The sequence below is a fragment of the Mixophyes fleayi genome, chromosome 5 (genome assembly GCF_038048845.1).
Source record: "Mixophyes fleayi isolate aMixFle1 chromosome 5, aMixFle1.hap1, whole genome shotgun sequence".
Taxonomy (NCBI): Eukaryota; Metazoa; Chordata; class Amphibia; order Anura; family Limnodynastidae; genus Mixophyes; species Mixophyes fleayi.
In genome coordinates, this window is record NC_134406.1 from 56,351,807 (window position 1) to 56,423,895 (window position 72,089).

A 72,089-nucleotide genomic window follows, 5' to 3' on the forward strand; every position below is an offset into this window, starting at 1 on the left:
TTCCTCAGCTTAAGGAGCTCACCAGGCCATCTACTGACCCAACACCAACGTTTGGAGGACTGCAGAAATCTGACTTTGGTTCTTCCAGTAAGTTTTCACAGCTATCGTACATTGTGTACAAAACACTTTCTTCTTCAATTAAAAAAACTGGTTTCTGCTCTTTAAAGAGGTGTTAATCTTCCAAACAGCATGTTTGGATTCATTACTGTAGAGAAATAATATCTGTAGCTAGAGCTGTAACTACACATTTTAGTTTCCTGGATGAGAGAGAACACTGGCGCCCCCAGATCTTTGTCAGTGACAGTAAATCCCGTCTTGAAGTGGTTTGGTGCCGGAGAAGGGGCCAACCTTTTTTGGGCGCATACTAAGTGCTATGCTGCCCATCAACCACCTCCCTCCCCAGATCATGTCCATTTTCTTGTGACTTTTTATTGATCTCTCTGCCAGGCTGACCCCTTTGAGTCCCTGCTGCTGCAAAGTGCATTAAGCTCCATTTCTGCTTGCCCGGATTGTGGATTGTTGGAGCTCTGTTTTGGAAAGGGATAGGTACTATTCAAATCCTGGAAAGCCGAGCAATGAGTGAATGCTCTAGTCCTCCCTCCCCCAACCTGCCTGAAATTAAATCAATAGCACCCAAGTTTAATAATTAGGCCTCCTTCCCCCAACCAGCCTGACAGTAAATGAAGTGTTTATGTTTAATTAATAGGCCTCCTTTCCCTCCTTCAGCCCCAAAATGAAATAAATAGCGTTCCAATTTAATAAACAGATCTATTCACAATCGAACGACATCCACGACATTAAAATAATAGCATTCCCATTTAATAAATATCCATATTCCCCCAAACAGCCCCAATATCACAGCATCAGATTTCTCCTGATGAGCCCTAACCTTTAATAGGCCCCACAGTGCAATATTAGCCCCTACCCCAACAATATATTAATAGAACCCACATAACATGTAAAAAAAAAAAAAAAAAAGTCCTTCCCTCACCAGCTCATTTTAGTTTCTGTCGTGGGACAGGAGGAGAGAAGGAAGGAGATAAACTGAGCTCTGATCCTCAGCACATACAATAATGTCCTGGGAGAGGGACTAGCCACCAGAAGCACAGCGATGGCTGTAGGGATGGGGGAGACAAATATTATATACACAGGTGGCTGCCAGACGCTGACCCCTATATTTAGGCGCCCTGAGGCACTCGGATAATGTAAGTGACTTGAGTGTCTCAGAGCTACACTGACTGTCATAGTCAGTACTTACTGCGGCTGAGTCACTCCTCACTCACATCTGAGCCAGCGTCCCCACCCCCCAGAGTTTGTGCCCTAGCTATGGCCCTATCTGTAAATATATTTAGTAAAGGACATAGGTGGTAACTGATTCAGGGAATTTATCAGACTGTCATTTTTGGTGTTGGGAGGAGTTTTTAGCACAAGTTATGTAGGACATTGTTTTTGTATTTCTGTAACTTGCAAAACCTTCTGTTTGGAGCTAAAAAAAAAAATATATTTTACACGTTTTTGTTTTTTTAAACTAATTAAAATGCACCAATGTTTTATTGTATAGTGTAAAATATAGAATTTGTTTATTTCTAATAGTAATAACTCTTCTTTTCCTGCAGACTTTCCTACCAACAGTGCAGTACCGTCAGCTGCAGCCTTCAGCTTCAAACCAGACTCCGTGAACACTGCACCAAATGCAGAGACCAGCTCTAGTGTTCCCAGTGCCGCAGCATTCGGTACTAAGCCCACGTTGGACTTTGACAATATAATGACACCAGCTTCATTTTCTTTTGCAAAAACGTCATCTTCAGGTGTTGGGACATCAGCTTTCTCAGGGTTTGGTGCAACACCTACTGCTCAAAGGATGGGAGCATCTTCTAGTTCACCTCCTGGTTTTGAGGGACTGTCAGTGTCTCTGCCGAAGACCTCATGCAATTCGTATGCAAGAAATTTACACTGGGAATGATTCCTTTGCTGCCTCATCTGCAGATCTTTTAATTGATTAATTACCAATTTTACTTAAACCTCCAATCAAAATAAATGTTACATTTTTACTCAACAGTTGTAATACAGTGTGTAAATTGAACCTTTATCATGCAATGTAGGTGCAGTTTCAAACTTGAACACGAAGTTGAGAGAGAAGCTCCCAAAACAGTTTTACACGTAGATAAATTATATAACCTATAAAGTTTTGCACCAGGAGGTTTTGGGCGTATCTTATAATTTTGGCAATATTTTGCCTATTTTTAGATATTCTGCTTTTATATTGGATGTACTGAAGTTTGTGGGTCTCTAAATAAGAATATTGTAAATAATAGTTTCAAGAGTTTGACTAATTAAGTTCTTTTTATTTCCTTGTAGTGAGAGTATCTCTGTTCTAGTTGTCAGTAAAAAAAAATCAGTAGATAAACTTGCAGCTAAATAGCCGGTATGTCCATAATATCAGGTACATAATTTGGGGATTTTTAGTGACTGGGAAAAAGGACTTGTATTTCCACCAATGAAATCCCTACACTGTAATTCTCTCCTTTCTGGGACGGGTCTGGATAGATCTCAGTAGTCGTCTAAAAAGCTGGATGTTGTGTTAGCCGGTGTCAGGCAATGGAGGGGGTGATCATTGGAATGAAAGAACTTATCAGGAGCTGGAATATGAATGAAGGTGAAGGAGTGTGAAGGCTTTCTGTGTGATAAAGTATTACGCAGGGTAAAGAGCACAGAAGTAGTTGCCCATAGCTCATACAAACAATACACTATTACTGTTGTGCACTATAGACACTTCACTAGATGTCCTATAAGAGTGATACAGCAGTTTCGAAAGCGATATATATATATAATGCATCTTATCTAACTTCTTCTGGATTCAGTCATATGATGAATTGGCTGCTCTTCCTGTCATGTGGTTTTTTTACTGTTATTTAGTTATCGGTAATTCCATACAACAGGCCTAATTTTCTTGTGGTAAGACTTATACTATGTCTGGGGTATATTTCAACTGAAGGATTCCAGATTATTGTCATTGACATGAATATTTTTATATTACTCTAGTTCTGCAAAATATAAGGCTTTTGTTGCTCTACTGGCACTCCCACCCACACCCAAGATGTTTAGATGGATGTGGCAAGGAACATCTTCAGTTCTTTATTTTCTGGGTTTTCTTCTGTCATCTGAATTTATGCAACACTAAGGGGGGAATTGAATTACCGGTGATGTGGTAATTACAGTAGGGAATCTCCGCTCATTTTTCCTCACACCTCTATGGGGAGACACATTGCGCTGAATTAAATCTACCCCTAAGGCTTATTTGCAAAAGCACAGTGCAAATGCTACTTTGTGATGACACACGCCTACTTTGATGCAAATGTAAATGTGGCAGTGTATGTGGAAGGTGCAAAGGTTTCACTGTCTGATGGGAGATTTGGTGGGTCCACGGCGTTCTTTGTACAGTGTAAGATAAGTGCTGGAGAAGATTGACAAGATGAGGTGTTCCCAGCTCTGCAGAAGGGAGCACGGCCTGCACAAGGTCTTTATTATTCCAACACCTTTGTGATGGCAGAGATTGGGTATACTTTTAATGGAGCCCATTTTGCCCCCTTCTAGTTGCACTTTTGTGGGGAAGAGAATTTCCATGCGAACTACGACAAATATAATAAAAACATTTTAAACACAAGTGACACATGTAATAAAGAGTCCTCATGTCCCTTCAGCAATGGACCTGGCTGTTTAGTAGCCAAATATTCACTTTTTGTGCTTTTAAGATTCCGATTATGTGTACTGTGTATGCATGTGTCCATATCCTCGTGTAACTCCATACAAAGTGCACAGTGACTTGCAGCATATATGACACATATCGAGAGCAACAGTTTAGATTCCCAGAGATTAACAGATAGTATAATAACTCACCAAAGGGAGATAATATAATCACATGATGCGATTCCTCTCTTCTTGTGGGTCCCAAGACTGCAAAATGAGTGCTGAACATTGAAAGTATTCAGTACCAGTACAGGTGTATGTAAGTGTCCTATAACACTTAATGCTAGTCACAAAATTGCTTCACAAACACAGAACATAATTTAATTTCTTTTAAGATATGTACAAGTTGGCATCTTCCTTTGCATAGTGCAATGATGGAAGACCTATGTATTGTGGAATTCTTATGTTTTCTTAAATGTGACTAGGGCCAGATTAAGGCAATGGAGGCCCCCGAGCTAAGGGTACTGTGAGGCCCCCGATATATATACACCACTTACCTGGTCCTCTTCTCTTGCTGCAGGCAGGCGGCAGGCTCCTCTTCTTGTATTGCTGTCTGTGCGGGCATGGTGGGCAACGTGCTGCTTAGTGAGGAAATCTCGCGTGACTATCAGTCATAGTTTCACAAGACCTTTTCTCTAGCAGGGCAATGTGCACCGCGGCCGCACTGACAGCAGAGCAGCTACCAGCATCAGATTTGCTGTTAGCTGCGCCTGCCTAGAATGAATGGGAGGCTGCCCCCGACCCAATCGCCGGCAGTAATACATAAAAATATTTCTTAGAGCCCCCAGCTGTCCGAGGCCTCTTGGTTATAGCCCACAAAGACCGTTAGGTTAATCCGGCTCTGAATGTATCATGCGGTTTCTAAGTTTCCCTCTTGTACCACACTGAACCATGTGCAGAATATATCTGGTGACAGCCACACTGTGTGGTTTCAGCTGGCTCTAAGCACAAGCAAAGGCGGAAACTGTATATAAAGTGCGAAATCACAATGGTAACGTGTCTAATTAGCTGCATCTTCACATTTCCTATCTAAGAAACAATTTCTGTATAAACACATTGGTCTAAACTTTTTTTTTATGTATATTTACTTTCCAGAATCCAGTTATCCCTCGTGTATCCCAAAGGTGTGTACAGCACTTTTATCACGGAGGCTGAAAACATTGAAGTAAATAGAGTTGGAGAGTGAAACGTTTAATGAAACATAACTAAGGAATCTGTACACAAGGCTCATAACCTTTATTAGTTTAATTTTTTTTACATTGCGAGATCCCTGCATGGATGAGGCCTCATATGCACTGACACTTTATTGGTGTTTTGAACATTTAATAAAAAATACATGTCAGGGAACAGTATGCATGTCATATGCATCTTAAACAAAAACCTAGTTGGTGTAAGCTCTAAGCATAAAGTGATGCACAATTAATGCATTAATAAATGCAGTGTGAAAATGTAAATGACCAAAGAGGATACATAATGCCTAGTATGGCACAAGGTATAGTAAAAATAAGTTATAGATCATGTGTGTTATGGTGACAATGGATCTACTGACTGTGACATAAAAGCTTCATATATTACCAGCAGCAATGTTTTGTGATCTGGACAGCAGTAGAAGTGGATAAACGATCAGGGCAGCTCTGTGCAATGTTAGATAAAATGCTGCCATACGGGAAAAGCAAGAAAGTGAATTCCAGAAAACCCCTAAATAAATACAAACAGAATCCAATATCCCCAAGGCGCAAGAGACACAATAATGCAAATTATAGTTATGGATGCAAATGGTATTTATAGGTTGATAAAAATAGTAATATGAATATTCTCTATAATAAAATCATCAACATCAAAATAACATACATACATTCAAAAGGTGATCACCCTATATGGTTAATCCTGGCCAAAAGCAAAGTTCATATGAAGCGAGAAATGGTCCTTACCAATAGGACAATGGTTCAGTAATATATTAAAATGTGCACCAATGGTATGTCTACGGAATTCAAAAGACAAATGCCACCACAAACTTCCATTAGAATAGTCAAAGGAACTTTCAATATGAGTCACTGAACCCATTATATAGAAAACAGCTCCAACTCCCGTTTCCCGATCCCCGCTGTGGGAAAGTGTAGCCTTCGGAGAAAAACCATTTCTTCCAGTTATGGTCCTTTAGTTACCTCCCCATAATCCGGGTGGTAAATTAAATCCTAGGTTCAATACTAAGAAAGTTAGACTCTGTGTACAGCCTGAGCTTGCACATACGCAGTTACAAGTTCGGCTTCAGATGGCTTCTAGCTTTCACTTACTTTCACTGCATGCAGTTACACGTGCGATCTGTAGAGTGTTCCAAATAGATGATGTAATCACCTCTGGTGCCACAGTAGATGTAAGTCAATAGGTAGTGGTAAATGTAAGTATAAATACCAACGCGTTTCCCCCAATAATGCTGGGGCCTGTTCAGGGAAAGAATATAGTGCAATGAGGAAAGCAGTAATTCTCTCAGCAGTAGTAATAGCACCTAGTAAAATACGGTGGTAGTGCACTGGAGACATGAGGAAAGCCAGGTTCTAATTAATCAAATGTCAATGGTTAATTAGAATTTAGCCATGCCATGCCATTTCTAGTGCTTAAACCACCCCTCAGTGAATGGAGCACATACTGAGGAAAGAAAATGAGTCTAATAACTATGCGCACATACCTGAGATCCCACTTAACGAGACTTTCATGCACCCCAGATACTCTTCTTAGGAGATGTAATTTTTGTGGGTACAGGCCTAGTAATGAGATACATAATAGTGATGAGGATGACACCAGCAGCACTATCTAGCCACCTATGACTGGCTGTAATGTTACAGCTATATTATGTCATTTTCCAGCTGTGTATTCAGGTTTCTTTGTTATTTCCATTTGGACTACTGCAGGAAAGGAGAATTCCATTGGATTTATAAATCGGTAAGCGATGGATGTGAGTGTATTTGTATTTCATTACATTACATTACAACATTGTCAAGACACTATTCCCTCTGGTGTATGACACTTCATTACGTTATATTGCATACAAATAGGGTAATGCAACTATTGCATTTAAAGATAACACTGTCAAGCCACATTTCTATGCTATCATTAGGCATAAGAACACATGTGTATGTCTGATGTAGAACTATAACTGTGTTTTGAATTGGACGCATATAAGATACGTGTGACCCAAAATACACACGCACGTCCACAATTTTAGTGATAGCATTTTTATGCGTACTTTAAGGGCACAAAACGCGTCAATTCTATCTTTGTGTACTGCAGAGGACCTGAGAATATACATGTATCTGTAATTGTCTATAGGTGCACAATATTCTCATATATGGCAGACAATCCAAAAATTTATTTATATCTAAAACTTAATATCACACATAGGATCACTATGGGTAGAGGTGAAAGGTCACCTAACAGTTTTAAAGTCTTACACTGATTCTCTCCGAAAGGCTGATAGACAATTCACATAAACACTTATTACCTAACCAGCTTATATTTTCTGTATCAAAATTGTGGGAAAAAGTTTTCTGTAAGCTTTAAAAACAATGCTGAAAACACCAAGCTATAACTGATTACAATATGTACTATCCTATCCATATGTCACATGTTTTATTTAATCCTTTAGATACACTTATGTCTAATTGTAACTACTATAATATTACCCTTGTTCTATAATGCAATAATGTCCCCTCTTCTGCTCTCATAAATGAAACATACAACACATCTCATTGATATATAAATCATATTCTTAAAAAAGAATCCCTATATACTGGAGGTCTCTTTAATCCAGGGATTGCCGATCTCTGTGATTAAAAAGGAGCTAAATTCCAATCTAAATATACATTATGTTAATAGTCCTAATTATCTTGAGTCACTTACCTTTTACCAAGTGTTAGTGCTGGTCTGTTGTAGAAAATGTTCTTATGTTTAGTAATGTTTCCCCACCCCTAGGGGTAAATGTATCAAGCTGAGAGTTTTCCAGCGGGTTTGAAAAGTGGAGATGTTGCCTATAGCAACCAATCAGATTCTAGCTATCATTTTGTAGAATGTACTAAATAAATGACAGCTAGAATTTGATTGGTTTTTCAAACCCGCCGGAAAACTCTCAGCTTGATACATTTACCCCCTAATGTGATTTGACCTCAGTTTTGGTCTTCAAATAGCCCAAGAGGTCATGTTTCGGGAATTTCTTTAATCATGCACATGTGAATTCATTGATTTGGTAATTATCCCATCTACAGTTGTGGCCAAAATGTTGGCACCCTTGTAGTTTTTTCCTAATAATGCACCATTTCTTTAAACAAATTGTTGACATTAAAAAATATTCAGGTATCCACATATGTATTGTTTTAGGTTTGCAGTATAATAGCACAAAAAGCAAAATAAAAATATTAAGTCTTAGATTATTCCACACTGAAATCCTTAATCACCAAACAGATTCAAGACCATCAGACACAAGGTAAGACAGTTTCAACTCGCATCAACAATCGCTAGCTCAATGAAAGGGAGTTATATGGAGGTCATGGAGGACCCCACTGCTGAGAAAGAGACATAAGAATACCAAAAGGGAATTTGCCAAATCACACCTAAACAAACCAAATTCATTCTGGGAGAATGTCCTGTGGACAGATGACGCCAAATTAGAGTTTTTTGGGTGAAGTACATCATTCTTTTGTTTACAGAAAGCAAAATGATGCATTCACATTCCCTACAAGCAAACATGGAGGAGGTTCAGTGATGTTTTGGGGTTGCTGAACTGCCAGAGGCCTGGGTGCCATCAATGTGGCATAATGAAATCTGGAAATTACCAGCTAATGTTGGAGCTCGATATAGATCCCAGGGCCGTCTTACCCATTGGGCACAATGGGCAGGTGCCCGGGGGCCCTGCAGCCCAGGGGGGCCCGTCGGAGGAAGGTATTTTCTTCAGGTTTTTTTTTTTCCTTCCTCCGACGGGCCCCCCTGGGCTGCAGGGCCCATATATATAATCATTTTTAAATTTTGTTGTATATATAGGGGCCCTGCTGTGCCCGGGGGCCCAAGAGGTTCTTAAGAGGGCCCTGATAGATCCAGGATATTGACCTCAAGCACACTTCAAAATGCACCCATGAATGGCTCAATACAAGATGTTGGACTGTTCTGAAGTGGTCAGTAATGAGTCCAGATCTACATCTCATAGAACACCTGTGAAACGATCTGAAAACAGCATTTGGGAGAATACACCCTTCAAAACTGGGATAACTGGAGCATTCTGCACAAGAAGTGTGGACCAAACTGCCAGTAGAGAGGCGCAGAAAGCTCATCCATGGCTATAGAAAACTGTTGATTGCAGCTATTTTGACCTAAGGCTGTGCTGCCAAAATATTATATCTAGGGTGTCAATAATTGTGTCATTGCCATCTCTTTTCATGTTGTGTTTTAAAAGGATGTTACAGTATTAAATTCAAAATAAAAACAAAAGTTCTGGAATAATAACAGAAAGAATTGTGGAGACCAAATAGTTTTTTTTTTAGTTTCAACATGTGTTTTAGAGGAAATTGTGATTTATTTGAAAAAAGTGCAAGTGTGCAAACAATTTTCAGCTAATGCATTAGCTACGGCTGCCTAAGATGCTGCTCCCGTCTTGGTTGAAAGAGCCTTAACCATTGAGGGTTCTGATACTGCTCTCTGCTGATAAGTCTTCTTTTTACATGATGGAATCCATTAAGTGATTAATCTTTTAGATGCTGAATATTCCAAATGTGAGTCCTTAAATGTGACGAACAATTGGTCTGACTTCCTCAGAGTGTCTGTGTTTATGTAGGTTTGTTAACTCCTCTAATTAATAATTAATGGCCTGAAGATTGAGCAGGAGGAGACACAGGCCAGCAGATTGTTTTAAGGGGTCTAATCTGTATTCCAGAGATAACAAACTCATCTAATTAGTAGTTAATGGCATTGATATTGAGCAGGAGAAGATGTGAACCAGGGGATTGCTTGAATCTACAGTCATGGCCAAAAGTTTTGAGAATGACACAAGTATTGGTTTTCACAGAGTTTGCTGCTTCAGTATTTTTAGACCTTTTTATCAGATGTTGCTATGGTATACTGAAGGAAAATTACAAGCATTTCATAAGTATCAAAGGCTTTCATTGACAATTACATTAAGTTTATGCAAAGAGTCAATATTTGCAGTGTTGACCCTTCTTTTTGAAGACCTCTGCAATTTGCCCTGACATGCTGTCAATGACTTCTGGGCCACATACTGACCGATGGCCGCCAATTCTTGCCTAATCAATGAGGATGTTTTAATACCCTTATTTATTCATGGCTGTGTTCTTAGGCAAAATTGTGAGTGAGCCCACTCCCTTGGCTGAGAAGCAACCCCACACATGAATGGTCGCAGGATGCTTTACTGTTAGCATAACACAAGACTAATGGTAGCGCTCACCTTTCCTTCTCCGTACAAGCGTTTTTCCAGATGCCCCAAACAATCTGAAAGGGGATTCATCAGAGAAAATTACTTTACCCCAGTTCTCAGCAGTCCAATCCCTGTACCTTTTGCAGAATATCAGTCTGTCCCTGATGTTTTTCTTGGAGAGAAGTGGCTTATTTGCTGGCCCTCTTGACACAAGGCCATACTCCAAAAGTGTTCACCTCACTGTGCATGGAAATGCACTCACACCTGCCTGCTGCCATTCCTGAGCAAGCTCTGCACTGGTGGTGGCCCGATCACGCAACCTATGTTAACAAGTGAATCACTGACCTGATGACAGCTCGTCCTTTTGTGGCAGGGCTGAAATGCAGTGGAAATGTTGTTTTAGGGATAAAGTTCATTGTCATGGCAAAGTGGGACTTTGAAATTAATTGTAATTCATCTGATCAGTCTTCATGACATCCTGGAGTATATGCAATTTGCCATCATAAAAACTGAGGCAGCAGACTTTTCGAAAAATAATATTTGTGTCATTCTCAAAACTTTTGGCCATGACTATAGCTGCAAAAAAAACTTCCATTACCCCTTCAAACAATCCCCTGGTCCATATTTTCTCCTGTTCCCCCTCCCCCCCATCGTTATCGAGGAGGAAATTGACGAGGAGGGTGTTGCTGGTGTGGATACAACGGCACCAAGGGATTTAGGTGTCCCTGGACTGCTGATGGTCCTAGCCACAGTTCCTGAACTAAACACAGATTTATGAAGGTTCTTCAGGTGACGTATAAGGGAGGATGTCCCTAGGTGGCCAAGATCCTTACCCCTGCTTATTGCAGCTTTACATAAGGTACATATGGCAATACATTTGTTGTCCGGATTGGGATAGAAATAATTCCAGACCGAAGAGGTGGATTTATTGGTCTTTTGGCCAGGCATGACGATGGGCTTTTTCATCCCATGGACAACAACTGTTTCCCCCCCCCTGGTGCCTCAATTAAGAAAACCACATCAGCATCCTCCTCCTCAGTGCCAGCTACATCAATATCCTCCTCCTGGTGTACAACATTGACACCTTCATTATCCAAATCTGTAACTGCACTGTGGGTGATCCTTCCAGCATATGTAGAGGGCGTGCTGCAAATGGTGGAAGAAGCCACCTCTTCCCATACAGTGATGGGGAGGTCAGGCTTCGCAACCACCAACACCCTTGGACTCGCCTTGGGGATTTGTGATACCATGTCTTTAGAAGGCAGAGTTGTTTGCTGTGTTGTTGATGACAGCTTAACTCTCTTAAATTTTCTAGGGGGGGGGGAGGAGGAAGGCGTAGATCTTTGGGTAAAGCTGAACCACTAGTCATGAACACAGGCCAGGGCCTAAGCCGTTCCTTGCCACTCCGTGTCGGAAATGGCATATTGGCAAGTTTACGTTTCTCCTCAGATGATTTTAATTTTCTTTATTTGCTAATTTTAGTGAACTTTGGGTTTATGGATTTTACATGCCCTCTACTATGACATTGGGCATCGGCCTTGGCAGACGACTTTGATGGCATTTCATCGTCTATGTCATGACTAGTGGCAGCAGCTTCAGCATTAGGAGGAAGTGGTTCTTGATCTTTCCCTACTTTATCCTCCAAATTTTTGTACTCCATTATATGCAGCACAAGAGAGCGTATCCCTAAACCACACACACCCGGCAAAGGCTTTAAAAATTATATGCGGCACAGGACAGTACCACTGGACTGGAGTAAGATAGCAGTACCAATGGACTTATACTGCAGGATCAGTGAACTTTGTTATATAGCAGTACCACTGGACTTATACTGCAGGATCAGTGAACTTTGTTATATAGCAGTACCAATGGACTTATACTGCAGGATCAGTGAACTTTGTTATATAGCAGTACCACTGGACTTATACTGCAGGATCAGTGAACTTTGTTATATAGCAGTACCAATGGACTTATACTGCAGGATCAGTGAACTTTGTTATATAGCAGTACCAATGGACTTATACTGCAGGATCAGTGAACTTTGTTATATAGCAGTACCACTGGACTTATACTGCAGGATCAGTGAACTTTGTTATATAGCAGTACCAATGGACTTATACTGCAGGATCAGTGAACTTTGTTATATAGCAGTACCACTGGACTTATACTGCAGGATCAATGAACTTTGTTATATAGCAGTACCAATGGACTTATACTGCAGGATCAGTGAACTTTGTTATATAGCAGTACCAATGGACTTATACTGCAGGATCAGTGAACTTTGTTATATAGCAGTACCAATGGACTTATACTGCAGGATCAGTGAACTTTGTTATATAGCAGTACCAATGGACTTATACTGCAGGGTCAGTAAACTTTGTTATATAGCAGTACCACTGGACTGGACACAGGACAGCACCACTGGAATTATGGCAGCACCACCACTGGACTGAGCAGGACAGAGCACAGGACAGCACCACTGGACTGAGCAGGACAGAGCACAGGACGACACCACCACTGGACTGAGCAGGACAGAGTACAGGACAGCACCACTGGACTGAGCAGGACAGAGCACAGGACTGAGCAGGACAGAGAGAGGAGGTGTTTTGTTTTAGCTCTGACTTCCAGAAGCCTGCAGGGTAAAGTTCTGTGCCTAGCACAGCCTTGATGGAGGATCCTGGGGGGGGAGTGGAGGAGAGCCCCCAGGCTTCTGGGCCTATGGAGTTATGTATGGAGAATAATACTACCAGCCGGCCTGATATCAACCGGGCCACGGATCTGGTCCCTCCAACTGAAGGGGTTTCCCCGGGATCTGTGGATGTGTTTTCCCTAAGCATGATGGAGGAGATGGACGTACACCCAGGGCCTAGTGAACTTACCAGGCCTAAGCTATCCCGTATGAAGTCTAATACGGGGGGGCAGGAGGTGGAGATGTGTACCCTGACTCCAGTGAGGCAACTGGGGCCCGGGGTGAAACTGTCAGCGGGGTTGAACATGCAGCCGTGTGTGGACCTGGAAACCCTGCAGCCTGTGCTGATACAACAGGCTAGGGGAGGATCCTCCCGTACGGGACCCAGGATGGGGTCTGGAGGGGCCCGGGAGATCCAGGCATCTGACTCTGTGATGCAACAGGAGTCGGGATCGGGTGAGGTGGAGGACGGGCCTAATATGGCGGTGGATCCGGCAACAGTGTGTCTGCCCGATTCGGAGGACAGTGAGCCAGATGAGATGGAGATTGGTGCTCAGATCAAGACACTGGAACTGGAAATCAGCGGTCTTGACAGACTTATCACTAAAAAGAGAAAGAAAAGGAATCGCGCTTTTAGCCGCGACAGAGCGATGTACTCGACGGAGATTGAAGAGCTAGCCGAAACCCTGAAAGAAAAGGAAGAATTGCTGGTTAAATTAAAAGTGATTAAACAGGCAACGCTCCTAGAAGACTCAGCGCCGCTGCCTCCAAAAATGGCGGCCGGGTCGCAGGAGGTAACCGAAGATGGCGGTCTCTACAGCGAGATCCGTGTGTTGGAGGGTGAGCAAAGGTCGGTGAAGGGCCAGGTAGGAACCGAAGGTGTCCCCGGTGGGTGTACAGTGCGGGCTTCTGTAGGGGGGACCGTATTGTATTCCCAGCAGCCCGCGGCTTTTCTGGAAGATACCGGAAGTGACAAATCGGCCCAGAGACCGGTAAGCTCCATGATCCCTTCGGACTCAAAGAATGTTAAGATTAATGTAATAAAAGCAATACCTAGCGGTAATGTGGCAGCAGCTGAGGCGGGGTCTGATCCAGGGAGTACCAGGGTGGTAGCCTGTGACACAGCAGCTGTGCTGTCCTCCGTGGCGCAGTCTCGCTGTCGGCCTGACCCAGCGATCCCGATCAGTACATCCGTTGCTGACAATGCTAATGCTACTGATAATGCTAATATTATTGATTGTGCTAATGTAGCTGATAATGCTAATATTACTGACAATGCTAATGTCACTGGTAATGCTTGCGTTACTGATAATGCTAATATTATTGACAATGCTGGTGTAGTTATCAATGTTACTGACAATGCTAAAATTGCTGATAATGCTAATGTCGCAGATAATGTTGATGTTACTGATAATGCTAACGTAGCTATTAATGTTACTGACAATGCTAATATTGCTGATAATGCTAATGTCGCAGATAATGTTAATGTTACCGATAATGCTAATGCTACTGATACGGTTGGAGTAGTTAAAAATGCTGTCTCGGTGTGTACAGATAAGAGGGTGGTTGCGATTGAGCATAAAGAGCGGGGGGGTAATTTGAGGAGTGAACTCAGCCCGACTCAGGCCAAAATCATTGATACTACATATGGTCCCTTATGCATAACAGACAGAGCCAGGAAAGCGGCTGCTTTAATAGAAAGTGCGTCTAAGACTATGCCTAACATGTTGGTTGGTGGTGATGTACTAGTGAGCAGTTCTGGAGTCTGTATGACAGCCTCAGAAGAGGCAGGCCCTTCATCGCGTCAAAACTTGTGGGGGGGTAGCAGTCTTAGGGTACAGGGAGATATTGTTGTCCAGGGCTCGATTATGAGGTCAAAAGATCCTCTCCCAGGGCCAAGTACAAGTTCTCTCCTGGGGTCAGGCCAGGTAGATCCAAGTTCCCTCCCGGGGCCAAATACAAGTCCTAAGAGTCCTCTCCTGGGGCCAAGTATTCACCCAGGGCTGATGTCATATGCAGGTGCAGTATCTATTTTAGGTTTAAGGCCCAGTATGGATACCCAGAATATAGGGCCTGGCCCAACGGCGGCTCAGCCCTTCAGGCGTCGCAACGTTGTACAACTAAAATATATGGGGAAAGACCCCCCTAACAGACCAGATTTTTTAAAAATTTTCCTAGAGTCATTTAAGTTTGTCCCAGCGGATCTCTTTGCCTGCATCCACCCTGTTAACACTGCGGAGTATGATGTAAGCTTCGTGTCATATCAGGGCCTGCAGACTTTCTGGAGCAGGTGGGGTGGGTGCAGGTCGAGAGATCCATGGGTTAATTATAAGGCTATTGCCATAACTCGCCAGGAGCGAGTTAAAATTACTATATTGGTAAGAAACGAGTCTATACCAGCAGCGGACCTTGGGTTTTGGGTGGGGAGATTTGCAAAGATGGTTTCGCCTCTGGTCAAAGTGCCAGACCCAAGTCATGGCGTCTGGGGTGGCGGATGGTCCACCACAGTAGATCTAAAATGCACGGAGGCTGGCCTAGTACACTTGCCGTCCGCGGCTTTCATTGGTCGCGATAGGATCCAATGTTTCTACCCGGGCCAGCCGAGGATGTGCCACAGATGTGGGGACTTCCGCCACCTCAGTGCCAACTGTCCCCAACAAAAGTGTGGGCATTGTGGGGGCATGGGCCACGAAACCAGGACATGCAACCAAATCAGGTGCAATTTATGTGGCACAATAGGCCACCCCTTCAGTAAGTGCCCCCATGCGGCTCATAACGCCGCGGTTACAGATGAAGAAATAATGAGGGCAGTCGAGGTGGTAGAAAATGTGGAACCAGTGGAGAAACCGGCAGAACCCATGGAAAGTCCTGCTCCTCCGCCAAATCCCCCGCCCCTTGTAACTAAGTTATCAGTACCTTCGATGGCCAAAGTTCAGACAAATGAATGGTCCAGGCAAAAGAGCAAAAGCAAGAAGAAGGGTACGGGGAAGGAAGGGTTAGTTCTATCAAACAGGTTCCAGTTCTTGTCAAGCGAGGAAGAAAGTATGGAGGAGGGGGAGATTAGGGTGAATAGGGAAGGTGCTTTAGTCCAAGTAACCAGGCAAAATAGGAAATCACAAAAGTCAAGGGACCTGCCTTTAGGGGAGATAGCAAAAATAATGAGAAAGACCAGTGTCAGGAAAACTGCTAGGCACTATTTGAAGGATAAGGTGACAACCCCATCTGGGCCCCCTTCTGTAGAAGACCTAGTTCCCCCCTTGATACAGGATCCCCCCCCCTGGCCATCCCATAGAAGCCGGCCCCCCTAGTGGGGTGCCAGAGTCCCCGGTGGTGAGAGATCGGTCTTCAGGGAGTGACCCGGTCCTTGTTCCTCAGAGTCAGGATCCTCCCGTGTGTCCTGTACCTCCTAATCAGAAACCCCTTGAGGTCCCCCATAGCAAACCCTCTGGTTTGCCTCATGATCCGGTTAAGTTGTTGGGAGCAGGGCCCCTAGGTGGCGGTGATCCTGGTGGGTCAACGGGTAGGATGCTAGGGTCAGGCGGAGTCCCTCCCTTGGGGGAAGAAGTTGTCCTCAGGGGGAGGAGTCTTTGCAGGCAGGCCTTAGTTATAAAAGGTTTGGCTCCTCTGATGAGGATTCAGGGAGGAAAATAAAAAAGAAGTGAGTTGTTACTACTGTCTAAAGCTCTGAAGGATGGCTTCCCAGCCCATTAGATTTGCCACTATTAACGTGGCATCTATTCTTTCCGAACGAGCTCGTTATCTGGCCTTTGATTTTTTCAGCACGGTTGAGGCTGATTTTTTATTTTTGCAGGAGACCAGATTAGGTCAACTAGCCGACCTACATAAAGCCAAAAGAGAGTGGAGGCGTGGGCCCTCCTACTGGTCTCTTGCGGCCGAGCCGTACGGTGGGGTGGCGGTGCTTTTTACCGGCATGATAACCATCCAGCGAGTCATTGAGCTTGAGGTAGGTAGGTGCATGGTGATAGATGTCAAACTGAGGGGGCATGACTTAAGGCTGATTAATATTTATGGACCCCAAACAAAGTGGGGTCGGAAATGCCTCTTCAGCGCCATAAAGCCATACCTTTTTACAGCCCGGCAGATAGTCGTTGGTGGTGATTTTAACACCGTCACTAGGACAAAAGACAGGGGAGGTTCAAGGACTTCTCTGGGCTATGATTCCCTTTTTTTAGTAAGTATGGTCAGGCAGGCTGGTCTGGTGGATGCACACATTCGTCATTTTCCAGACCACACGAGTTTCACTTTTTATAGAGGTAGTTGTAGCTCTAGGATAGATAGGTTTTTTGTTAAGGAGAGCTCGAAAACCTTGGCTCCAGAGCTGAGGCCGGTAGAGTTCTCCGACCACGTTTACCTATTTATGTCCTTGAATGCTTCGGAGACTCTTCGGAAGGGTAGGGGTCTTTGGCGCCTGAACTCTAAGCTCCTAGAGCAGGAGTTGATAAGACAGTCTTTTAGGGACTTCTTTGAATCCCAGGAATCACTTTTGGAGGCAGGTTGGAGTAGGTCTGAATGGTGGGAGATGCTGAAGAAAAGGACCCGGAGCTTTTTTCGGGGCCTTGTAGCCAGAAATAACTTGTTAAAAGAGAGCACCTACATGGCACTGAGGAAAAAACTTGGGTTCTTGATCTCTGGCCAGGGGGATAGTGGGGAGATCCCCCGGGTGAAGGCTCAGATGAGAGAGATACAGTATGACCGGTATGCATCCTTGGTTCTGGAGAGGGATTATGGGAGGTACCATTCGCCCGATCCTTTCCAGAGCTGTAGGAACTCGGTAGATGCTAAGGAGGTGAGGGGCTTGCGCGATGCTGAGGGTGTCCTTAGGGGGGAGAAGGAGGGCATTCTTGGTGTTGTGCGGTCCTTCTATTCCGATCTCTTATCGGAGAAGTCACATGTGTGGGGTTGCTTCTCAGCCAAGGGAGTGGGCTCACTCAAAATTTTGCCTACGAACACAGTCATGAATAAAGAATGGTACCAAAACATCCTCCAAGAGCAACTTCTCCAAACCATCTAAGAACACTTTGGTGCCGAACAATGCCTTTTCCAGCATAATGGAGCACCTTGCCAAAAGCAAAAGTGATAACTAAGTGGCTCGGGGATGAAAACATTGAAATTTTGGGTCTATGGCCAGGAAACCCCCCCAGATCTTACTCCCATTGAGAACTTGTGGTCAATACTCAAGAGGCGGGTCGACAAACAAACATACACAAATTCTGACAAACTCCAAACATTCATTAGGCAAGAACAGGTGGCCGTCAGTCAGTATGTGGCCCAGAAGTTGATTGACAGCATGCCAGGGCGAATTGCAGGGGTCTTCAAAAAGGAGGCTCAACACTGCAAATATTAAAACTTAATGTAATTGTCAATAAAAGCCTTTGACACTTATGAAATGCTTGTAATGCTTGTAATTTTATTTCAGTATATCATAGCAACATCTAACAAGAAAGTCTAAAACCACTGAAGCAGCAAACTTTTTTAAAACCAATACTTGTGTCATTCTCAAAACTTTTGGCCATTTTTAAAAAAATAAATCTTTATTTTGAATGGTCAGACAATAAAAGGCATATACAATACAACATATAGAGTTTACAATGTATACATAGAAGGACATTAACATTAACTTGAGACATAAATTGACCATATTTTCATTATTTTTGCTATTGTTTAAGTATAAGAGACAATAAGATCTCCTCTCTGCCAAAGCTAGGGGCCACTTCTCCCTTCTCATTCTCTTGGATCTCTCAGCGGCCTTCGACACCGTTGACCACCCGCTCTTGCTCCACACCCTTCAATCCTTTGGCCTCTCCGGCTCTGCCCTGTCCTGGCTAACCTCTTACCTTGCTGACCGCACCTTCTCCGTCACCACCTATGGATCTATCTCCCCCCTCCTGCCTTCAAGTAGGGGTCCCCCAAGGCTCTGTTCTCGGACCCCTACTATTCTCTTTTTACACCTCTTCCCTGGGTGAACTCATCAGCTCCTTTGGTCTCAAGTACCACCTTTATGCGGATGACACCCAACTCTACCTTTCCTCTCCCGATCTCTCTCCCTCCCTCCTCTCCAGGGTGTCCGCCTGCCTCTCTGCCATCTCCTCCTGGATGTCCTCTAGATTCCTCAAACTTAATCTCACTAAAACCGAACTTATTGTCTTTCCCCCCACTCACTCCCCCTCCCCTTCTGACCTTTTTATCACCGCTCTCAACTTCTCTATTTCCCCTGTCTCTCAACTTCGCTGCCTCGGTGTCACCCTGGACTCCTCTCTCTCCTTTGCCCCTCATATCCTTTCTCTTGCTAAGTCTTGCCGCTTCCAGCTGCGCAACATCGCACGCATTCGGCCCTTCCTCTCCCAAGATGCCACTAAAGCTCTTGTCCACTCTCTTATTATCTCCCGCTTGGACTACTGTAACCTCCTCCTTACTGGCCTCCCTCGCTCTTATCTCGCTCCCCTTCGCTCCGTACTCAATGCTGCCGCTCGGCTCATTTTCCTTTCTCGCCGCTCCTCTTCTGTCTCCCCCCTCTACCAATCCCTCCACTGGCTCCCCATCCCCTACAGAATCGTGTTCAAGCTCCTCACTCTTACTTTCAAGGCCCTCTCCAACTCAACTGCTCCCTACATCTCCAACCTAATCTCCATTCACGCTCCATCCCGCCCTCTGCGTTCGGCTAACGACCGCCTTCTCTCTTCCCCCCTGATTACCTCCTCCCATGCTCGCATCCAAGACTTCTCCCGCGCTGCCCCCCCTCCCACTGGAACCAGCTCTCCCGCTCCAAACCTACGGAAACCTAGTGGAGCCCTATAAATAAAAATTTATAATAATAATAATAATACAAAAAGTAGATTTGGGGGGAGGGATGAAGGAAAATTAGAAGGGAAAGAGAGGGGAAGACCACAAAGGTTGATGCAGGGGTGTGATCGGAAAGAAGGTAGTATGTATATGTAAGAAGGTCAGAGGGTGGCGGAACAGGAGCAGAGTCCTGATCTCCGCACATTGGTCATGACAAGGTCGTTAAGGGTCAGAGGGGAATGAGCGTTCTGCGAACTGCCAAGGAGCCCAAACTTGGTTAAAAGCGATCTCTATGGCTGCCACATGCCAAATTTGCTTTTTAAGGGCAAAGACAGATGGAGAAGAGCTGCGTTTCCAATGAAGGGCTATAAGGGATTTGGCGGCCGTGAGGATGTGTGCAGTCAGTTTTCTATAAAATGTATCAAGTTCTGGGGGAGGGTAACAAAGGAGAAAAATCCAAGGGTCCTTCACCACAGGAACCTCAAATAGAGTGTTGATAAAGCCATGGATCGTGTCCCAGAAGGGAGCGATAACTGGACAAGTCCACAAGATGTGTAGCATAGATCCCCTGTGGCCACAACCCCGCCAACAGTCAGGCGACGAGGAGGGGAACATCACGTGAAGTCGGGTAGGGGTATAATGCCAGTGATAATAAATTTTATAGGATGTTTCTTTTAGTCTGGTCGATATGGAGCTTTTGGCTATCCCCAGTCTCATGTCCTCCCAGGCTTCCTCATCTGGGGGAAAGGGGGGTGCAAGATCTCTCTCCCAGTCAATCTCATGTGAGAGCTGCGGGTGGAGAGTGGATTCAAGGAAGATATTATAAAGTTGTGATATCATACTCTTATCCATGGGGTGGTGTTTGCTAGGGTTCTCAAACGGGGTGAGGGGACGTAGTAAATATTTGGGTGGTAGGGATCATAAAAAAGAAAACTGGATTGTTATACTTGCTTTAATTCCATTTACCATTTAGGGTACACTGATACCTTGGATATAGGGGGCTCGGGCTCAATAGGCATGTGAGCCTTGATAACGACCATAAAAGCAAGGTCAAAACGCGTTGGTGGAATTTGGGGAGCACCAAGGACCTTACAAAGGAGATATCCATTATACCAACACGAGGAGGTGGACGAGTACTTACCTGCAGGATTTTGTTACTCTGGTAGGAATACATGCTATTCCCCAGCAGAAAGTGTACTATTTGTATTATATGAGTGGATTTGAGTAGTTTTTATGTGAATTGGTTTGTATTATAAATAAAGGGTATTACATTATATCCCTGTATTCTTTCCATATTATATGTCCTATATGCACACCACTTCACCACTTGGAAACATTTTGGATACTTTGGAGACAAAAAGTAAGTGGCATTTCTGAGCCATCTGGAAGCTGCTGACATTTTCTTACGACCTTTGTTTCATGAATGTTCATGTGAGCAGGGCCGGACTGGCCATCTGGCACTTCTGGCAAATGTCAGAAGGGCCGATGGCCAGAGGGGCCGGTCCCCATGTCCGCCGAGCAGCAACACTCTGCGCCCTGCTCGGCGGATGGAGAATCAGTAACAGCCGCCTATGTGAGAAATCACATGGGATGGCACCTGTCACGTGGTGCTGTCCCATGTAATTGCTCGCATAGGCGGCTGTCACTGATTCTTCTTCTGCCGGGCAGCGCGCTGAGTGCTGCTGCTGGAAGTAAGATAAGTGTCTGTGTGTGTTTGTGTAATATGTCTGTGTGGCAAATAGTGTGTGTTGGGGCTATTAGTGTGGCTGTGTAGCAAATAGTGTTTGTGGCTGTGTGGCTATTGTGTGCTAATAGTGTGTTTGTGTGGCAAATAGTGTGTGTGGGGCTATTAGTGTGTCTGTGTGGAAAATAATGTGTGTGGGGCTATTAGTGTGGCTGTATAGCAAATAGTGTGTGTGGCTGTGTGGCTAATAGTGTGTCTGTGTGGTAAATTGTGTGTGTGGCTAATAGCGTGTCTGTGTGGCTAATAGTGTGGCAGTGTGGCAAATAGTGTGTGTGGCTAATAGTGTGTCTGTGTGGCAAATTGTGTGTCTGTGTGGCAAATAGTGTGTGTGGCTAATAGCGTGTCTGTGTGGCTAAAATTGTGGCTGTGTGGCAAATAGTGTGTGGCTAATAGCGTATCTGTGTGGGTAATAGCGTGTCTGTGTGGGTAATAGTGTGGCTAATAGTGTGTCTGTGTGGCAAATTGTGTGGCTAATAGTGTGTCTGTGTGGAAAATAGTGTGTGTGGCTAATAGCGTGTCTGTGTGGCTAATAGTGTGGCTGTGTGGCAAATAGTGTGTGTGGCTAATAGTGTGGCTATGTGGCTAATAGTGTTTCTGTATGGTCCCATGTTGCTATAGTGTGCATTTGGCCATATTCATATAGTGTGCGTTTGTGTGCGCGCGTGCAGTATTTTCATATAATATGTGAGGGAAGGGAGGATCTTAATATAGTGTGGGAGGTATGCTATTTAATGGTGGAGTTTAGGTGGGGGCTAAATATTTAAGGTGAGGTGAAGGAACCTTTAATTTAGTGCTGGGGTGGTTTAGGGCTATCAGTTAAATAAGGGGCTGATTTTGGGGAGGAGGGCTATTTATTAAATATGAATATGAATTATTTATTGTCGGGGATGGTTGTGGAAAATGGCTATATTTATTAAACTTTAATGCTATTTAATTTATTGCTGGGACTGTTTGGAGGGAGGGAAATATGTTTTGAGTAAATGGGTATACTGTTAATTTAATATTGGGGCTGGTTGGAGGGAAATAGATCTACTTATTAAATGTGAATACTATTATTGTGGGGACTGGAGGGAGGCCTAATTATAAAACGTGAGTGCTATTGTTTTAACACTGGGGAGTTTTCTAAATCTCATGTACCCATTTTTTTTCAAAATAGGGCATCCAATATTCCAGGATCAAGACTGAGCTAAGGAAACCAGCTGCTACAAGTGGTGAAAGTGACCAAGACAGGTAGGAAAGAGCAGGACAGTCTGCCAACTGTCCTAAATCTGGTGGGGCAGTCCTGAATTTGGGTGAATGTCTCACTTAGTCAGGATTTGGTCCGACTGCAAGGACAGTTGGGAGGTATGTCCCGCTTCACAACGTACTGCTTGTGAACGCAAAGCTGTGTGCTTCTAACAGTAGTGCCTGTGTATTTGTCTAAAATGATAAATGTAATGTATCTTTATAATGTATGTATCAATGCCCCATGCTGGCTACACCCAAAACACAATGAGGTCCCGCCCTGTTCGGCGCCGCTGCTGTGCGGTGGCACGTTTTCTTTCCTGCTGGAATTTGGGTGGGCCTGTGTACCTTAAATGCCAGGGCTGATTTTTAGTCCCAGTCCGCCCCTCCATGTGAGTACAATCATATAAGGGGCTCCTGTTACATATAGGAGGCCCCTATGGTCTTTGGACTATATAAGTTTTTATCCTTGGCATTTCCCTTTGCTTTCTTTTCTTCTTTGGAATTTGGTTTCTCTGGATCACTTCTAAAGGTTGAAACCTATTTGCACAATGTGGATTTTCATTACATACAATGAACTTGATCAAGACACAACTGAAGGGAAAATGTCCCCAGAACAAGCAGGCACTGAAGACATTTGCAGTAGAGGCCTGGCAGAACATCACCAGGGATGAAACCCAGCGTCTGGTGATGTCTATGCGTTCCAGACTTCAGGCTGTAATTGACTGCAAAGGATTTGCAACAAAGTATTAAAAAGTGAAAGTTTAATGTAGGATTGTTTAATTTGTCCCATTACTTTCGGTCCCTTAAAATGTGTGAGGCACATATAGAAACCGTTGTAATTCCTACACGGTTCACCTGATTTGGATGTAAATACCTTCAAATTAAAGCTGAAAGTCTGCAGTTAAAGCACATCTTGTTAGTTTCATTTCAAATCCATTGTGGTGGTGTATAGAGCCCAAAATATGAGAATTGTGTTGATGTCCCAATATTTAGGGACTTGACTGTATATGGTGAATGGGAGATCCATTCAAAAAATCCACATAAGTCTAACATTTTGCAGGAGGTGATGAAGTGATTTATATGAACATACTACACTATTATTTCTTGAATGTTGTACTCATTTTGGATTATTGTTCATTGTTTATTGAAATTATCTATGTTACGGCATCATATCTATAACTCAGAATTGTTGCGATGTTATGTTATATGTGGAATTTATGAATGTACATTGTGTGAGGGTCAGAGCCATTTGTTTGTGTTTTGGCTTCATATCATACTTTTGCATCTTTGTGCTCATTTGGTGAACCCCCCAAAACACAAATATTGGCTGCAGACCATAAAGGGGTGCGGTAGACCTCTAAAACGTTTTCATATACAATCAAGTAGACACTTAGTTTTAATTCTTTTCAAATGTGTTTGAACATTTTGAGGAGGTATGGACGTAGGATCAGGTAGCCTCCCTACACATCTGCCTGGCTGAGGCTCTAACCCATCGGGTAGAGTGGGCTGTGATATCTTCCAGAACCGGCTTCTCAGCAGTAATATAAACTTGTGGAATCACAGCCATAATCCATATGGCCGTTGTCTCTTTTGTCGCTGGCCAGTGTCTTTTCTGATCATTATGAATAATCAGAAGACTATCAGTTTTGCACAAGGTTCTCAATATAGATCTTCAAGAATCAGACTCTGTCTAACAAATGAAAAGAGTCTTCGCTCCACGATGACATGCTGTCCTACAGCAGAGATTAATATATCTTGGTACAGCTGAAAGTTTGATACCACCTTGCGCTGGAAGGATTGTTTGGAACATAGAATAGCCTTGTCATCATGGAAAACAAGATAAGGTAGCCTGTGAGACAGAGACACCAATTCTGAAGCTCTTGCTGAGGGTATAGCCGGAAAGAATTAAATTTTTCTGGTAAAAAAAAATCTATCTGGAACCTGACATCCCGCTCCTTTAATCAATGGTGTTCTACAGCACCGCTGATATATAGTCATGAAATAAGAAATCATCATCAACATTATTTATATAGCGCCAGCAAATTCCGTAGTGCTTTACAATTAGGAAATAAATACATTTGTACTGCTCGCCTTGCAGCACAGTGTATAAGCGCCATACTCCATGGGCACTTGCTTACAAACAGATTGTAGAGGGGGATGGAAGGGGCAGTGCTTCAGATTCAAACAGATGTGAATAAGATTCAAAGTGCCTACTCGAGAACAAGCGTTGTATATCCAAGTTAGCATGGTCCCCCAAATTGTATCATAGAGAATAACATATTTGCTATAATAATATAATATTCATTCTCATGTACAAATAGAGTAGTGAAAAAACTATATTTAAAATATGCTTAAAAAATCCAATAATAAATGCAAAATCAATAAAGAAGGCTCCTATGAACTTCATAGGCGAATTCACAATTAGAAATAGCTAGCTAGTGCCTACGATTGTTAGCATAATTAGTGTGTTTAACATTTTAATGTGTATATATAATTTATATATATATATATATATATATATATATATATATATATATATATATATATATATATAATTTATATATACGTTTTCATGCTGGTCAGCCTTAGCCGCATATGTGTGAACTGTACTTGGCCTAGTTAGACCACATCTTTCCTCCCCCATTCCACCTCTCCAGCCCTAAGGAGCAAGTGTCAGATGTACACAGGAGGTTAATACACAAAAAATAAAATAAGCTACATTAGGGCATTTATTAAGCAGTAGGCTCAACAGCCAAGTTGTTAGCCTTTGTAAGGTAACCAATGACAAATTGAAGTTCAAAAATGTAAAGGGACACCTGTCATTCCATAACGCAGAGCAATTTGCATGCCAGAGTTTTCTTTTTTTTTTAACAAATCTGACGGTCAGACCAGTGGTTGCTTTGACATTTACACACTTTCTTATCAAAGTGCGCCCCCTACAGGACGAAGCTTTTATACCAATACCCATCTCCTCCCGGGCATAGTGTCACACGGGCAGACAGCGAACAGTATGAGGGTCGTTGCTGACAACGAAACGCGGGTGGCAGCGGTTGGCAGTTATGCAGCTTCTACGTCACAATGTGTATTTAGTTTCAAATATTTGTGTCGCGCAGTTACATGAAAACGGAGTTATGGCGATATGTAAGTTCTTTTTACAGGGCCGCTGCCGTTTTGGAGATAAATGTTGGAACGAGCACCCGAGAGATGGACGGCAACATGCGATATGTCAGTTCTTTTTACAGGGCCGCTGCCGGTTTGGAGATAAATGTTGGAACAAGCACCCGAGAGATGGACAGCAACATGCCCAGAACCGGTACCAGCAGCAGCCGCACCAAGCAGGTATAGTGCGATCATACCAGAGGAGGGCAGTGTCGGGTTTGGGGGAACTACAGTGTGATACCTAATAACGATGTAGGCATGCAGAATGCATCTGAATTAACTGATGATGCCAAGCGGCATAAGTATCCAAGTTTATCTTGGCAAATGTGTAATTCTCAGGATCACTCAGCCAACTCTTCACTGGTTCACATGTTATAATCATCAATGTTGCCACTCTACACAATCTTTACAAATATTGACCCTATTAGTAGTAACTTGTATCATTCTGAATTTACCTCTAAATTGTGACCATGATGGTGGAATTACACATGTGTACATTTCTTGTTTGATGGTGTATGTTGAGCAAGTATTTACATGTGCACTTTATTATGCAATTGTTTTTAAGCTGGCTCAACGACATGGACTGCACCAGGCCAGAGATATGTGCAGACTTCAAGTTTCTTCAAGTCAACGACGACGTGGACCAACAGGGATAATGACAAGACATCATTTGGGTCCTTTTCTGGTTCTGGTGATAGAAGCAGAAACTTTGAATCAAACTCTTCTTCAGGATTGTTCTCATCCCAGTACTATTCAGAAGAATATTCTGTGTTCCAGGATTATGATGAGGATATTGAGTCAGACAGTGATGAAAGCCTCTTGTGAGTATTGAAAACTTTTAATCTAGTTTCCCTATATTGTGTGGTACTGTGTAATGCCTATGGAGACGGGTGTGAAACTTCATTTAAACACACTCAACCTTTTTAGGCTGTATTGTTGTAAGAGGGTGCACTGTTCTGTACATTTAACTAAATAACATGACCGCTGCTTACTTTGAAAAATAATAAAAAATATGTTTGTCACTATAAGATGTCTTTGTTTACAGTATTCTACTTACCAATTCCATTTTTATGTTTTATTGTCACACCAATAAGAACTGATATTAATGGATAACAAAATAACTTACAAAGCTGTAAAGCTGGGTATACACCTATGCAATCTTACTTCAGATGCAATTTCTGTAATGGTTTCACCAACAATTGAAAGTCCCGATGAGCATACCAATTCATGTGTACACACCTACACGGTTTACCTTCAGATCTGTAATCTGATCTTCTCTCATAACCATCTGCTGATAAGATCCTGACTCTGTACACACTCTACAGAGATCTGCCGGTCGTGAGTGCGTACACACTCCCACATTTGCCAAACATCGTTCCCTCATTGATCATGAAGTTTACAAAACCAGGTCAACAGATACGATGTGGTTTGGTAAGATAAAACATGATCGTGGGAGCGTACAGACTCGTGAAATATCTAACCAAATGGTCGTGAATCGTGTGATCTGCACCATAATTGCATTGGTGTGTACCCAGCTTAACAGATGTGTGTCATGGATATGCTGGAACTTGTCTAAAAGCTGAAGAGTCACAGCTTGCCATAAAGGAACATGAGAATTGTGTACACTTTATGCATAAATGTAATTTTAAGGAACACATAATGGTCTGTTGACAAAAAAAGTCCTTATGTTGTAGTGTTGTCGTTCTATATAGCTTTTCTCCTTTGGGCTCAATGGAGGAAATATACTAAAGGTCGGTTTATAAAAATTGCCACTATCTTAGAAATTTGAGGTGGCAGCCTCAAAACTGCGGGATAATAAATTCAACGACTTGGAGAGAAAAATTGCATGTGACCTGGAATCATCAGTAAATCTCCCCCAATGACTTGTCACATTTTGGAGTCCTATAAAATACTTTTGGCAGTAACACGGCTCCTTGAATGTCCCCCATTGAGTTAATAGAGCAAACAGTATCCCCAAGGGAAAACTAAGTGATGTAAAGAGCTCCTGAAGAGACCGTTTCATTGATGATCTGCAAATTAGCCAAGCTGCAGCGTTAACTCGTTTCTGGTGGTGCAGTAGATATCCCAGAGTACATGGGTTTGTGTAGCAAGATGTTTGCGTAGGAACAGGAGTTTGGCCAAGTGAGAGCTTTCCTTGCTAACTGCAATGTAGGCGCTCATGTTGGGACAGTGTTGCAGAGCATGCAAAACATTTCATTTTAGAGAGCAAAGTTATTGAAATAAAATAAAGGGGTGGGGAGGGTGTGTTTTTTAGTGTGTTCTTTGCAATAAGACACCCAGCCATTTCCACTCCGCAAAATAACTTTACTTCTACACCAGCTCTGAGCTGGTTGAGATCAGGTCTTGTGCTATACTTCTAATGAGGTGCATGTTACACCATCTGCTCAATGTAAAAAAATCTTCAAATACACAAAAGTGCCACGTGTAATAAAGACGCCATGATGTCTCCTTGGTCTCATGATTAATTTTAATTACGAATGAAGCAAAAATGAGCAGTATTATATAATAAAAATAGAAACATTTAATTTAATGGATGAGGTGGTTCTAAAGTGCTACGAATTTGGATTTTGATACTTTTGTACTGTGCACTTCTTGAGATTTTTCCACCTGGATCCCATTCTATTATTACTAACAGATACAGGTAGTTTTGCTGGGAAAATTGGGGAGAGAACAGCAATGCATGTAGCAAGGAATATCCCGGTGATTTCAGTAGAGAGCATGGTTAATAGAAAATAAACGGTCTGTTGTGCATATGGTTCTATGTCTGATGCAATTTATCCTTGTTAGACACATGACTACTAATTGGGTCACTTACACTGTCCCACAATGAAACCTTTACAGTGACTTCTCTATTTTCAGTGGTTGACTGCGCACTCATTGTTATAACCTATAAACATGTGACATTGCTAAACATGCTGGAAATCTGTGCCAGCTGATTCCTGTCTGTCTGTCTGTTTGTTCCAAGCTGCAATGAGAAGGAATATTATTATAGAGCCATTGTCACCATAGAGATAATTATCAGTGCTGTCCAAGTAGAAGAAAATAAATTCACATTGACCATTTTTTAAACATCATATACTTAATGTGGTTGAGATATACAATAGTCATACTGAGAGGGTTACTATATCCTTTATAACAATAGACTACATTTTGTTTATTTGCTATAGAGGAATCTAATCTGTTTCATATTTCTTGCAGTTATATCAGGAAGATCTTAGTCCCTTATCAGAGACCACTTGTTTTTCATTTCTTCTTGTTGCATGTGTCAGGGTTCCTTCATCTAGCGGAGAGTAAGGCTGGTACATGTACAGGCGCGAGGAGCTGACGTTGGCAGAAGTACAGCTGGCACCTTACTGTCTACTGACATAAGGCTTGTTGGTTAGACATGAGAACTTGTACAAAATATAATGGTTTCAAATTGACATTTTCAGTTCACAATTTTGTGGGTTCCAGAACCCTTCATTTAAAATATTTGGGGTCCTACTTAACTATTTCTGGGACCCTTCATAATTGACTGTTGGGTGAACATAAATGTCATGAAGGAGGCCAAGCTTAATGGTAAGCAGAGATAAAGCAAGGTGAGACTAGGCTGTTACAGGTGCTCACTTGTTATATGTGTCATTGAAGATCCTGGTACCAAGTGGATGGGGAAGTCTGCAGGTACAGTTGTTGGGGCCTGAAACAGACTGAGATCGTCTCTCTTGTGGTGCAGTTGGGTGCGCTGTATGTCTGGGACTCCTGCTGTTAGTGTTGGGAGCTTTGCTATTCCCTGTGGTGTGGCAGCTGTATGGCTCCAAGCCTGTTTACAGGTGAGGGTCACTAGTTAACAGCGAGAATTAGGTTACAGGAGCGAACGATCATGGGAGAGCATTTATTCTGGGTAAGGAAGCCGCACCGCAGTCCTGATTGCTTTGTGCTGGGAATCCACAGGGCTCTAAGTTCTGCAGGACCTGTCATTTTTTACAACTGAGTCCCTTAGATGTTAAATTGGGTAAAATACGTGCTATATAATGTTGATGCAATCGCTGGTATTTGAAAACAATGACATACATTTAGAGTCCATGGAAATATGGGATGAAGATCCACTGTCCACCAGTTGCTCAAACTTGGCTATTATGATCATTTCATGATTCACACTTGACGTTCTGATCTACATATGCATGTATTTAAAAATCTACACTGTAGCAAACTTTTGCTACTTTAACCAGTCTTTATCCTCTCCACATAGAGATGAAATCTTCCTAGATTTGGACATCCGAAAATCTTCTGGGCAGTTCTCTGTTCATGCAGTCTTAAAGAAAACATGTCATTCATCAGGTAATCATACTAAAGTAAAGCAAAGTTTTATTCAAGTCATATGTTGTCTATCTATCTGGGGACCTTCCAGGTTAAAAAAATATAGTTGTCTAACTTTTATATATAATTGCTATTGATGCCAATAGAAGCATATCTTTTTTTGCGCCTTTAACATTTGTGTTAGCTATTAGATTTGACTAATTGGCTATATATTAATATCATTATTATTATTATGGAAATTTTCAGTTCCTCAAACACTAGAACATTGTTTATTATCAGCATTTATGTATAAGGTGCCATAAAAATCTGCAGCACCGAATAGTGAATACAACAAATCATACACAAGCAAGTTCATACACAGAAACAGGACCAGGACATGCAACGTTGAGAAAGAAAGTGTTGTCATTAGACAGAGGTTAAAGAGGACCCTGCTTGTGAGAGCTTATAATCTATAGGATCAACAAGATGTCTCTAGGGTTACCAAGTCTTAGGGAAACCTCTGTTCTCCTTTTAGAACACAACATTTCCGGAAGGTTATATATATGTGGAGGGAATTATATTTCTATTATATGGTCCGTTTACTAAATGAGCTTGTTATATTGTGTTTTTCATAGGTTTTACAGACGTCTCGTCTGAAGAGATGCATCTGGAATGTACCACGTCTCAGAAAGAAGGGAATATTCAAAACTATGTAAGTAAAACCAAAAATACTGTTCTAAATGTGTGTAATGGCAATTCAAAGCAATAATTGATCCAAACAGAAGTGTGGCTTAGCCAGGGTGGCTGTCATTGTATGTTTTATTATTTTGTACCCCTTTAGTTAAAAGGATAATCCCACCCAAGCATTCTTTATTTTTTTTGAAATTCCTATTGTGTGAGCATCATCTTATGTCCTACCACTTATTTCATATCCGCACCAGTCCTCCATTTCACTGAGACTCTCTGACGTACTGGTGACTGTTACCAGTTCCCAACACTTCAGCTTTGACAACTCTCTGTGCTGCTCTCTGTGCCTGCCCCCCGTGCCAGCATGAAGTGTCTGATGCAGCATAGAAACTCCGGACAGTAGTTGTCTGAGCCTAGTGATGAAGGCTTGAAATGCACACCTACCAGTTCCCCTTTTACTGTAGTAAATTCTACATATTTTGCATTTTTAAAGTTAAGTTTTATTTCAGCCCCTTCAAATGACTACAATCTCCCAATGTGGCCTTCTAACCAAAACAGTTGTGCACCACTGAACTAAACCTAAAACACAAGTTAGCTTATATATGATGGCTACTAATAACTGTGGATATATACCTGCATATATTTCAGTTTTAAATACGATTGAGCTCATGTTTTACTTGCTGATTTATTAAAAACAGATCTACTTGTTAAGTACTTTATAACTTTGTTTTGCTTAAAATACAATATAGTCTGTACTTCTGTTCCTCAGCTTAAGGAGCTCACCAGGCCATCTACTGACCCAACACCAACGTTTGGAGGACTGCAGAAATCTGACTTTGGTTCTTCCAGTAAGTTTTCACAGCTATCGTACATTGTGTACAAAACACTTTCTTCTTCAATTAAAAAAACTGGTTTCTGCTCTTTAAAGAGGTGTTAATCTTCCAAACAGCATGTTTGGATTCATTACTGTAGAGAAATAATATCTGTAGCTAGAGCTGTAACTACACATTTTAGTTTCCTGGATGAGAGAGAACACTGGCACCCCCAGATCTTTGTCAGTGACAGTAAATCCCGTCTTGAAGGGGTGTGGTGCCGGAGAAGTGGCCAACCTTTTTTGGGCGCATTAGCTCCGTTTCTGCTTGCCCGTATTGTGGATTGTTGGAGCTCTGTTTTGGAAAGGGATAGGTACTATTCAAATCCTGGAAAGCCGGGCAATGAGTGAATGCTCTAGTCCTCCCTCCGCCAACCTGCCTGAAATTAAATCAATAGCACCCAAGTTTAATAATTAGGCCTCCTTCCCCCAACCAGCCCGACAGTAAATGAAGTGTTTATGTTTAATTAATAGGCCTCCTTTCCCTCCTTCAGCCCCAAAATGAAATAAATAGCGTTCCAATTTAATAAACAGATCTATTCCCAATCGAACGACATCCACGACATTAAAATAATAGCATTCCCATTTAATAAATATCCATATTCCCCCAAACAGCCCCAATATCACAGCATCAGATTTCTCCTGATGAGCCCTAACCTTTAATAGGCCCCACAGTGCAATATTAGCCCCTACCCCAACAATATATTAATAGAACCCACATAACATGTAAAAAAAAAAAAAAAAGTCCTTCCCTCACCAGCTCATTTTAGTTTCTGACGTGGGACAGGAGGAGAGAAGGAAGGAGATAAACTGAGCTCTGATCCGCAGCACATATAATAATGTCCTGGGAGAGGAACTAGCCACCAGAAGCACAGCGATGGCTGTAGGGATGGGGGAGACAAATATTATATACACAGGTGGCTGCCAGGCGCTGACCCCTATATTTAGGCGCCCTGAGGCACTCGGATAATGTAAGTGACTTGAGTGTCTCAGAGCTACACTGACTGTCATAGTCAGTACTCACTGCGGCTGAGTCACTCCTCACTCACATCTGAGCCAGCGTCCCCACCCCCCAGAGTTTGTGCCCTAGCTATGGCCCTATCTGTAAATATATTTAGTAAAGGACATAGGTGGTAACTGATTCAGGGAATTTATCAGACTGTCATTTTTGGTGTTGGGAGGAGTTTTTAGCACAAGTTATGTAGGACATTGTTTTTGTATTTCTGTAACTTGCAAAACCTTCTGTTTGGAGCTAAAAAAAAAATTATATTTTACACGTTTTGGTTTTTTTAAACTAATTAAAATGCACCAATGTTTTATTGTATAGTGTAAAATATAGAATTTGTTTATTTCTAATAGTAATAACTCTTCTTTTCCTGCAGACTTTCCTACCAACAGTGCAGTACCGTCAGCTGCAGCCTTCAGCTTCAAACCAGACTCCGTGAACACTGCACCAAATGCAGAGACCAGCTCTAGTGTTCCCAGTGCAGCAGCATTCGGTACTAAGCCCACGTTGGACTTTGGCAAAACAATGACACCAGCTTCATTTTCTTTTGCAAAAACGTCATCTTCAGGTGTTGGGACATCAGCTTTCTCAGGGTTTGGTTCAACACCTACTGCTCAAAGCATGGGAGCATCTTCTAGTTCACCTTCTGGTTTTGAGGGACTGTCAGTGTCTCTGCCGAAGACCTCATGCAATTTGTATGCAAGAAATTTAAACTGGGAATGATTCATTTGCTGCCTCATCTGCAGAACTTTTAATTGATTAATTACCAATTTTACCTAAACCTCCAATCAAAATAAATGTTACATTTTTACTCAACAGTTGTAATACAGTGTGTAAATTGAACCTTTTTCATGCAATGTAGGTGCAGTTTCAAACTTGAACACGAAGTTGAGAGAGAAGCTCCCAAAACAGTTTTACACGTAGATAAATTATATAACCTATAAAGTTTTGCACCAGGAGGTTTTGGGCGTATCTTATAATTTTGGCAATATTTTGCCTATTTTTAGATATTTTGCTTTTATATTGGATGTACTGAAGTTTGTGGGTCTCTAAATAAGAATATTGTAAATAATAGTTTCACAAGTTTGACTAATTAAGTTCTTTTTATTTCCTTGTAGTGAGAGTATCTCTGTTCTAGTTGTCAGTAAAACAAAATCAGTAGATAAACTTGCAGCTAAATAGCCGGTATGTCCATAATATCAGGTACATAATTTGGGGATTTTTAGTGATTGGGAAAAAGGACTTGTATTTCCACCAATGAAATCCCTACACTGTAATTCTCTCCTTTCTGGGACGGGTCTGGATAGATCTCAGTAGTCGTCTAAAAAGCTGGATGTTGTGTTAGCCGGTGTCAGGCAATGGAGGGGGTGATCATTGGAATGAAAGAACTTATCAGGAGCTGGAATATGAATGTAGGTGAAGGAGTGTGAAGGCTTTCTGTGTGATAAAGTATTACGCAGGGTAAAGAGCACAGAAGTAGTTGCCCATAGCGCATACAAACAATACACTATTACTGTTGTGCACTATAGACACTTCACTAGATGTCCTATAAGAGTGATACAGCAGTTTCGAAAGCGATATATATATATAATGCATCTTATCTGACTTCTTCTGGATTCAGTCATATGATGAATTGGCTGCTCTTCCTGTCATGTGTTTTTTTTACTGTTATTTAGTTATCGGTAATTCCATACAACAGGCCTAATGTTCTTGTGGTAAGACTTATACTATGTCTGGGGTATATTTCAACTGAAGGATTCCAGATTATTGTCATTGACATGAATATTTTTATATTACTCTAGTTCTGCAAAATATAAGGCTTTTGTTGCTCTACTGGCACTCCCACCCACACCCAAGATGTTTAGATGGATGTGGCAAGGAACATCTTCAGTTCTTTATTTTCTGGGTTTTCTTCTGTCATCTGAATTTATGCAACACTAAGGGGGGAATTGAATTACCGGTGATGTGGTAATTACAGTAGGGAATCTCCGCTCATTTTTCCTCACACTTCTATGGGGAGACACATCGCGTTGAACTGAATCTACCCCTAAGGCTTATTTGCAAAAGCACAGTGCAAATGCTACTTTGTGATGACACACGCCTACTTTTATGCAAATGTAAATGTGGCAGTGTATGTGGAAGGTGCAAAGGTTTCACTGTCTGATGGGAGATTTGGTGGGTCCACGACGTTCTTTGTACAGTGTAAGATAAGTGCTGGAGAAGATTAACAAGATGAGGTGTTCCCAGCTCTGCAGAAGGGAGCACGGCCTGCACAAGGTCTTTATTATTCCAACACCTTTGTGATGGCAGAGATTGGGTATACTTTTAATGGAGCCCATTTTGCCCCCTTCTAGTTGCACTTTTGTGGGGAAGAGAATTTCCATGCGAACTACGACAAATGTAATAAAAACATTTTAAACACAAGTGACACATGTAATAAAGAGTCCTCATGTCCCTTCAGCAATGGACCTGGCTGTTTAGTAGCCAAATATTCACTTTTTGTGCTTTTAAGATTCTGATTATGTGTACTGTGTATGCATGTGTCCATATCCTCGTGTAACTCCATACAAAGTGCACAGTGACTTGCAGCATATATGACACATATCGAGAGCAACAGTTTAGATTCCCAGAGATTAACAGATAGTATAATAACTCACCAAAGGGAGATAATATAATCACATGATTGCGATTCCTCTCTTCTTGTGGGTCCCAAGACTGCAAAATGAGTGCTGAACATTGAAAGTATTCAGTACCAGTACAGACGTATGTAAGTGTCCTATAACACTTAATGCTAGTCACAAAATTGCTTCACAAACACAGAACATAATTTAATTTCTTTTAAGATATGTACAAGTTGGCATCTTCCTTTGCATAGTGCAATGATGGAAGACCTATGTATTGTGGAATTCTTATGTTTTCTTAAATGTGACTAGGGCCAGATTAAGGCAATGGAGGCCCCCGAGCTAAGGGTACTGTGAGGCCCCCTATATACAGCACTTACCTGGTCCTCTTCTCTTGCTGCTGGCAGGCGGCAGGCTCCTCTTGTCCTGCTGTCCGTGCGGGCAGGGTGGGCAACGTGCTGCTTAGTGAGGAAATCTTGCGTGACTATCAGTCATAGTTTCACAAGACCTTTTCTCTAGCAGGGCAATGTGCACCGCGGCCGCACTGACAGCAGAGCAGCTACCAGCATCAGATTTGCTGTTAGCTGCGCCTGCCTAGAATGAATGGGAGTCTGCCCCCGACCCAATCGCCGGCAGTAATACATAAAAATATTTCTTAGAGCCCCCAGCTGTCCGAGGCCTCTTGGTTATAGCCCACAAAGACCGTTAGGTTAATCCGGCTCTGAATGTGTGGTTTCAGCTGGCTCTAAGCACAAGCAGAGTCGGAAACTGTATATAAAGTGCGAAATCACAATGGTAACGTGTCTAATTAGCTGCATCTTCACATTTCCTATCTAAGAAACAATTTCTGTATAAACACATTGGTCTAAACTTTTTTTTTATGTATATTTACTTTCCAGAATCCAGTTATCCCTCGTGTATCCCAAAGGTGTGTACAGCACTTTTATCACGGAGGCTGAAAACATTGAAGTAAATAGAGTTGTAGAGTGAAACGTTTAATGAAACATAACTTAGGAATCTGTACACAAGGCTCATAACCTTTATTAGTTTAATTTTTTTTACATTGCGAGATCCCTGCATGGATGAGGCCTCATATGCACTGACACTTTATTGGTGTTTTGAACATTTAATAAAAAATACATGTCAGGGAACAGTATGCATGTCATATGCATCTTAAACAAAAACCTAGTTGGTGTAAGCTCTAAGCATAAAGTGATGCACAATTAATGCATTAATAAACGCAGTGTGAAAATGTAAATGACCAAAGAGGATACATAATGCCTAGTATGGCACAAGGTATAGTAAAAATAAGTTATAGATCATGTGTGTTATGGTGACAATGGATCTACTGACTGTGACATAAAAGCTTCATATATTACCAGCAGCAATGTTTTGTGATCTGGACAGCAGTAGAAGTGGATAAACGATCAGGGCAGCTCTGTGCAATGTTAGATAAAATGCTGCCATACGGGAAAAGCAAGAAAGTGAATTCCAGAAAACCCCTAAATAAATACAAACAGAATCCAATATCCCCAAGGCGCAAGAGACACAATAATGCAAATTATAGTTATGGATGCAAATGGTATTTATAGGTAGATAAAAATAGTAATATGAATATTCTCTATAATAAAATCATCAATATCAAAATAAAATACATACATTCAAAAGGTGATCACCCTATATGGTTAATCCTGGCCAAAAGCAAAGTTCATATGAAGCGAGAAATGGTCCTTACCAATAGGACAATGGTTCAGTAATATATTAAAATGTGCACCAATGGTATATCTACGGAATTCAAAAGACAAATGCCACCACAAACTTCCATTAGAATAGTCAAAGGAACTTTCAATATGAGTCACTGAACCCATTATATAGAAAACAGCTCCAACTCACGTTTCCCGCTCCCCGCTGTGGGAAAGTGTCGCCTTCGGAGAAAAACCATTTCTTCTAGTTCCTTCCTTTAGTTACCTCCCCATAATCCGGGTGGTAAATTAAATCCTAGGTTCAATACTAAGAAAGTTAGACTCTGTGTACAGCCTGAGCTTGCACATACGCAGTTACAAGTTCGGCTTCAGATGGCTTCTAGCTTTCACTTACTTTCACTGCATGCAGTTACATGCGCGATCTGTAGAGGGTTCCAAATAGATGATGTAATCACCTCTGGTGCCACAGTAGATGTAAGTCAATAGGTAGTGGTAAATGTAAGTATAAATACCAACGCGTTTCCCCCAATAACACTGGGGCTTCTTCGGGGAAAGAATACAGTGCAATGAGGAAAGCAGTAATTCTCTCGGCAGTAGTAATAGCACCTAGTAAAATACAGTGGTAGTGCACTGGAGACATGAGGAAAGCGCTGCCAGGTTCTAATTAATCATATGTCAATGGTTAATTAGTATTTAGCCATGCCATGCCATTTCTAGTGCTTAAACCACCCCTCAGTGAATGGAGCACATACTGAGGAAAGAAAATGAGTCTAATAACTATGCGCACATATCTGAGATCCCACTTAACGAGACTTTCATGCACCCCAGATACTCTTCTTAGGAGATGTAATTTTTGTGGGTACAGGCCTAGTAATGAGATACATAATAGTGATGAGGATGACACCAGCTGCACTATCTAGCCACCTATGACTGGCTGTAATGTTACAGCTATATTATGTCATTTTCCAGCTGTGTATTCAGGTTTCTTTGTTATTTCCATTTGGACTACTGCAGGAAAGGAGAATTCCATTGGATTTATAAATTGGTGTGAGTGTGTTTGTATTTCATTACATTACATTACAACATTGTCAAGACACTATTCCCTCTGGTGTATGACACTTCATTACGTTATATTGCATACAAATAGGGTAATGCAACTATTGCATTTAAAGATAACACTGTCAAGCCACATCTCTATGCTATCATTGGGCATAAGAACACATGTGTATGTCTGATGTAGAACTATAACTGTGTTTTGAATTGGACGCATATAAGATACGTGTGACCCAAAATACACACGCACGTCCACAATTTTAGTGATAGCATTTTTATGCGTACTTTAAGGGCACAAAACGCGTCAATTCTATCTTTGTGTACTGCAGAGGACCTGAGAATATACATGTATCTGTAATTGTCTATAGGTGCACAATATTCTCATATATGGCAGACAATCCAAAAATTTATTTATATCTAAAACTTAATATCACACATAGGATCAATATGGGTAGAGGTGAAAGGTCACCTAACAGTTTTAAAGTCTTACACTGATTCTCTCCGAAAGGCTGATAGACAATTCACATAAACACTTATTACCTAACCAGCTTATATTTTCTGTATCAAAATTGTGGGAAAAAGTTTTCTGTAAGCTTTAAAAACAATGCTGAAAAACCAAGCTATAACTGATTACAATATGTACTATCCTATCCATATGTCACACGCTTCATTTAATCCTTTAGATACACTTATGTCTAATTGTAACTACTATAATATTACCCTTGTTCTATAATGCAATAATGTCCCCTCTTCTGCTCTCATAAATGAAACATACAACACATCTCATTGATATATAAATCATATTCTTAAAAAAGAATCCCTATATACTGGAGGTCTCCTTAATCCAGGGATTGCCGATCTCTGTGATTAAAAAGGAGCTAAATTCAAATCTAAATATACATTATGTTAATTGCCCCCCCTAGCAGGGGCTTGCTGTCGGCGGCTGCACACTGTGCAGGTCCGTTCAGCAGTGACAGTGTGCTGCCCGGCTGCTCTGATTGTGTTTTAAACACAATCAGAGCAGCGGGGCAGCACACTGTCACTGCTGAGCGGACCTGCACATACTGTGCAGCCGCCGGCAGCCTTAGAAATTAGAAAGGGGGCGGGGCCTAAATCGCCCCCCCCCCTAAAATCGCCCGGGGTATAGCAATAGTCTGGATCCGCCCCTGCATTAAGTTTATGCAAAGAGTCAATATTTGCAGTGTTGACCCTTCTTTTTGAAGACCTCTGCAATTTGCCCTGACATGCTGTCAATGACTTCTGGGCCACATACTGACCGATGGCCGCCAATTCTTGCCTAATCAATGAGGATGTTTTAATACCATTATTTATTCATGGCTGTGTTCTTAGGCAAAATTGTGAGTGAGCCCACTCCCTTGGCTGAGAAGCAACCCCACACATGAATGGTTACAGGATGCTTTACTGTTAGCATAACACAAGACTAATGGTAGCGCTCACCTTTCCATCTCCGTACAAGCGTTTTTCCAGATGCCCCAAACAATCTGAAAGGGGATTCATCAGAGAAAATTACTTTACCCCAGTTCTCAGCAGTCCAATCCCTGTACCTTTTGCAGAATATCAGTCTGTCCCTGATGTTTTTCTTAGAGAGAAGTGGCTTATTTGCTGGCCTTCTTGACACAAGGCCATACTCCAAAAGTGTTCACCTCACTGTGCATGCAGATGCACTCACACCTGCCTGCTGCCATTCCTGAGCAAGCTCTGCACTGGTGGTGGCCCGATCACGCAACCTGTGTTAACAAGAGAATCACTGACCTGATGACAGCTCGTCCTTTTGTGGCAGGGCTGAAATGCTGTGGAAATGTCATGGCAAAGTGGGACTTTGAAATTAATTGTAATTCATCTGATGACTCTTCATGACATCCTGGAGTATATGCAATTTGCCATCATAAAAACTGAGGCAGCAGACTTTGTGAAAAATAATATTTGTGTCATTCTCAAAACTTTTGGCCATGACTATAGCTGCAAAAAAACCTTCCATTACCCCTTCAAACAATCCCCTGGTCAACATGTTCTCCTGTACCCCCCGCCCCCCGAATTCTGCCCCAGGGAAGTGGATAGGGGTGGGGCTTGATGATGCAAATTGCATTTACACAAAAACGGCGCATGATTTGTGCTGGAGTTTTGAAAATGGTGATAGTTCATGACAGGATGTGACATTATAGCTTCAGTCCCAGGACAAGTAAATATCTACCATTTCCAATTTACTGGGAGATAGCAGAGTTTTTTTAGAAATGCAAAATTGAAAGATGTTTATGCCTTAGAGTTGGTAGTAATCAGCGGATTATTGTCAAATTGACACTTACCTTAGTCCAGGTGTATTTTATTGTGGAGGTGCATTTATATGTGCAAATGTAATTAAAGACAGAAAATGGTGAATCGAGCAATACATTGGTATAAATATATAAAAAAAATCCTAATTAATGGGAGACACTAAGCAATAAGTTTCACCTTTGCAAACATGTATTTTTTGAGTGACAGAAAACAAAAATCAGGCAGTGTCTATATGCTGTAGAGCCCTGATAGTGCACTTTTTGGATGCAAGCTTCTTAATGCATTGTGTGATAAACATAACCACTCACATGACTCATCCCTCAGTGTCTGGGTTATCTACAAATGTTTACAGTTTGTGGTCTTGTTAGTATTATGAAAGGTCTACGCTTTAAACAAGCTATAGTATCACATGCTACATATAAGGTCTTGTTTTCAACTCCAAACTCAATATTACTTCAAAAGGGACCTCTGAGAATCATTAACCTTTACCTCATCTCTATATTATTAATTATTATTATTCATACTTACCAACTGTCTAGTCTTGCCCTGGGGGAGATCACGGAGCGGGTTGAAGTGGGAGGGCAAAAGGGGGCAGGGCACGGTGAATCGCGTCATTTTAGCCCAACACCCGCATCGCAATGACTCGAAAATGACATTTTGTCACATGGATGAGGCCAAAATATTGCGATTCGCTGTGAGGTTCCCATCCTGCCTACTTCACTAGCAAGTGGGCAGTATGGGGGAGAATGGCCTGCTCTACCGGGAGTCTGGGAGACCTGCCCGGATTTTGGTAGTCTAAGTGCTGATATAATACACAGTGCTGTTCATGGAGTGAATCGTGGCACAAACAAATTACATACAATGACCAGAAACAGAAGGTAAACATGGCCCTACCCATATGAGCTTATCATCTAAGATGTATGCGGAAGATTTGATACACAAGGTAGTAGAATAACAATTGTAGCGGCTGGTGGGGAAAGAGCGTGTGGTTACTGTAAGGCAGCAGCATTATCAGCCACCAATAATAAAGATGCCATTGGTGATTTCTGTGCATTTACCAGCGGTGTGGTATAGGCCAGTTGTAATAAGAAGAGTCAGTGCAAGGTGGAGACATGAACTAGTCTTAGTATAAATCTAAAAACCGTCAGCTGCTGGCAACCATAACTGTCCTTCACCATCTATCATAACTGAGCCTCCTTTTCCTTCTGGTTCTAGAGAAGAATGTCACTTTCATGCTTCACGGGCAGCTTGTAGTAGCTGCGTGTAGTCTAATAGTTTTCTTTAGCATCATGCTCGTTGCTGGAAACAGTGCCAGGACATGTGCTCCCCATGTTGAGCAGCAACTGCTGCCACCAAGAAGGCAGTGGAGAGCACCAAATGAGTAACAGACATGGTAACATGAAATGTATATGTCTTCCATTCTAGACTAAACCTCTCACTGACATGAAGATTGGTTTCATGACCAACTGTCCATTTTAAAAAGAAGGGAGGCAATTTCCAAAGACAGAGGAGGAAAATACATGGGCTCAACGTCTTACAAAATAGCAGATCATGAAAGGGCAAGACTTCCTATCACATCAGATTGCGGTTAAGAACAATAGTTCTATTCTGCTCTTTCACCATATGTAGAGAGTGTGCAGATTAGTATGGTATGCAGTTTTCTATAAGCTGTGCTAAGGAAATTGGTTTGTTTCTCCATCAGACTGTGACGTCTGTATAGATGTCCAAAGCTGCATAAAGAACATAACTACATACTTGCCTACCTTCCATACCTGCCCTCCGGGAGATGCATGGGGGAGGTATGAAAAGGAGAGATTGGCGTGACTTGATAATGCAATTTGCCTCTTTTGAAGGCGGGGAAAGACATGTTGGCGCTAAGTGTTCAGTAAGGGAGATGTCAGCATGTGAATGGACAGTGTCATGTAAATAAATTATATTTTGCGCTGTGCTTTTTACTCCCATCAGACCACCCCTCTTTCAAATGTCTGCTGTAAATGAAATAACATTGCAGCCATTAATCCAGACCAGAGGTCTCCTTTAATATTTATTTGTTTTCTTTGTATATGGAATATTGACATCATGTTAATAAATGAAAGTCTGAACGTCTTTAAATTCTGCTTCACATAGTTGTGTAACCAGTCCAATATTCTGAATATTTCTACATAATAATTCTGAAAATTGATCACATATTTTTGAGTTACAATAGTCTATGTTATTTCAGTTTGAAATATGTAGGGGAATCAGAGTCAAAACACAATCTCATCATGCATGTTGTATAAACATATTTTTATGAGGCTGGGCTGGTATTGGGATTGGTTCCATCTGGCAGTAGCTTGCTTAAGCACTGTGCTTTATATATGGGTCTGTTGGATTTTTGACCCTGGTATTCAATCTTTGTTGATTTAGGGTTCTTGTCTTCAATATATCATTTGTAAGCGCCAGTTTATAAATATAAATCAATATTATAGCACTAAGTCCTGGGTGCAACTGAGCCTATATATATTTACGGGAAATAGCGGGTGCTCTAGGTGAAGACTGGACCTTATATTGCTATACGAGTACTAAAATAATGCTCATGAAGTAAAGGGGACATTAAGACTTTCTTTAATACATGTTACATTTGTACACTTTAATGTTTTTATTACATTGGTTTTTCTTGTGCACATTAAATTGCGCTTTCCCATATAAAGCGCACCTAATTTGTGCATGTGCATCCCATTTAAAGTATAGGCTGATGTCCAATCTCACCCACCTCTGAACACATAGAAAAAATGCAGGACAATTTGCAGGGGTAAAGACTTTTAAAGCCACCTGCTAAACTAGGAACACCAGCCTAAATGCACAATCTTTATCCCTTGAAGCTCATTTAAATATCTCAGGCTGCAGACAGAAAATTTCATTTTTACATGGGGGAGCAGAGTTATTCACTTCTTGGGCCTGATTTATTAAGGATCTTAAATGAAGAGGATTCTTATTTCAGTCTCCTGGACAAAACCATGTTACATTGCAAGGGGTGCAAATGAGTGTTCTGTTTTGCACATAAGTTAAATACTGCCTGTTTTTTTCATGTAGCACACACATATCAACTTTCAATTTCAGTGTACAAATAAGCTATCAAGTATGTGTGTGCTACATTAAAAAACAGGCAGTATTTAACTTATGTGCAAGACAGAACACTCATTTGCACCCCTTGCAATGTAACATGGTTTTGTCCAGGAGACTGAAATAAGAATCCTCTTCATTTAAGATCCTTAATGAATCAGGCCCCTTGTTCCTAACTACATCAGCAAGGGACTTTAATCTGCTCAACTACTCCCTTCATAAGGACCAACATTTGTCACCTACTCCGTTTCCTACATATCGGCAAGCAAAGCTCTATTCTTACCTGTATGAAAAGGTACATTTGCACAGTAAAATCTGTATGATGTCATAAAACATATATGATCCTTTGTAAGCTGCATGAGACAGCGATGGCGGTAACTAGTTAATAGAGTTCAGGCTGGATGTAACCCAACAGTATAAAGTTACACATAATCTAGGACAATGCCCTGGTACTTTTTTGTTAGCCACTGTGCAGAACACATGATAAAAGTTTGAGGCCACAGTTCCCAGACCATGTGCATCATATCGCAGGAGGGTCTACCCGCAATTTCAGGAGATTCTATCCTTCAGGGAAAGTTTTATTCGGGAAACTCTTCGTGATGCTTTAAAGTGGTCACGGCTATTTTTTCAGAATTTGTTTTTCTTCTTCAAATATTTTTCTTTCATTTTATAACATGTGATTTTTATGAATTTATTTATTTTTCACAAAGAACCAAAACAGCACAAACTTTTCATGTGTTGCAGAATTTCTGACATTGTCCTCTTCTTCCCCCTGATATTATGATTCTGTACAAAACACACAGTGTTATATTATTTTTATTTGCCTTGCGGCATAATTCAGTGTCTATAAATTTGAAGTGCTGTTTAATAGTTTTATAACAAGCATCTCTGTGATAAAGGCCTTATCATTTAACATATCTCACTATATCATATTTGCACTGTGAGGACAATCTATAGCGTAATGTGAAGAAGCAGAATGGATGCAGACTAGGAGACAATATTAGAAGATAAAGGACATCTGGGGGTAAATGTATCAAGCTGAGAGTTTTTCAGCGAGTTTGAAAAGTGGAGATGTTGCCTATAGCAACCAATCAGATTCTAGCTGTTAGTTTGTAGAATGTACTAAATAAATGATAAGTAGAATCTAATTGGTTTTTCAAACCCGCCAGAAAACTCTCAGCTTGATACATTTACCCCCTGGTTTTCTCTCTCTCTCTCTCTCTCTCTCTCTCTCTCTCCTTATGCAAACAAACCTGTTTATATCACATAGCCAGCATAATTCTGTATATAATACTAATCTGAACCAAGGTGTAAATACGTACCCATGGGCCATTTCAGTGCCCTCAGAGCACATTCCACCAGGGCCAACTTGTCAGTGTCAGTCTTTGGTCATTCTAATGTTGACAGGTATAGCTAAGTATTTTAAGGTGAGACGGGGCTTACCATGCGTACAAGTGTCAACAGCGGCACGATTGTCAGGTACTTTCTATATACAAGGGAAACTTGGGCCTGAAGGACTGAAGTAAGGATTCCTATGCTGAGGGGCAGTGTTAAGGCAAGTGAGAAAGGTCACAAATGTAGCATGAAATTAGCCAGAGCGAAGGTCAGAAACATCTGTAGTCAAAGCAAGCATCAGGGGATCTCCATAAGGCTGCAATTAGGCTGCAAAGTTGCAGCGCTGCAAACATGACAAACTAAATTTGTGAGGCATTTATGAGCTCCTGGAATCAGTAGTGGAAAAATTAAGAATTGTGGTGAAAGAGAGATTTTAATGTCAGTTAGAGTCTTATGAAATTTTTGATCTTAGTCCAAAACTTTACCAGTTTGGAGAAGTTCTAACAGACGTGAGCAAAAGTACCAGCCTGGGAACATTAGCGCCAACAAAGGGTGGATGATGATGGGGAAAAGCCACGAATCCTAAAGGGGACAAGATACCACCTATAGTATAGCTTATAGTAGAGTTCTTTAATTCTGGTACTTATTGGGGTTTCAGGTAATTTTTAACACTTTTAAAGCCAGTCCCTGATAAGTGAGTGGAATCCCCATCGCCTATTCCCATATTGCGCAATAGGATTTTTTTCTCCAGTGAAGGTGGACAACCAACATTCTGTATATACAAAAGGTTAATCCTTTAGTTGTTGAGTGAAACATATAAAAATACTCTACACTAGAATGAGAATTGTTCTGATCACAAGAATATAGAGTCAGGTATTTGTAAATATTGATAAAAATTATCTTTCTTTCTATTCTGGAATTACAAGTTACAGGACAAGTTACAGAATGTTAATTTCATATCTAGGAACCTGATCCGGCCTTGTAGATAAGGATGGCGTTTGGATTCATACATGTAGGAAATGTTATATTGTTCAACATGGGACATAATGAGGCTGGACTAGAGATTAAGTTGAAGGATGAGTAATCCTAAAGGTTGTGAGAGAAGAAAATGGTTGGAACGTTCTTCATGAAACGGCCTAAGGGATTTTCTGAAATCATAGGCAGGTAGTATTCAGATTCATTTGCAATAAATATATTTCAATATCATCACACTGAAGTATATTCGGTACAATTTACCTATTTTACCGGATATAATAGTATACTCTTATTTCAAGAGAGACTGTATTCTTTAGATCTAGAACCTCTGCTTAGAAGGATTCATCTTATACCCAGAAAGTAAGCTACATGTCTGAATTTCCTTCAGCAATTTGGAATGAGCGGGTGAAATTGCACAGAGTATCATCTGCCTATAGCGCAATAATAGATTCATTTCACAACATGAATGTCTGAAATGTCTGAATTTGCTTTGATTTCTATCACAAGAGGTTCCACGACATGGTGTTTGCGAAGACACTCCAAAACAATCTGAAAGTGTTTAACCTGTGTCTGTAAATCTTCAGAAAATATGATGATCTCATCTAAATAAACAACCAAAAGTATTTCCTTTTACTTCCTATTCATTTTATTTGTTGAAACGATAAACCCCATACATGAGAAATGGAGGGGAATACTTGCATTTTTCCCACCACACTCTGATTGGTGGAAAAATTCAACCAATCAGAGCACAGAGGATAGTCTTTATATGGGACTCTTTTCTGAGCATATCTCATGAAGCTCATGCAAGCATTTGAAACATTAGGCAATTGAAGGAGATCAAAGAAGGAAATAGAAAGTGATCAAAAATAGCTTGTGTCAGTGGAAATTGTTGCAAAACAAGTGATCACTATTATGAGATTAATCTATTAACATCACATGACAAAAACGTGAGCATTCAGCCTAGCCCTTAAAATATATAGCAAACCTATTTCACAGATAACTATTTACCATTACTTGCTATAACTATGTGAATTTGAGTGGCTGTGTGTATAGCTTAGTATGGTTGGAATATTAACTTTAATTAGGGCTAAAATAAATCTTGTACTCATTTTTATGCTTTATGTTTCTGCTTACACTTAAGTTGTAATTTACATAGATAACAATTCAATTGTGAATAGCGGATGTGTAAAGCTGGGTGCACACTACAGAAATTTCGACCAACTTTTTATGCCGTGCTATTTTACATGCGACCGATGGTCCGATCGCTCGGTCCATGGACTGCATACACACCATCATCATCATCATCATCATCATCATTTATTTATATAGCGCCAACATATTCCGTAGCGCTTTACAATTGGGGACAAACGTAATAAACTAATAAACAAACTGGGTAAAACAGACGAAGAGGTGAGAAGGCCCTGCTCGCAAGCTTACAATCTATGGATCCTAAACACCAGCCTTGTTTAGGATGATAAAGGGTAGAGCGGACGTCCCTTTAGCGACTTTTTACAGCCATGTTGTCGTGAGCAATGACTGTAATTTCATACTCACTGTTGTGGATCGGTTGGAAGTTTATACACACTACACAGCGGAAACGAGATTGGAACGAAAATATTAAATGGTACGACCAACCAAATGAGGCGACACTCGTCCATTTGGGCAGACTTTCGACCATCGTGTCACTGTACACACTGACCCGACTTTTGAACGAGCAGTCGTATGTCGGCTGTTTGAGCCGATTATTGGACGAAAACTGTGTAGTGTGTACCCAGCTTAAGACATAGATATGTGTAGACATCAATATGCATAGACCACTTTCTTTCACCATCTAAGCAAATTTGCACAGTACATAAACACAGGCAACATTCACTGTTCACGTTCCGTTGGTTAAGTCATGTTTCATAAGTATATTACTTTGTTAAGCACTTGATGCGTATCATGGAAATATGTTTCATATGACAACAAAATGGGAAGTACAGACCATGCTTGCACAACAGCTAAAGAACCTCTGACTTGTGCAGATAACAATGAATCAGCACTTGTACCAGGTGATGGAGCGAAAGCTCACCACAACTAATAGTAAAACATGGCACCATACATTTATGGCTCTGTTTCTGTTCTTCAGCATTATTGTATTTTAATCCTACTGCACATAGCTACATGGTATATACAGTATAATATGGTAACAGAAACTCCTATCCATCTACCTCAGTACAGCCATTCAGAATGAACAGCTACAGAACCTGCTAAAGCCAGCAACTGGGAACACCCCTTAATAGATTTATATAGGGGGAATTCAATTGCCAGCGATGTGACACGGGACCATCACGCCATGCACATTGCTGGCATTTATGGTAGAAATCTCCGCCGTTATTTCCATGCACCTCATAGAGAAAAATGAACAGAGATTTCTGACAAAATCTCCACTGTGAAGTGTCTCCAGAATGTCCGTGAGACACTTTGCAGCTAATTGAATAACCTCCATAGAGGACACTTTATAGTTGGACATGCACTAAAAATGTGTATACGTGGGGGGCGTGGCCTGGACAAGCATGGAGTAGCACGTACTGTTACAAGCTCTCCAGCCTGAATATCCTGATATCTCCTGTACAGCGACTAAAATCGATTAAAAACTGCTTACCGAGTGTGGGAAGTGAACCCTGAAGCCCTGCAGATAAAAACGGGTCCACGCGATCCTTGTCTGACTCTGCTGGGTCTCTGGACCCCTCGGCGGCGTCTCTGCGATTTGCGGCCTAGCCGCGCCTTTGCAGCCTCGGCCGTTATTTCCTTTGATCGCCTGAGTGACCTGACTTCCGGTTTTCGGAGGTCAACTTCCGGTCGGCGGTGGGAGCCTGATCGCCGGAGAGAGGGGGACACAGCCTTGAGCTTCCGCTGCAATATATCTGCATCAAAGGCCCTAGAGAACGAGGTGCATCTACACATAAGGCCTGCCAGCACATTGCCGCGGGGAACCTCTGTTTAAAGTGGTAAGGAGAGGGGGCGGGGCTTAGCGGCGGCATCCAGAGGCACAGCAGACAGGGAAGGACTCGCTCCACACCTCCTGACATTCACCTGGATGGAAACATTATACGCTCCGGGCGCCATATTGCCTTCTGGCTGCATCCAAGTAAGTCACTGCTTAAGAGCTACAAAGCAGCTTGTGCACAATCTGTTTACACTGGAGACATAGATGTGTTAAGCTATTATCTGAACCTGCATACTACCAGGAGCTGTCTGGACTTTTAAAGCCTCCTACTGTTACTGTGACTGCTTTACTTATACTATCTGGTGGAGGGTGATTACAGCTGGCGGCCATCTTCCAAGTCCTGAGGGGGTCGGGCTGTATAATCTGTTGGCAGTACAACCCTGAAGCACAACTGTCTTGTTGGGTCTGGCCCTGATTCTCGGCCATATACAAGTTCATAGGAGAAATACTACCCACTTTGCTGTGTAAAACCATGGAGAAGCATGGTCAATCCACTGCTGCGGGAAAACTGGAACGTTTTGCCCGATCCTCCACGAGTGTTACTGGCTCAGGTGAAACATCACAATCTGCTCCCCCTCCTCTGTCAGCACCGCAGGATGAGCAGGAGGTCACATTACAGCAGGTTCTACAGGCCATCGGGGCGTCTGAGAAGCGGGTGACTGATAAAATTGCAGAAGTACAGGTGGATGTATCTCTTCTCCGGCAGGATGTACAGAAGATTAGGGAGAGAGTGGGCGAGGTAGAGGCCCGTGTGTCCACGCTTGAGGATGGTTCTGCTCCGGTTGGGGGTCGGTTGGAGGGTTTGGAGTCCCAGGCCTTGCTTTTCAGGCAAAAGCTCACGGATATCGAGGGGCGCCTACGCCGCAGCAACATTCGTGTAGTGGGGCTACCTGAGAAGGTGGAGGGCACTGCTCCAGAATCCTTCCTGGAAAAATGGTTAATCCAATTATTTGGCGCAGATCCGTTCACAGCCCAATTTGCAGTGGAGCGAGCACACCGCATTCCAACTCAGGCACCTCCGCCTGGAGCTCCTCCGCGGACATTTATAGCCAAATTCCTGCACTATCGTGATCGAGATGCTGTACTACGCCTAGCTAGGCAGAAAGGCCCAGTGGAATATAATGGTCAACGAGTAGCAATGTATCCTGACTTTGCTCTAGATGTTCAAAAAAATAGGGCCCAGTTTATCCCGGTGAAGAGAAGATTGCGTGACTTACAGATCCCATATGCCATGATCTTCCCTGCTAGACTGCGTGTGGTCTCAGAGGGTCGCACATCATTCTTTGATACACCGCGTGAGGCTGCTACCTGGCTGGATCGTCTGGCTGCTGGAGGACGCTGAAACGGGATGTCAGATGAGCAGTTTAGCATCCCTCTACTTTGTCCTTGGGACACTCTGGTGCTGAGTTACATTATGCAATATGTATTGTGTTCTTCTTGGTACTTGCTACGCTCATTAAGGTTTAAAATGTGTTGATGAGAAAGAAAGTTGCTCTAAGGCTCATATATGAGGTAACGGGCTGGAGAGCCCATGGCTTTAAGGCCTATTCTGGTCTCAGTTTGCCCCCCCTTATTTTCCATTTGTTTCTTTTCTTTGTCCTTGTACTCTATTTTTGTTTACCCTCCTTGTTGGCGGGCGGCCTGTCTTGTTGAGCTCGGGCTGTTTCGCACAGTGCGGGCTTGACGGGTGGCTGTGTGCTGGCTTGTTGGGCATCCTAAGTTAATTACTGTTCGGGTCTGAGGTATACTTTAGTTGGGTGGAGTATACAGGGTGGGGGTAGGGGTTTAGTGTTAAGGTTACTAATTTAGTTTGAGTGCAGTTATGTGTTCGCAAAAATATGACCAATGCTTTTGTAAGACTACATCTATACTTGATTATGTATGCTCTGCGGGGCTGTGGGATACGGGGCAGTGGGTCTCGGGGGAAATGTTACAAGATTTTATGCTTTATGTATGTGCTCTGGTACATCTGACAGGGAGCTGAGAATCCTCTCCTGGAATGTTCGAGGTTTAAACAACAGTGTAAAGCGCTCCCTTGTTATACGTCAAATCAGGAAAAATGATCCTGACATAATTTGTTTATTGGAGACCCATCTGCATGGTGAAAGAACACTCTCCCTTAAAAAGTCATGGGTAGGTGGTGCGTACCACTCCACACACACAACTCATTCTCGAGGGGTTACTGTATTGGTTCATAAGCGTCTTAGTTTCACCCTGGAAAAAATACAGGTGGATCCAATAGGGAGATTTGTTTTAATGAAATCTGTCATTAATTGGGTTCCGGTGCTCCTTCTTGTGGTGTATATACCCCCTCCATATAATAGTGAAGTTTTAAAAAAATGTGGTGAGTTTATGGCAATGTCTCCAGAGATTCCTACCATATGTATAGGGGACTTTAACAATGTGATGAATAAATCTTTAGATAGATGGCGGGAACAAAATCTTGCAGTCAGTGACTCTGTGTCGGCCTTTGCTGCCCTGGTAGGGGAGTTGGGCTTGGTCGATGTCTGGCGCTTAAGATATCCAGAAGAGGTGCAATTCTCCTGTTTTTCTACATCATACAATGCATTTTCTAGGATTGATATGGCTTTGTTGTCGCATTCTCTGGTGCCGGCGGTACGGGGGGTGGAATACAAGGCTAGAGGAATTTCTGATCACTCGCCTCTTCTTCTGAATATTGACTTTGCTATTGTTAGAAGTCAGTCCTTTTGGAAGTTGAACCCCTTCTGGCTCTCCTTGATGGGTACAGGGGCAACATTGGTGGCTCAGTGGGAAGGGTTTTTCATGGATAACTCTGGTACAGCACGACCCCCTATGGTATGGGACACTTTTAAAGCTTTTTTGAGGGGGACATTAATTGCTAGTGTGGCGGAAATAAAAAAGTCGTCTAGGCATAAAGAGAAAGAATTGGAGGACACATGCAAATTACTAGAAAGGCAATATATAAATTGTAGGACTGAGGCCTCAAGATGTGTTTGGCAGGTGGCTCAGAGGGAGTGGGTAAACTATGTGTTTGATAAATCTAAACGTAAGTTTCTTTTCTCTAAACATGTACAGTATGCTGAGGGAGACAGAAATGGCAGTTTCTTGGCATACCTGGCAAGGGTTGAGAGGGCTAATGCGGCTGTTCCAGTTATTTGTGATGAAAGTGGGGCTAAGAAATTCCTGATGCCTGATATTGTTGAGGTTTTTTACAAATATTACGCTACTACATATAAGTCACAGGTTCAATATGATTTGGCCACCTTACAAGTATACTTAGATGCTATTATTCTTCCCACACTCTCTGCGGCTAGTAGGGAGTATTTGGACTCTCCTTTTACTGAAGAAGAGATTGATATGGCCATTATGTCATTCCCTAATGGAAAGGCGCCTGGAATAGATGGCATACCCATTGAAGTATATAAAAAACATCGATCCTTTTTTGTAGCAAAATTGTTGGGAACACTCGGCGAGCTGTGCGGGGCCAACGCCCTCTCCCCCTCCATGATGGAGGCAGTGGTGGTGGTGATACCTAAATCAGGTAAAGATCCATTGTACCCAGAGTCATATCGCCCGATCTCACTCCTGACGTGTGATGTAAAGATCTTGGCTAAACTGCTGGCACTGAGGCTAAATAGGGTGGTGTTGGAATTGATTCACCCGGATCAGACCGGGTTCATGCCGGGAAAGTCCACATCTATTAACCTTAGGAGGTTATATACCCTCCTACAGGTACGGTCGCCTCCTGAGGAGAGTGAAGTGGTGGTATCCCTCGACGCGGCTAAGGCGTTCGACTCGGTGGAGTGGCTGTACCTGTGGGAGGTGTTGTCCCGTTTCGGGGTGGGTTCCAACTTCATAAAATGGGTTAAGTTACTTTATTCACATCCTGTAGCTCGGGTATGTGTAAATGGCCACCTCTCCCAGCCATTTAAATTGGAAAGAGGCACTAGACAGGGATGCCCACTGTCTCCTGCTTTGTTCGCACTAGCAATAGAACCACTGGCCTGCCTTATTCGTAATAATAAAGATATTAAGGGACTTCAATCAGAGCATAGGGAAGATAAGGTGGCGTTATACGCTGATGATATGCTGCTGTTCCTTGCTGACCATAAAGAGTCTCTGGGTACTCTCCTGAGGGTGGTTGATTGTTTTGGGGTATTCTCTGGTCTGAAAATCAATTGGGATAAGTCCAGTGTGTTCCCAGTGGGTTGGAAATGTCCAATTACTCCACTAAAAGATCTCCAACTGAGGTGGACACCAAAATTTAAGTACCTGGGATTGTGGATCACTAACACCCCCTCAGAATTTATGGAACTAAATTTACAGCCTCAGGTTGAATATCTTAAATCAAAAATACATGTGTGGAGGAAGCTCCCTCTTTCTGTGTCTGGCAGGATAAACTTAATTAAGATGGTGGTGCAGCCAAGGTTTTTATATATACTTCAGCAATCACCTATATATATCCCACCCTCTTTCTTTCGCAGTGTTGACCGTTATTTGACCTCTCTGGTCTGGGGAGGGGGGAGGGCTAAGGTTAAGCTCAGCTCGTTGTGCAGGTCCAGGGCTGGTGGTGGTCTTGCGTTTCCAAATTTAAAATTATACTATATTGCTTCTCAACTGACCCACCTCAAGGCATGGATTTCCGATCCGGGTTACCAGGATCTACACTGGATATTAGTCCATCAATTTAATGCCAATCATACGCCTTTGCAGGCACTGTTGTCCGGGAGGCTCGGCCCACAGGCTTCTCCGCTCCTGATTCAGGCAATTAAGATTTGGGCAGTCAGTAATAAAATGGTGGGATTCACAGATATAGATCCATGTACTCCTATTTGGGGGGCGAGGAGATTGAGGGAGTTGGACACAGTAGTGGGGTCCAGGCGGTGGTCCCGGTATGGTGTAGTGGCTGTAGGTCAACTGTATGAAGTAAATGTTCTTAAATCTTTTGAACAGTTGTCCAGGGAATTTTCTGTGCCTAGAACAATGTTCTTTTCCTACCTCCAACTGAGACATGCCATGTACACACAATTCAAAGGGGAGTCACCAGTGGTTGCCATAGCCCCACTGAGAAAGCAGTTACAAGCTTTGAGCAACAGGGGTCTGATTTCATGTATGTACTCCTGTCTTTTGTATGAATCCACTGTAAATGACTTGAATGACCTGAGAAATCAATGGGAAATAGATATTGGGCCCTTAACAGACAAAGAATGGGGGATGGTCACGGATAGCACTAGTGGCTACACAGCATCATTAAAATTCCAGCAAATACAGGTGTTCATTCTGCATAGGGCCTACTTGACTCCTATTAGGCTGGCTAAGTTCCGCCCTGATAGCACTTCTAAATGTCCAAAATGTAGTTCGGAAAATGGCAATTTCTGGCATCTCATTTGGGAATGTCCCTGTATACAAAACTTCTGGCGAAGAGTCATACGATGTGTTCAAAAAACGGGAATTGAAGTCCCACTTAGGTCATCGGCCACTTGTTTATTTGGGCTCCGTCTGAAGGGAAAGGTCAACAAGCTGACAAAAATTTATATTTCCCAGTTGTTTATGGTGGCTAAGGTTAGCATAGCCCGCTTATGGTTAGCCTCGACGAGCCCCACAATTAAGAGTTGGAAAATCCTGGTAAATGCCACTATAGGGCATGAAAGATTTGTTTACACGAGCAGGCAGGCATTGCCAAAGTTTGAGAATATATGGTACAGGTGGGTGGAGTCTCCATTTTATTTTGTATCCTCTAGTCATGATGTCCCGAATACATGAGGGTCTGGTTCCCCTGGATTACATAATAACAATAATAAAGTTGATAACAAAAAGCAGAGCCCCGCCTCTGCAGAGTACGTATGCAAGAGTATTTACGATGTATATTCCTAATTAAGTATTGTACAAATGTTATCATTATGCGATACTGGTGTCTTACAATTTAACCAATATTTTATATTCAATATTGACATATTTGCGACTGTATTTTCTTTCTTCTGTATTTGTTTATTTTTTTTGTTTTGTTGTTGGTATGTATGTACCTTGAAAATTTCCAATAAAAAATACTGGATTTAAAAAAATGTGTATACGTAACGCCATATATATATGTGTGTATGTGTTTGACTTGATCCTTACATTTGGAGAGGCGGAGCAGGGGCAGACTAGCATAGTCTAAGGATAGTGAGGGGATATACACGTAATTGCGACAGAATTATATGTGAACTCATCCGCAGATATCATCTTGCACATGCTGGAGGGCTGGTGCAACGATACCAATGATGGCAATGACTATTAGCAGCACTCTCCAGCTGTTTCTGCTTGTCTAATTGCATCTTTAACCCTCCAGCTGATAATGCTTAACTCATAAGCATTGCGATTATATTATATCAAGCCTGGTGTGTCTATTTGCATTACTTGACATTTCCATTTGGACTAGTATAGGGAGGAAGATTCCCATCTGATTTATAAAGGGAAAAACAAAAACGCCCAAAGAGACAGAACTGATAATCCCCACTGTTCCTCCATGGATTCAAGTGGTCTGTAAAATGAGGTATTACCTTATTATTATTATTATTATCATCATTAATTTATAAGGCGCCACAAAATTTCTGCAACGCCATACACAATACAAACAGTAGACCAAACAAGGAGAACAGTACAGAACAGTAAACGAGTAATACCAGAGGGTAAATGTATCAAGGTGCAATTTTGCATATCCAGTGATTTTCTCGGGAGAGTTGAAACTCGCAGATGTATGAACCTGAGATTTTATGTAAAATCGCCAGAGTTGTGTTTCTGTCAAAATCGCTATTTCCAAAAGCGATAGAGATCAAACTCCCGACTCATGCCACTCTAGCTATACAAGTCTCCAATGTATGAAGCTGCGATTAAGCAAACACTCCTGAGTTTGCTTTAAAACACGACAGATACAACACGCTGCATTCTAGCAGCGTGTTCAGTAAACACATCACTGTTACACTGCCCTGCTATAGAACCGGAGGTCCCGGAAGCTGTCAAAACTGATGAAAATAAATAAAAGTTAAAAAAAAAAAAGCGCGTGGGGTCCCCCCTCTATTCATTATTAACCCTAGTGCTGCCAGACCACTAATTTTGCGTGGGATCCCCCCGATTTTCACATAACCAGCACTAGGCAAACCAGCCGGGGTTGGTGGCACTATAGCAGGGGGGCACGCAGCAGGGGGACATGCGGCAGGGGTCCCCCTGCCATAATGACAACCAACCCCAGGCTGTTCAGCGCTGGGCTGGATTCCCTAGGGAATGGGGTCCGCCGAAAAAAATGAGCAGGCCCCCCCTCTAGGGACAACCAGCCTTCCTACACCCCTGGGCGGTGGGTGTAGGGTAATAAACTGCGAAATAAGTTGAAAAAATAAACAGACGCCATTTTGTTTTGGGGAACTACAAGTCCCAGCCAGCCAGGGTGCCATAAATAGTGTGGGCATGCTGATACTTGTATAACTACAAGCACCAGCATAATCATGGCAGCCAGGGCATGTCAGCACTTAGAGAACCACAGGTGCCAACATGCCCTAACACCCATGGCTGGCTGGGACCTGTAGTACCACAAAATAAAATGTTAACTAAACCAGCACACCCTCATTAAAACCACATACATTTAATAAAAATAATAAAACCCCAATAAAGACACTAAACACCCTCATTTATACCACATATTTTTATTAAAAATAATAAATCCCCATATACTCACCACTGATGTTTTCATCTGTTGTCAGCAGCTTTTAATCCTAAAATGGCTGTAAACCAAGTCCCAAATTAATTTGTATCCTATAGTCAGGCTTGAACAAGTCCAAAATAAATTTGTAATTCCCAAAGTCCTGCTTGAAAAGTCCAAAAAGAATTTGTACCCAAAAGTCCTGCTTGAAATGTCTAAAAAGAATTTGTAAATCCAATGTCCCTGCTTGAAATGTCTTCGCTTCTTCTTGGGCAAAAAGCCCCCCCTTGTTGTTTGAAGTCTTAATTTCTTCTTGGCCAGGAGGGCCCCCTTGTTGCTTGAAGTCTTCTTATCTTCAGCCAGGAGGGCCCTATATTTGTAATATCCACTACGGAACATGCTTGCTTGAATAGACCTAGCAAATGAGCTAAGTTCATTGCGGATAGGAGCTTCTACACTGGGGAAACTGTTTGCGGCAGCCCTCATCTTTTTTTTTTTTATTCAAGCAAGCATGTTCCGGAGTGGATATTACAAATATGGGGCCCTCCTGGCTGAAGATAAGAAGACTTCAAGCAACAAGAGGGTCCTCCTGGCCCCTTTTATCTATTTTTTACAGTTTTGACAGCTGACGGGACCTCCGGCTCTATAGCAAGGCAATGTAACAGTGATGGTCTACTAATCTCGCATCTAGATAACGACAGCACAGGAGAGTTAGCTAAACACGGGAGTGTTTGACATCGCAGCAAATCGCCAGAAATGACCAGCGATTTTGAAGTTCAGGGTAAAAGTCGCAGCTTGATACATTTGATAACTTTTGGACTAAAATCGCGGGTTATCTCGATTTGGCGCAATTTTAAAATGCTGAAAACAATCGGACCTTCATACATTTACCCCCATGACTTTAGAGGCTCCAGGCATAGCAATTGTAGCGAAGTTGGAGCAGAAGAGTGAGTAGAGAGACAGGAGGAGAGGACCCTGCTCGTAAGAGCTTACATCCTAAATGGAGGGCAAACAGACGGCTGGCACAAAGGGAGCGAGGTGATGAGAGCGAGCATGGAGAGTGGGTTAGGTGGAAGGCTCATAGGCTTTGAGGAAGAGTGAGTTTTGAGTGCCCGTTTGAAGGAGCACAGATTAGGGGACAATCAGATGGAGAGTGCGAGGTCATTTCAGTGCAGGGGGACAACTCGGGAGAAGTCTTGGATTCTGGAATGGGATGAGGTGATCAGTGTGGAGGAGAGACGACGGTCATTGGTCGATTGCAGGTAACAGGAGGGAGTGTGAATGGAGAAGAGATTGGAGATATAAGGGGCCATAGAGTGGGAGAGGGCCTTGTAGGTGAGGGTAAGAAGTTTAAAAAGGATTCTCTAGGAGAAAGGAAGCCAGTGTAAGGCAAGGCAGAGAGGGGAGGAAGAAGAGGAGAGGCGAGAAAGGAAGATAAGTCTTGCAGCCTCATTGAGTATAAAACGAAGGGGTGTGAGGTGGGAGCGTGGGAGGCCGGTGAGAAGAAGGTTGCAGTAATCCAGTCAGGAATTGATGAGTGCACTCATCATTAAGATGAGTGCATCTTATTAATCTCATACGTGAACTGATGACCAAAAATGTAGGATACCCTGCTTGGATCCAGTTAGTATGGGAGGTGACGGCTCTGACCCTGGAGAGAGTGCAAGTTGTGGGCGTGTCCAAACGTGTACATGGTTCACAGACCACAGGAAAATAAAATTTCTCAGATGGAGCCTGACCCTCCAGCAATACACTTTCACTGTCCAACACAGAAAAGGGAGCCGTCATGGTAATGCAGATGGATTATCGCATCAGGACAAAAGCATTGTGTCAGGTGGGTAACAATCACGAGCAACTGTATAATTTATTTTTATGTTCAGTAGACATTAACAACATTCTTATAAATGTGTTTCACTGAAAGATTTTTTTTTTTTAAAAAAAAAATAATATTAATATATGAAGCTTGGATGTCAAATACAATGTTCAGTGTTAACCTTACATTCCATGAAATATATATACAAGTATTCACCGGACTGCCTAGATCCAAGAAAATATGTGTCTGTACTCTGGTGATCTAAGAGGGTGGGGCGGTTACTAAAGACCCTGTGCTCCGTTGATTGCCTAGAGATGGCAGATTATGGTTGAGGCAGAATACATTTTGTGTGGACTCCACAGTCATTGTCGTTTCCCTTCTATAGTGGGAACCAGAAAGTATGGAGAGGACAGTATCAATATATGGTTTATTCACAAGTCAAATGTGTAGCAAGCAGTTACATCAAAGTCAAAATGACCACATGTATTACATTCAAGAGTTCCAATTAAGCCACCAAATCTGAACCCAGAAAAACACAGCCTAAAGAAGATTTTACATTCCACTTTGTGTTGCACAATATAGATAGGCCTATAATTCATGCCAGATGTCTTTCTCAATGGACAAATGTAATGTATTACATACACAAAGCGCTTCCTTATTTTGCACTTGATATTATTCCACACAACACGAATGGCATTCAGCTGTAGAAATCTCTATATGAAAGAAATAAACCTCACATAGTGTATTACAGTGTATAACATATGGGAATTAATATGGGATAGATGTGCAGTAATCTAAGGATCCACCATCCAAACACCGTGTTGACCTCGTAGTATCTCCCCCCAAGGGTTTGAACTTACAAGATGTGACTCCAATATACGCAAAAACAGTGTACTCATAGGATGGCTTCCTTCTCCCACCGAATTAGATATTACTCCATCGATACCACTTCCGCGGAAGACAGATGTCAAAACAGCGTGTCAGAACAGCATACAATCATCAACGAGAGCCCCTCTCACGGACTTAACAAGTCACGCTGCTATTCATCTCCCCGATACGTCCTCTACTAAAACCAAAAAGGTTTTAGTAGAGGACGTATCGGGGAGATGAATAGCAGCGTGACTTGTTAAGTCCGTGAGAGGGGCTCTCGTTGATGATTGTATGCTGTTCTGACACGCTGTTTTGACATCTGTCTTCCGCGGAAGTGGTATCGATGGAGTAATATCTAATTCGGTGGGAGAAGGAAGCCATCCTATGAGTACACTGTTTTTGCGTATATTGGAGTCACATCTTGTAAGTTCAAACCCTTGGGGGGAGATACTACGAGGTCAACACGGTGTTTGGATGGTGGATCCTTAGATTACTGCACATCTATCCCATATTAATTCCCATATGTTATACACTGTAATACACTATGTGAGGTTTATTTCTTTCATATAGAGATTTCTACAGCTGAATGCCATTCGTGTTGTGTGGAATAATATCAAGTGCAAAATAAGGAAGCGCTTCGTGTATGTAATACATTACATTTGTCTGTTATATCTATGTGGAATTTGTGGTAGTATTCCATTTACATACTAGAGGCTGCAAGCCATAGTGAAGCGCTAGACGCTCAGAATCTTTTACATTTGTCTTTCTCAATGGCACAATATGGGTTCTCCGTTTTAAAATAAACAAGCATTCAGAGGTTTAATTTGCTTTATTAGTGTTTCTTAATGTAAAGGGGCCTAGGGGAACAAGGTCACACAAACCATAATTCCCTTCCCAGCACCCCAAGTACTCACCCGATCCCATGAGATACACCATACCTCATACTTGATGGAACACCCACTGTCCACTTTCGCACAGCCTTGGATGGATTCCTGACTTTTAGATCCTTCTGCAGCTGTGAAGCACAGACTGGTTCCGGTCTCCTCTCAGCAGAACACTTCTCCTCTTCCTGCCACCTCTTACTCGCACGTATTCCCCAGTCTCTGCTGGTATCTCGCTGCACTTCAGGCCTTCGCCTGCTGCCTGAAACTTCAGACTCTAAGCCTGTTCTTGAGGAGCTCAGGAGCTAAGGGCCTTGTGCCCATGGGATAACTAAGGGCCTAGAGCCCACCTATTAAACTAAGGACCTTGTGCCCACTTATTAAACTAAGGGCCTAGTGCCCGCTTAATGACAAATGACCTAGTGTCCGCTTAATGACTAAGTGTCTAGTGCCCGCTTAATAACATAAGGGCCTAGAGCCCACCAAAACAAAGGGCCTGGCACCCCAATTCAACCTTACCTGCTCCCTAACTGAGCCGGGCCTTGTACGCCCTACTTGGCCACGGGCCTTGTGCCCGACCTAACAAGCAGTGCTTATATGTGACTGCTCCGTGCAGGATACCAGCCTCGGCCGACGGGTCTTCCACCGCTGTCTCCTTGCTTGCTCTGGCTGTATCTTCGTGGGTTCTCTGCCTTCAATTTCTTCTTTCTTCTTTTCTTGAGTGCGGCGTCTCTTCTGTCCTCTCAGGCGTCTTCTCTCTTCTGTGCGGGGTCTTCTCTCCAGCGCCAGATGTCCCATGACGTCAGGCGTTGGAGAGTAGACATGGCGCTCCTCACGGTGATTTAAATACTCGCCAACGCCATGTGATGTCACCGCAACGTTGTGTGGCATTGTGTGCCAATCAGGGCTTCCTGCGGCGAAAAAATTCAAAAGGCCAGGAGGCAGTCCTGATTGGCTCCCCATCCCGGCCACCAGAGAACCTACAGTTACTGATTCGCTGTTGTCGCCGCTGGAGAGCCAAGACTGCAGTGCAGGAACTCACTGGTTGTCAAGCATCCAGGTAAGTCCTCCACACTTAATTTTCATTTTAAGATTTTTGACTATTCTTGTATGCCTGCCTCAACCTCAGCTTGTTACGGACTATCCTGTCTGCTGCCCATACTGACTTCTGCTTGTTACCATTCATCCCTTCTGCATCCTGCCCAGACCCCGACTTGTGACTTTTATGATTATATTAGAATTCTGCACCAATTATGTGTTTTACCTGTCTACTGTTCCCAGTCTATATTCCTACTCCATGTAGACTTAAGTTATTATATTAATTTACATTTTGTAGGATAAGTCTTAGGTTTCATACTCTGTTTGCATTCATCCTTGTATAAATTTATACTCTTGCACACAGGACCTGGGGGCAACTGAGTACCGGCATTTCAAAATCACAGCTACAGGGCAGCTGAGATAACCGGGACTGGAGAGGAGGGGCACTAGTCCCTGTCCATTTGTTTGAGTTATTGGGGAAAGTTATTTTGCTATTTGGGATGGGCCCACTAGAGCCACCTGTCTCTGTTTGACTTGGAGAAGGGGAGACAAGGGCAGGTTCTCTGTGTTGACCCACACCTGTGACTCATGAATGACAGCCAAAGGAGGAGAATGGGATATGTAAAATTGTATTTCTTGTGTTGCTGCTTTGAAATGCCATATTTTATCTGATTCCTGTGATTTCACCCATTTTATTGTGATGCATACTTCTTTGTTCTGGAGTGTCACAAGCCTGTGTGAGTCATGTGTGGATGTATATGGATGTGTGTGAGCAAGATTAGTTAGGCATAGTGGGTATGCCTGGGTTAAGGAGGGGAGAAATGCAACGCATGCCAGCGCTTCAAAATCACACCCACACCTCCCGGTGATGGCAGGTGATGTCACTGGTAGGGCAGCCGAGGGACAGTGACGTGGATAACAACGTCATTATAGGAGCATTGCCAAGTGGCATGGTGCTAAAGTGGCGAGCATTGGATAGGACACATCATGTGGGGACCAGAGTTTTTAAAGACTCTGGTTTTCCACATCAAGGAAGGAGCAGCACCATCTTGCCGGGCTCCTCCAGCATTCATTAGTGGGTTTACAGCATAACCGCATTGGGCTAATGATAATGGATTAGGGGTAGAGCCCCTATCAGGAGAACCCCAATTGTGAAAGAGGCGGGGTGCTCTAAAACAATCAATATGGGGGAAGGAGTTCCCATACCCACTGGGGAGTACTCTCAATTTAGTCCCTTGTAGGGGAATAGAAGGCAATGAAAGGGGGGGTTGCTACAAGTAGACAGTGTGACTAAACTAAGTGCAATGTTACCTTGAAGGAGAGACATTTTTTAATCTGAGAGCGGTCTAATAATTGTCTACAGTGAAAGATTGTACAGTATAATCACTAAGGTCCCTGGCGTATGGGATGTAAGGGAGTAGCCTGGATATTGGGACATTACGGGCCTCATTCATAAAGGCATGCAAAATTAATGTAATGTATGTTTTTAGAAAAACACATAATTTAGGCATACACACGTCCATATTCAACTACAAGCGGATCTGAAAAAAGTCTCTTGTTGAGTACAGGTGCAAGTATGCTCTACATATGCGGCAGTTGCTGTATTGAGACAGACAGAACACACTGCAGCATACGAACAATACAAATGTGCAATATAAAGTCCAAATAGAACGCATAAAAAAAGTATTCAATTATTGTCACCTTTTAATAATATAGGGCCTGTTTCATTAAGAAAAGTTAAGCTAAAAAGTTTTCTGGACAAAACCATGGTGCAAAGCAAGGGGTGCAAATACGTTTATTATTTTGCAGATAAAGAAAATACTGTCAGTTTTTTCATGTAGCACACAAATACTTGGTAACTTATTTGTACACTGAAATTTAAAGTTGATCTAGGACATGCCCTAGTCCAAATATAAATCTGACATCACATTTTAAATTTACATCCCCTCCAATGCAACATGGTTTTGCCTTACTTACTTACTTACTTTTGCTTAACTTTCCTTAATGAATCAGGCTCATAGTCATTAGTAAAAAAACATTAAAAAACATTTTTTACCCATGAAATACATTGCGGGAGTACGCAAAGCCTAAATACGTTCTGCTCAGCATACATGCTTTGATGAATCAGGCCCTTAGAGTTGCATTTACAGAAATTGTAAACTCCAAATTCAGACCACCAAAGGAATGGACGAAGACAGACATGTAGAATCCCAAGAGAGCACTTGACTGAACTTCTAATCAGTGACTGGTAGTGTTATATCAGGCTCTGGTTATAATCACAATAAAGAATCATCAGGTATGTTTAGACTTATTTATTTCTTAGTAGAATTACTTGCAATGAAGTTGTATTCACTTAGAATACCTCCCTGTTGTTGTTTCTTTTCCTTTATCTATTTCTTCCACTTCCTTGTCACATGTCTGTCTTGTGCTGATGTATTCTTAAAGATACACAACCTTAAATTACAACTTATCTGTGATTTATATATACATATATAGGATAATACAAGTTATGAATTTAAAGGTGCAGTTGTGAAAGGAATACAACCCTCGGAATCGCACTCCCATTAACAGCTGTAATGTAGAGGGGGTTTTCTAGACGCACGTCAGAATTCGGAAATTTGAATCAGGGCTTGTTCAATAAAATTACTGATGGCCCCTGAATCCAGAATGTTTGGAACAGAAAGACACATCACAGTCCAAGATCAGGACAGGAAAATATGTCTTGTTCTTTTGTGAGCTGTTAACATGGCCCAGGTCTGCCTCTTGGGAACCACCTAGGTGTCACGGCGGTAACCTGTGTCAGCGCCGATCCTCCGCTTCGTACTGCCGCACTTCCGTGTAGGTCCCGGCGGCAGGTCAGCTGATCTGGGCGGGGAATTCAAACTTCTACTTCAGGCCTGCTCTGACACACTGTAGGTGTCAGAGCAACGTGTTACCTGTATCTGGCTGCACTCCCTTGTTACTTCTGATCCCCGTGTACCGAACCAGCTATCCTCCAGATTACTCTTCTGCCTAATCCCTGGTACTGCATAACGGACAGATCTCTGTGTACCGAACCGGCTATCCTCCAGACTATTCTACTGCCTAATCCCTGGTACTGCATAACTGACAGATCTCTGTGTACCGAACCGGCTATCCTCCAGACTACTCTTCTGCCTAATCCCTGGTACTGCATAATGGACAGATCTGCTCCTGGGGCTGTACTGCGGACTGACTCCTGCATTCCACCAGTCTCTACTCCAGACTACTACCTTCTGAATATACGGTTAGTGATTTCAGTTATCTATTCCTCTGTGGATCCGACCGTGCCGTTACAAGTCCATCTCATAGAACTCTTTCCTTACGTCAGTAGGCTAACCTGGGGGTCGCGACCAGCAAAACCCACCCTGCCTTGCGGCGGTTCTTGGAGAAGACCGGGAGGGCCGTTAGACTCTGCGCCCTAGGAAGGCCGGCGTAAATACTGACTAAGGTAACCTTGAAACCTAACACTAGGCTTTGGTGTTTCCGAGATTAAGGAGGCATTGAGCCCACAAACTTACTTTTGGTGCCATAGTACCTACACAGACTCAAAGATTAACTGCAAACTTTTGAACCTGGGGAGTACGGATGGTCACATTATAAATAAAAAAGAACAGTGGCTCAGGACATGCACGAGCGATCCCTGGGCTGGAAGAAGAGACACTTTGGGAGATGCTATCACCATCATCTATTTATATATAGAGCCACTAATTCTGCAGCGCTGTACAGAGAACTCACTCACATCAGTCCCGGCCCCATTGGTGCTTGCAATCTAAACTCCCTAACATACACACACACACACATACAGACTAGGGTCAATTTGATAGCAGCCAATTGATCTACTAGTAGGTTTTTGGAGTGTGGGAGGAAACCAGAGCACCTCCTTGTTTCTGTCCACACAGATAAGGCCATGTTTGGGAATCGGACTCATGACCCCGGCGCTGTGAGGCAGAAGTGCTAAACACAAAGCCGCCATGCTACCCACAATCACTTCTGAGCCTAATTCAAGTCCAGACATATGTCAGTTTGCATAACGTATCTTGCATGATTTTGCACTGCGCATGCCCAGTAACCAAACTTATGCAATTGCACGAAACTTCGCATGCATCTGACACTTACGACCAGTTTGGACTTGTTCACGTGGATACGGCTAATTCAAATCCTGTGTTTAGCATAAGTACGTTTGTTTTCAGATGTTTCTTTTGCACTTGCAACAGGGCAGATGTAAATGCCAGATGACCAACACATATTAGGGCCTGATACATTAGGGCACACATTCTGAGCGCAACTCGCGTTCACTATTCTACGCACATGTTTAGGCTTTGCGTATTCACAAATTCGGCAAGGCACGCATCTGAAGATACATGCGCTGTTGAATTCAGGTGTTGGTCTGCTGTGTTCTACTAGACAAGACACTGCAGGATACATCCAATACCTATGTGGATTATACATTCTCAAAAGAATGCACAGGAAACTAAAACATTATAGATCTAATGTCACATGGTAATAATAAAAGCATTAATGATAAAACAGTAAAAACAAAAAAAGTTTTTTTTCCCATGAAACACATTTATTAGAATGTTGTTAAAGTCTACTGTACGTAATTTTTTTTTACAGTAACTCGTGATGGCAGACTCATGTTACAGCATGCATACGAGACTTTCATCATTACTGATTGAGACTTAGACTAGCCCTTGAGCTGCAGCAAGCGATACGGCAAATAAATAACTTTGAGGTGTGTAAGGCTTGATTTGGACGTGTCTGTGTGTGCTCGAGTTTGGCCCGCCCTTATTGTACATTGACTAAGGCAAAATGCCCCTTCACCATCCAGTTCACTCCCTGAAGTCACAAACTGTAGTTAGTGCTTCTTGCGCTCACTATCGCACGAACATTGCTAGCGTACATGACTGTGTCTCTCTGTTTCGTGGCCGTATGTTCTGGGCATGCGCAGAGTGATTCTATATACAATATGCTCAAATTCGGCAGATACGTGTCCTAATGAATCAAGCCCATTGTATTTGCTTATTACCTTTGATGTATGAGTCTCAGTTGCTAGCACAAAACGACTGTACGCATTGAAGATTTATTTATTTAGTTAGTTATTTTAAAAAAATATATGACATTGAAAAATGATCAAATATATGGATTATATTGAAAAAAATTATAGTTACATTTGTTCTCGTTTGTTGCTGTTATTTTAATTTATGATCATATAAAAGTTATATGTGATCTGCTGTGAATTCATTGTAAATTTGCTTGTAGTTAACATACCACCCTGCTCACAGGTAATCACTTTGAATTAAGAGTCATGTGGCATTGCTCTTTGTTCTTGCTAATGTCTATAATGCCAATATCAACACATTATTTTATAAGGTATATTTATCAGACACCACTGTACAATGAGTTTCTTTAATACTCCTTGCAGTATATATTGTCATTTGCTTTTTCAACAAAAAGCCAGTTTAAACTTGATTTCTTATTTAAATGTCACTGCCCTGATTATATATTCACATGATGGGAATTCTGCCCCCCGAGGCTTTGCATCTCTTTATTAACAAAAAAAACATTGTATGCAGATGTGCAGACTGATACAACATATCATTTTTCACTATTATTTTACCATTCTGGTGCATGTTCACTTGGAATAATCATTGTAGCGTTGTATGAAGCCCAAGAAATTCTGTTTGCATTGATTCAGACGAATTTCTGCTCAAACGTCACAAGACTAAGGTAATTTTGATCAGATTTGAAAATGCAAAAAGAGCAAGAGGACCCTCCAATTTCAGCACCTGATTTCACAGGTTTGGGGCTGTTTAAAGTAGAAAAAAAAATCAAAAAGGCCCACATTTTTAATGGGACCCATTTGGCAAAGAAATGTATTTGCAGGTGCACTCATCATTTGTAATAAAACAGCGCACTGTGTAAAAGGAATAAATAATTTAAAAAATTGACAGTGTGCCCCCACATCCTCAACCATCCCCCAGCACTAGACTGGGCTGGTTTCCACTAAAACAAAGAGACTATGAGCTCACTATATGAAAGAGTAAAAAAATAAAAACACACACACACACACAATTTTAAAATAAATTCTAATCAAATAGATAACTCCCCAGAAACCTTGTTAACCCCTTTATCAAATAATAAAGGATCTTCTTTTCTTCTTTCTTGATCCATCACAGTCCAGAAAAATATCTTCTTTACTTTTCTGTCATAATCCCCCCCCCCAAAAAAACTAAAACCTAAACTAAAGTATACTTGTCTGTTCCCTAACGCTAATTTCTGTGGGGGAAAGGACCAGGAGAGGGTTGCCAAATTTTAGCCTAGGGGGCAAGACTCGACTCAGCGGCCTATTGGGAACATTTTAAATGAAAAAAAATGCAGGTGGCCCAGTGACCCAGCCTAAGATAGCCTGCCCCTGGGAAGGGCTTAGTTCAAAGTGCAAAATAATCTCTAGTAGCAAGTGTATAGTAGTGATAGCATACCTCTCACATACATACAATAGAAATTAAGAAAAATAATCCCCACCATCAATCCACCAAAACCCTGCCCGATCTGCCCCATAATGCTCACTTTATGATCAAGCCCTGTTCCTTTTGAGATCTTAGATTTGGGACTGTCCTGCTGTGATCCGGACAGTTAGGAGATATGTTGGAAGATATGTGATAATTAGCAGAGCTACTCACATTGTTCAAGGGGTTCTGCATTCCTTGTGGGTACTCAGATGTGGAGACACGGGTGTTCCTGTTGTGGTTGCTGACTCCATGACCCCCTTGCCTCCAAATACACTGGACTCTGGGAATCCTAGGGCTCTTAACTCCATGGGTGCCAGACCTCTGCTGCACACTGGACTCCACCAGATGCTGGATCTGAACATCTCTGGACAACAGACATATTCTGGATGCTGGATCACCGTTGGGCACCATCTGGACATAGGACCAATGCTGGACACCTTCTGATTGCAGGATCACTACTAGACATTGGATACTCGCTGTGCTTTGGAACCAGACAGACTCTAAAGGCTCTTTCTGGAAAGGAGACCAGTTGCTTCTCTAGCTGCAGTCGTCTTCCAGTCACACTACTCCTGCACATTTTCTGCAATACCTCTTCTATTCTCATTTATTTACATAACACCAGCATATTACGCAGCGCTGTACAGAGAATAAGTAATCATCAATATCAATCTCTGTCACGTTAAAATTTACAATGTAAATATTAACTTACACTGGCACTGATGAAAAATAAAGCCCATTTATTTTAACCTCAAGGAGCTTTACAGCAATTAACTCAACAAGCCCATTAAATATCTTTCTAACATATAAAGTAACACACAAGCAACAACTGAGCAATATTACAGAGTATTAACCCTCTCCGGGCACTCATGCTCACAACGGTGTGTAGAATGGCAGCCCAGCTGTCTAATGCTCCCACATGTTTGCGCATGTACCGGTGTAGGCCACACTAGGTCCTAGAATCTCTTGTTTTTGGTGGGCCCAATCCTGCTTACTGGATACAGTAGACACTGTACGGTGGTGGCCAACTGTTGCTTGCTGTGCAGCTGTCTGACACTTTACTCAAAGGGTTCTGCGCCCTACACAGACTTTATATCTCCCCAGAAATGTAAACTTTACAAGGGCTAAAAAACTTTGTTCGGAATCATGGGTGTTGGCCTGCCATTAGCTAACAAAGTTTGAGATGGGCTGGATTGGGCAAGGGTATTATGAAGCTATACCTCCACATACTCCCGCTGGAATGGCTCTTATGTGGCTGAGATGTAGACTTTGCGACAATAAGACACACAAATACAGGGACTAAGGTTATTATAGTGCAGTTACATGCATGCAAGTTTAACCCCTTGGTGGATTTTGTGATTTAGCCCAAAAGTTTTTCGTCTAAATCTAAAGCCTATGTAGGGGGAACATTTAAAAAATGTAAAAAAGTTAGGTGAACATGTTGACATACATTAGAAAACTGTGGGAGGAACAGACTTTGTATAAATTAGCTTAAAACAACATGGTGAATACATTTCTGGCTGTATATCTTGTGCAAAAGGTCATGTGGTCATGAACTTTATTGACATGGGCACTCGCACTTGTCACATATGTTACATGCAGGGCCGGATTAACCATAGGGCTAACTGGGCTACAGCCCAGGGGCCTATGGCATCCAGGGGGCCCTTGAAAGTGCTCAGCAGCAGTATTGATCGGTCGGGACGGGGGCGCCCCCGGCGCGATCAGTGCTGCTGAGCACTTTCACTGCGGTCCTTCCCCGGCGAGCTGTAGTCTCCTTACTGAGGAGATCTCGTGAGTCTTACTCTCACAAGACCTCCTCAGTAAAGAGCGTACAGCGCGCCGGAGAAGAAGGTAAGTGCCGGAGGGGGGGAGTGGGCAGCTCGGATCATGGGAGGGCCCTCACGGGGGAATGGAGGCCCCCTTAGCCCAGGGGCCTCCATTCCCTTAATCCGGCACTGGTTACATGGTAGCTATCAAGTATTTGAATCTCCATTGCATAGTAGGCACTATCTAAGCATGGGGACTGTATTCCATAGTGGCCATCTGATTTGGGATTATAGTCCATGGACAAATTTTAGAAACCTAGGACTGTGGACTAGAGATTAGGCAAGTTGAAAACTATGGGGCCGAAGCTGATTTGGACGCATATGCATAAAAAAAAAAATGCACATAACAAAAGTGGGTCTGAGTCATTAAGGAGAGCAAGGCATATAAAAGGTGTAACTTTGCACCTGGGCAAAACCATGTTACATTGGAGGGGGAGGGGGGTAAATTTAATAAGTGGGGACATATTTATAGTTGGAATAGGCATGTCCTAGAAGAACTTTAAATTTCAGTGTAAAAATAAAGCTATCAATTATCTGTGTGCTAGATGAAAAAACAGCCAGTATTTAACTTATGTGCAAAATAATAAAGTAATCTGCACCCCTTGCATTGTAACATGGTTTGTCCCGGAGAACATTTACTCCTTTTTTGCCTTACTTACCTTAATGACTCAGGCCCAGTATGTTTACAGGGATATGCTCAGTTGGACGCATCTCAAGATGTGTCCCGCTCTGCACCAGTAGCATATGTACCAGGTTTATGTCAGATACAAGTTGTAAACACAAGAAAACATTTTTAACATTTGTTTTGAAAGAGAAAGAGGCATTCACTATTAGGTTTGCTTTAAGTAAAAAAAATCCTGAAAAATACAGCAGATATAGGGCCTGATTCATTAAGGAACATAAATCCTGATACGTGCACTATTTTCAGTAAAATTGCTCTGCACATGCCCAGAAACTAACTATACGCCAGTGACAGCAAGTCCATCTAATTCATCTTGGAACACAAAGGGCACTTCTGACAGCCTCCCACTTGAAGGGCGGAATGGGGAGAGGAATGGGGCATATGCAAGTAGGCAATGTACAGTAAGGGTCAAGGTTGAATCATCCAAATTTAAGCTCTGGGCATCTCTCAGGTGTTTTGTAGCTGTATCACTTGCACCAGCTACAGGGCAGGTGTAAGTGCCGATCGATAGAGATGCCAGTGGCGTATGCATGCCAGAACATGTGTTTGTAATTATGAGCGACTGTAAAAATGCATTTTATGCACAGTAAGCATTAATAACATCTTGATATTTGTATTTAATGTAAAGAAATAAATTAAAAACACACATTTTTTAATGAATTTTTATTCATGATTATATTATTATCAGGAGTTAATGTATTGAATACTTTTCTTTTTACTTGTGTGTTCTGATGGGACTTGATAAATATATTGTATGCATTGTGCGTATTCTGCAGTGTGTTGTGTCTGTCTGCATGTGGAAAGTGCTGTATAGGCAGAGCGTATTTACACCCATATTCAACTAGAAACCTTTCTTCATATACCTGCGTGCAATTTCTGTGCAATTTAAAAGAACACAAATTGCTTTCACTTTGCGTTCCTTGAAGGATCAGGCCCATAATGTTTCTTTTCTTGTAGAAATAAAATTAGCATAAATGTCATGCTAAAATATGCCCACTAATTCATGTAATATAGGCATGAGGAATGTAGAAAGTACTATCAGCTTAAATTCAATCTGCAAGCAGCCAATCAGAAGCAACCAGCTAGTGATGGTCAACTGTTATCATCATGAGTGTGTATTTACATCAGTCCGCACACACCCAAAAGTGATATGGCTACTGACAGCGTATCTGTGTCTCCGTTCGACTCTGCTGCAGTTGCAATTACGCAAACACGTAAATAGTGTCCCTTCCTGCCCAAATCTCCAGCCGTCAAGAGTTGCAGGTGTAAGATGCAACCAAATCTGCATAGGACCGTAGACATACACTTTTATGTGGGCATGCGCAATACCAATTTGCATAGTTTACAGTAAAATAACAGAGGTGCTTCCAACTCGTGGAACCTATATGGTTTACGTTTGAGTGAGGTTAGAAGATATTTTTCATACAAGGAAACTTTTATTTTAGGCTTAGTTGCTGTGTAATCTTTTAACTGGGTTTCCCAACTTAAGCCCTCAAGAACACCAATAGGTCATATTTATGGGTATTCTCTCTGTAAAAACAGATAGTATAATTACTGTATGCTTATCGGTATTCTTAAAACATGACCTGTTGAGATTATTGAACATTGGAGTTCAGATATTTTAAATGTAACACATGTTTTAAAGCAATTATAACCATGAAACTTTAATTGTTATGTTACATAGAAGATACAGTTTTTCACAACTCTGCCATTTGACAAACTCAGTCAAAGGTTGAGATTCATGGGAGTGACTCATAAGCACATGAGCTGGGAGGATAGGCCCTGCACATCAGTCAGGCATCATTCCTTAATTCCATCACATGATGGGCCTGCAGGCTTTTTAAAAAACAGGAGGAGGGCTTATGGGTACTGATTGCTGTTACTTGCAGCTGTGAATTACTGAGCCCAATTTAAATGCTGGTGTGGTGAGTCTATTGGAGCTCAGTCACTGTTCAGGATTGAAGATGCAGGCTGCAATGGTGGGCAGCTTGGTGATCAGTCTCTGGCTGATCTCAGGCATCCAGGCAGGAAAACGTGAGTTGTGGTTGTTTGCAATGTGTGGGATACACTTTTGTTCTTATCAATT

The 72,089-nt window shown here is 42.2% G+C and overlaps 3 protein-coding genes across 3 annotated transcripts in view; all 3 read left to right on the plus strand.

Annotated features, from left to right (window-relative positions):
* LOC142157665 (nucleoporin NUP42-like) overlaps positions 1-2,056 on the plus strand; it is a 3,634-nt gene extending 1,578 nt beyond the window's left edge. The window contains exons 3-4 of the mRNA XM_075211253.1: positions 9-87; positions 1,617-2,056. Of these exons, the coding sequence (XP_075067354.1) occupies positions 9-87; positions 1,617-1,963 (426 nt within the window). The 3' untranslated portion in view covers positions 1,964-2,056. The remainder of the gene's footprint in view (positions 1-8; positions 88-1,616) is intronic.
* A 23,509-nt stretch (positions 2,057-25,565) lies between these two features.
* LOC142157666 (nucleoporin NUP42-like) lies at positions 25,566-33,458 on the plus strand. The gene is made up of 6 exons (XM_075211254.1): positions 25,566-25,962; positions 26,348-26,603; positions 30,032-30,120; positions 30,714-30,790; positions 31,535-31,613; positions 33,019-33,458. Exons 1-6 carry the CDS (start codon positions 25,683-25,685, stop codon positions 33,363-33,365), a joined length of 1,128 nt encoding a protein of 375 aa, XP_075067355.1. The 5' UTR covers positions 25,566-25,682; the 3' UTR covers positions 33,366-33,458.
* Positions 33,459-71,842: 38,384 nt separating this feature from the next.
* Positions 71,843-72,089, plus strand: part of LOC142158341 (protein QNR-71-like) — a 15,320-nt gene continuing 15,073 nt past the window's right edge. The window contains exon 1 of the mRNA XM_075212224.1: positions 71,843-72,037. Within this exon, the coding sequence (XP_075068325.1) occupies positions 71,968-72,037 (70 nt within the window). The 5' untranslated portion in view covers positions 71,843-71,967. The remainder of the gene's footprint in view (positions 72,038-72,089) is intronic.

Bases quoted from the DNA above. Each gene is read 5' to 3' on its own strand.
- LOC142157666 (XM_075211254.1), top strand. From the start codon at position 25,683: ATGCAGCTTCTACGTCACAATGTGTATTTAGTTTCAAATATTTGTGTC. The intron at 25,963-26,347 runs GTATAGTGCGAT...ATTGTTTTTAAG, and splicing joins GCAGCAGCCGCACCAAGCAG to CTGGCTCAACGACATGGACT. The intron at 30,121-30,713 runs GTAATCATACTA...TGTTTTTCATAG, and splicing joins GAAAACATGTCATTCATCAG to GTTTTACAGACGTCTCGTCT.